The sequence below is a fragment of the Euphorbia lathyris genome, chromosome 8 (genome assembly GCF_963576675.1).
Source record: "Euphorbia lathyris chromosome 8, ddEupLath1.1, whole genome shotgun sequence".
Classification (NCBI taxonomy): domain Eukaryota; kingdom Viridiplantae; phylum Streptophyta; class Magnoliopsida; order Malpighiales; family Euphorbiaceae; genus Euphorbia; species Euphorbia lathyris.
This window is the reverse complement of record NC_088917.1, coordinates 48,179,227-48,251,315: the sequence shown is the minus strand read 5'-3', so window position 1 is coordinate 48,251,315 and position 72,089 is coordinate 48,179,227. Positions and strand designations below refer to the sequence as shown.

Below are 72,089 nucleotides of genomic sequence, written 5' to 3'. Positions count from 1 at the left end.
GGCCCCCACCCGACTTTCATCAAGAATATAGGGAAAATCGGCTAGGGCAATCACAAGCCATGCCCGGAGGTCGGAACACTCAACCTCCCAACAACGTGAATGGCCAATCGGTAACTTCCTTGTTAAAGGATATCCTAACCCGTCTTGCCGATAGTGAGGTGTTTTGCAAGGACCTAAGCCACCAGGTAGCCCATTTGAATCGTCAACAACAGGAAAGGCAATTAGGAACTCTCCCAACAAACACCGAGCAAAACCCGCTGGCCAAAAATAGAGAGTCCGGACAGGCAATAACTCTCCTTAATAGTAGGAGTTTGGACCCATCGAGTTCTAACTCGGACAGCCTGTAATAAGCCACCGCAAGAGAAAGTCGAGCTACTCTGACTCTAAATGTAGCCCCGGTTTGCATTTCTCAAACCCATTTGTGTATATGTATTATATCCATTTTCCCCCTTATTTCTATTTTCTTTCCTTTTTGTTATATATCTTTTTCCTTTTCCCTTCAAATTCTTATTTTCGTTTGTTTTTCTTTTAAGCTCATCTCGTTTGTTTTAAACTAATAAAAAGCCACGAAAAAAACAAATCCCTCATTAATCCAAAATAAATACGCGGAGCGTACGCACCAATGCGCCCCGCGTAGCCAAGTTTTTGATCTTTTTAGTGTGTTCAAACGCATGGCTACACGGGGCGTCGTACCTTTCACGTCCCGCGTCCTTGGTCTAGCCCATTCACAACCAAAAATAAAAGGCCACGCAGGGCGTGCCCCATTCTACGCCCCGCGTGTCCTCGGGGAGTTGCGAATTGTAACTCCCCATAACAATTTTCTCTTCCCCAAACATTCTTCCCACTTCCACACTCCACCTCCTCTCACCTCCAATCACATCACTTCTTTTCAAATTCAAACATTATTAACTTTCCCTCACATTAATTTTACCTTAACCACCCTCTTAATTACCCATTAAAAATCATAAAAACATTAACCACCAATTAAAATCCATAAAAACTTAAAAACCCTTTGAAAAAACCGAATGATAATGCTTCCACTTCCTTCTTCCACGCGGGGCGTACCCCCCAGGCACGCCCCGCGTCCTCGCCATTCTCCCACGTATTTATGGCTAGGAGGTTCGATACGCGTGGCGTGCTTCCCCGCACGCCCCGCGTGCCGTGCCGATTTTTGCGTCGAATAAGATCAGGAGGTGGGATACGCGTGGCGTGGCCCCTTCACGCCCCGCGTATCCCTCTGTGAATCCGTATTTCACTTGGATTCCCACTCCTCCCCTATTTATACTCCTTCCCTCTTCCTACCTCCTTCCCTTACACTCACTCTAACTCCCCATATTCCTCCTACACTCTTCCCTCCTCTTCCCAAATCATGACTCGAAGCAAGAGAGCCGCTAGTGACCGTCCCCCGCAGTCCACTCGTGCCCGCTCTTCTCGTTCCCAACAACACCAATCACCACCACCACCCGAAAGAGAAGAAACACCACCGCTCACCCACCAATACAACGCCCCATTTCACCTCCACACGGGGATGAAGGTGGTCCAGTACCTCATCGTCTCCACTTCCACCGTCATGGCCCTCCCATATATCGATCGCAGCATTCTCGACCACTACGACCTCGGTAGTGCATTCGAAGATCGTCTACGAGCCTTTGGTTGGCACGATCATTTTTCGTGCCCGCCATCTTGTGTACCCATCACTAGTTCACGAATTCTTCTCTACCATTGAGTCTAATGGTGTCCCCGGTGCCGCCCTCTCGAACTTCCGCCTTCACAACCATCCTTACTCCATTGACACGGTCTGGATCCGTTCCCATTTCACCAAGCAAACGGAACCAGGCACCACCCATTGGCCCTCCAATGACACTTCCCGTGAATTCTGGGCCACTATCACCGGCTCGGACACCTATGATGTATCCAACCTCCACCCGGGTAGCATCCGCGACCCCATCCTCTACCTCCTCCACCGCTTCATCAGCTATTATTTTACGGGGAAGTTCGAGTCTAACAAGGTCAACAAGCTCGAGCTCTTGGCTTTGTATTGTTCCGCCAATGATCTCAAATTCGACCTCTCTTTCCTTGTTGCTACTATGATCCACCACATGCCAACCCGGAAGCGTGCCAAACTTGGGCTCGGGCATCTTGTCACTATTTTTTCAACTTCCACCCTTGGCTCCGCCGCCCTTGACTGCCTTCGCCATCTAGAACCCCACCCCTTAGAGAAAAACGCCTTCAAGTCCCTCAAACACCGTGCCTCGGGCCCGGGTGAGAGTTCGGAGGCGGACGAGCAACAAGCGGAAGAAGGTTGGGACTCCGACCTCGGGCTCAACTTTAGTCCACCCCCCCAACCACGACTTCAACTCCATCTACACCCGGTCGGATATTTTGGAGGGAAACCAATGACGTGATCGGGCTCACTTCGACTCACGCTTCGACGCCCTCGATGCTCGCCTCGACGCTTCCGAGACCCAAAGGCAAGCAGACCGGGCTAGCTTCGATGCCTTTACCCACACCTTCTTCACCCATTTCAACATTCACGGCCACCCTCCTCCGCCTCCACCCTAGTTTCCCTTTGTTTTTATGTTTTTCTTTGTTCTATGTTTTTCCTTTTCGTGTTTATGTTTTTAGCTCGTTTTGTTTTTTTATGTTTTTTTTCGTTTTTGTTATCTTTTATGTTTTTCTTGTACTCTCTTTTTATTTTAATATATCTATCTATTTCCCCTTCTTATGATTGTTCGTTGTGTTTGGTTTTGTTTATTTCTTCTTTTCGTGTTCGTTTTTTCTGTTTATGCATGCGTTCATAATGTGCACGTGGGGCGTGCCCCATTTTACGCCTCGTGTGCCCAACCTTCTGCCTTCCAAAACTGGCCTAGGACTCGAAACACGTGGAGCGTCCCTCTCCGTGCACCCCGCGTATCCGTGTCTCTGGCCTCAATTTGCTTAGAACGCACCTCTTACGCAGGGCGCCCCCCTGGGTACGCCACGTGTAGGACCTGACCTCTAGGGTCCTTTTTCAATTTAAATTCTATCTTTCTTTTTGTTTTTGTTTTTCTTTTCTTTTGCGACGTCCTTGGAATAGACGTCATTTTCATAAACGCGGAGGGTCGTGCAACCCCACACTCACCGTTTGTTTTGCACTAACAAAAACAAAAATAAAAATCAAATAAACAACAAAATAATTAAACTAATTTATTGATTCTTAAATTTTTCCGACACACTACCTCCCTCAGAAATTAATGAAAAGTTCTGTTATTTTTTCTTAAATGTAAAGACGTTAAATCAAAGGATCGGTTTAATTAAGAAATTTTAGTCTTGATTCTGAAGTTTGAGAATTTATGCAAAGCCTAGGTTCGTACTAAACAAGAGCATTGAGTCCTAACCCACAGGTTATCTTTATAATGAAATTTAAAAAGGTAATAAAAACGGGATGGTTGAAAGTTTGGCAAGAACGCGAAAATACAAACTATAACTCAAAATTCTTATGAGATATTTTTGAGCCTAGAAGAGTTCGTACGAGAACTCTATTTTCTTTCACAACCTTTCGAGGGCTTTGACTTCACTCGACTCATAGAGTTTGCATCTAATACCGGGTTAAGTACACTTATTTTGGTAAAAAGGGCAATAGATGATAAAACAAACCCACTTAGGCTAAGGGGTTGTTTGATAAAACTGAAAATTAAGTGCTAAAAAAATAAGTACTGAATTTTAAGTGCTGAATATTATAAGTGCTGGAAGTATTGAATGATTTAACTTTTATAAAAAATATTAGTTGACAATGGTTTAACTTAAAATGTTAAGTTAAATATTTTGACTTATCAAAATAAGTGTTTTTTAACTTAATTAATTAATTTAAGTGGTGGAGAAACAATCATTATCAAACGCACTTAAATTAAATAAGTGCTTAACATTTTAATTTAAGTAATTAAGTGTTTTATCAAACAAGGCCTAATTCTTTTCTTAAATTATTTTTCTCGTTTTCATTAACCTTTAGGAAACCCCCTCGAGCCTATTAACCAACTTCTTTGCTAAACACCATTTTAACATTTAACCTTTTTTCCTCTTGTTCAAAATACCGACAAAATCAAATCGCACCAGAATTACCCAAAAAAAAAAAAAGCCAAGGCCTTGACAAGTAAGCACCATAAGCTTTCGAAATCGTTTTTGTGCCGCTCTCGAAACAAAAAGGAAAAGAAAAACACAATAAAGAACAAAAAGGCATTTTCAAGCTCCACCCGAGCAATTTCGAATTATATTTTACGAACTCGCTAAGGTCAAAATGAAAATACGGTGCAATCATCAAAGCGGTGTTTGAACTCGAGTTTCTATAAGAAAATTAACCACTAAAAAGCCTCCCACGTTACAACCCCCCTCCGGGTTCATTTTTAATATTGCCTAGACCATAACATAGGAGGAAAAATTCGGATGAAAATGCAAACTCAAAGTGACTTCAAGTAAGTGCAAAGGAGAGTGCAAAAACACCGACCCACCAAGATTTGAGCGTAAGAGTGAAATCCCTTGGTGAGGTACTTTCGGGTTCTCAAAAGATAATCGACCCCCGTTGATATTGCCTATCAAATTTGATCATGGAGGTTTCAAACAAGTTTTGGTCGCTCATTTGTTTGTGTAGGTACTTGCTGAAAACTTTGCGTAAAACTTTAGTTTTGGAATCACGCACTTGATAAAACTAACCGAAGGTTTGTTTCATAATCATTCTCAATCCTTTGTCTTTCGACTTCTTTTACTTGAGGATAAGTAAAACTTTAAAGTCCGAGGAGGTTGATAGGGACGTTTTGCCCCTATCTTTTAGCGTGGTCTACGGCTTAATTTAGGACCAAATAAATAAGTTTAATTACATAAATAAGGAATTTTCAATAAAATAACAAAATAAAAATAAAATCCGTACTTTCGATTAAGTGTCATTATTTTTTATTAAAATTAGAAAATAAAACGTCAAGCTAACTCGGCTCTCGAGAATTGTATTTCAGGTACGAGTAAGGAGAAAAATCCCACCGACATACGCGGGGCGTATCAACCTCCACGCGGGGCGTGTTATCTAGTCAGAACTGTTTGAGCAATCCACAGGCACCACGTGGGACTTACCCACTGATACGCGGGGCGTATGAACCACCACGCAGGGCGTACATGCAATAATTCACTCAATCATGAAGGTCAAACTGCATGGTCTCCTAAGTCAACAGGTTCTACGCGAGGCGTCCCACCTTACACGCGGGGCGTATTGAGAAATTCTTCAATCAAAAGATCTAGGGACTCATATACGCGGGGCGTGCTTCAGGCTACGCGTGGCGTAAAAGACATAATTCAAGCTATTAAATCCTAGGAGCTCAACCACGCGGGGCGTACCCCAGTCTACGCGGGGCGTGGTTGAGACAACAAGATCTGAATTTGGCCCACATGCAAGAAATTATTGACGAAATGGGTCAATACGCGGGGCGTCCTCAACCATACGCGGGGCGTGTCATGGGAATTCTGCAGAAATAATGTATCTTCATTCTTGTATCTTATGAAATTACAATTTCACCCCTAGCTTGATGTGTATAAATAAGAGTGATTAGCACTCATTTAGATATTCAGATTTTACATAGCAAAACTCTATCACCTTGAGAGCTTGTTCGTTTATTCCGGCATTCCGTCAAAGTTCCGTTCCATCTTCGTTCACCAAGCTCGAGAGTTCCACCTCCAAGTCTTAAGAGACGGCCTTGAGTCCGGTTAGCTAGTTCCGAGGGTGGATTTTTCCCTTTTCACTTGCTAATTAGCTTGTACTCTTCCTATGTACTAGGCTTGGTTGTATTCCATATTTACATTTTCCATATTTATAATTTATGATTCACAATCTCTTTTTCTCTATACGTGTTGATACTTGCTACTTGTTTTGATATTCGTAATTGATTATTGTGTAGGGGAACGTGATTTCCGACGCCATTCGGGCTATCTTTAGGGATTCATATAGGTGTTGCCTTACCGAAAGTGACGCACCGGAAACCGTAGGAATTGACAAGCCATGGAACTTACGGGCCCTAATTTCTAATCCCAAGCATTAGACATGCCTTGACTAGGAACCACGTAGTCTAAGTACTTCACGGGTCGGTCACACTACACGTAGTCGTCATTGCAAGAGTAAATCATTAACCGTATATATTGGGAGTCATTGTTTATCATATTTATAACTTATCACCATCCATATCACTTCGTAGAGTTTTCGTTATATAAATCTGCCTCATCTATAGTTAGGAGTAGTTTGTAGTTGTTTCCCAAATCAACCCAAAATATTCACCGCTTAGATAACGTATAAAACCGAGTCGTTTAATACTTGTAGTTACAAATCCCGTGGATTCGATACCCGATCTTAACCGGATTATTACTTGATACGACGGGGTACACTTGCCCCTAAGTAGTAGCGTCTAGTAGAGATAGAGCATTTAGGAAGATCACATCCATAGTCATAACGCACTTATCATAATATATATATATTTCATAAGCTCTACCTAGGCGCCACGCACATCAGTTGGGCGGTGATCGACATCCGCCAACATTAGATCAAAATTCTTTAGCCAAGGATAATGATCCGCCAAATAGGCAAGATCCTCAGAACCCATGTGAGACGAAGTGATCTCCACACGAGGTCCTTTTTTCCTATAAGGAGTCGAAGGAGAAGCCTCCATCCCTGAGATAACTCTAGAATTCGCTGCCGATACAACTGGGCAACAGTAGCGAAAGAGTTCTGGGTTTCTATAAACCCAGATTGATGATTCCTACATTCCCTTAAAACACTACGCAAACTAGAAAGATCGCAGCTCGGAGTGCTGTCAGTAGAATCCGTGCTTTCAGAAGACTCTAGGCTAAATGAGTAATCGGTAGAAGAAGATTAGCCAAAAAGCTCAGAGGTGGAACTCATAAAAGAAAAAGAACTGATAAACAGAAGGGATACGAAACCAACTTACATGAAATCCCGAGGTGAGGAAGAGGAAGCTTTAACGAACAAGTTCCTGGCACGAAAATGACTTTGAGGAAACTCAGGTGAAAACCAAAAGTCTAAACAATGAAGAAGTGAAACCGGAAGAAAGAAAAAGAAAGAGTTTTAAAAGAAAGGCGTCACTCACCTCGATGCGAGCGTCCCAAACACCTGGCAATCGAAGAATAGCCTGGGACAGAGCAGCTATCAACAGTCCACCTATTGACGGCACGCCAGGAAGATCAAAAGCCCTAAAGGGCTTTAGCGACATTTTAAGGGGGGCTTCTGATAACATCCAGATATTATCTATGGGACCAAAAGGGTAATTAACCAAACGACCGCGGATAAGGAGGATCGCCAAAGTAATGGCGTATGAAGCAAGACTCATAGGTGGCGGATCTACGGATTCCTCAACATGCCACAGAGGGTCAAACGCCTTGGGAGATCCGCCATCAAACCTCGATACGCCCGAGGAACGACCAAGCCGATTCCCAATAAAGGCTACTAATAGTTATACTTGAATAAGATCAGTAACCGCCATTAATGAGGCATTAATGGAGACTTTCTAGTTATCCGGAGTTACGATTACATGAGTATAAATAGCTTGCACCCCAAGCTATTGAGGTACACACTTTCCTAAACTCTACTTTGTGCTTATAGTTTATTCTCATACAAGTTACTGACTTTGGCATCAGAGTGTCCCCCACCGATCCCAACGGCGCCTCACAGGGAAGTGCTCCGATCGTAGATTCATCACCAGTCATCACAACTCTAATTAATTATCCCTAACATAAATTAAATAGCTAATTAGATTAGTATTATTGTCTAAATATAATTAGTTATTATTTAGATAATAATAAGTATTTATTTAATTGTCTAATTAGTAATTCTATTCCGAATAGGATTCTAATTAATTAATTAACCAATGCAACTAGGGTTAGGATTTGAGAAATCTATAAATATACCCCTCTCCCTGTAAATTTCGGCCAACACAAAAGTAAGAGGCTAAGGAACTGTTCCGAAATCATCCTGGCTAATTTACTATCTTTCTTACTCTCTCTTTGATCTCGTGTCGATTCCTTTAGAGGCAATCATTACGATTGCTATTAATTAAGGTTGATTATTAACAGTTCTTCTTTTCTGTGTTAATCATTGTTCGTGGCTCACGAATTAAGAGTTATGGGCACTTCGTTTGCAACTATACATAGTTTGTCAGATAAGGTATTTCATGTAGGAAAATAGACAAGCCTAGGCGCAACGGAATAATAATTTTTTTTATCTATTTTATCTATTTCCCTTTTTCAAGATCTGTTAATTGTTATTTCATACAAAGAGTGATAGAATGAAATACCTTGTCTGACGAACTATCTACAATTACAAACAAAGTGCCCACAACTTCTTAGATTTAATCCGTGAGCCACGAACAATTTGATTAATACAGAAAAGAAGAACTGTTAGTAATCAACCTTAATAATAGTAATCGCAATGACTGCCTCTAAAGGAATCGATACGAGATCAAACAGAGAGTAAGAAAGATTGTAATTTAGCCGGGATGATTTCGGAACAGTTCCTTAGCCTCTTATTATTTTGTTGGCCGAAATTCCTAGGGTGAGGGTCTATTTATAGACTCCTCAAATCCTAACCCTAGTTCTATTATTTAATTAATCAATAAGAATTCAATTCGGAATAGCATTACTAATTAGATAATTAAATAAATACTTATTTATTATTGATAACAACCCAAATTATTCTTGAATAAGGAATAAGGGAAAATTAATAGAGATAATGACAAACCATTATTCCTTCTAAAAGAGATATTTATGCATGATTAATGTGGAATTAATGATAATTAATGCAGGATTAATACATGGGTGAATATGCAAATAATGAGGAAAAGGAAGGAGTTTCTAGCATTATGCCACACAACGTGGACCATGGCGAGATACGCCATAACGAGATACGCCCGATGAGAGCGAGTAACGGAGACCCGCCATAGCTCTCAAGGAGAGCGTACATACGCCTTGACGGATCAAAGAATACGAAAAGGCGCCTTTATTACTATCCATGAATGAGAATAAATACAATTAAATGGCAATTAATAGCCATTAAATGGGAATAAAGACTTGACTGTTCGAATACTCCAACTCTGAGGGTTTCGATGCTAAATGCTGGGATTAATGGAGAATTGATAGCAATTAAAGATGAGTAATGACATGACTCTTCACATGCTTCCCCATTAATGCTGAAGGTTACAGAAACCTATATAAATACCCCAGCTTCTTAGGATCAAAGGTACACTTACTGATTCTCTACTTTTGTGTTTACAGTTTATTCTCAGAAATATTACTGACTTTGGCATCGGAGTGTCCCCGGCCGATCCCAACGGCGCCTCACAGGGAAGTGCTCCGATCAAGGATTTTTCCACAAGTTATCAATTGGTGCGGTGAGCGTGGATCTCTAACAAACAGAAGATCACAAAATCTTGATTGTATATAGTTTCACAAAGAACAAAACAATGGAGTCAATGGAATAGAAATCACAATCTCAAACTTTGGCTCAATCAGTACAACAAATCTATCCAAAGATACAGTTCTCCATATATTGGTGGGAAAGAGTTTTCTACATTAAATCTGGAATTTTATGATGAAAAAGATAAGTTTCCTCCCCTTTCTTATTCCATTTTTAATTAAAGAAAATTGAGATCCCTCACTCTTATAAAGTGCTATGAATATTATTATTACATGTTATTATGATAAATCTAATAAACTGTGAAAGATGAAGTCATAGACACAAATCTTTCATTAAATCTTGTATGCTTACTATGCCCTCATATTTTTATGATGCATGACAAGTATAATATGATATTATTATTGAATTAGTACAAACGCATGTATAAGACCCGTAATCTTGGGATTTACAAAAAAAAATCATCCATTCAATGTGATTTTGTCATTTGATATTAAAATATCATAAAAGGGCTCATGTAATTACAAATGATTTAGATCTGGTCGGTCTTTTGGATGAACATGCATATAACTATTAGAAGAAATTACAAAAAAATCATATTTGGTTTTTCCTTGTACAATTCACCATCTATATATGGCTTTTCTCCTATATAATACTTTTAATATCAGAAATTCATATTTTTGAATATTGTTTTCTCAAACAGTTATTTCATTCCCTTTTTTACAAGGATGTATCTATTCATATAAAAACTGTTTATTTGACATTGTTGGAATTTCTGTTACCAACACAAGAGACTTGAAAATATTGAGTCTATTTGTAATTATCCTGTAATTGTCTCTAACTATTAAGGCCATTATGGACTGATGAATTACCAAATTGGATAAACAAAACTTTCATGTCCTGAGCTAACTACAAAATAGTGCAAGTGTCGGTTTCGGATCAGAACATTAATTTATGCGAAATTCTTAGGATATACATGAGAATTCCTTAAAGATTGGAGGATTGTATGTGAAGGTAGGTGAGAGTGGATTTTGAGTAATTTTCCTTACACTCCAAATTGGAGGAGAATCATGGTACATGTATTTTTCTTCCAAAATTACCCTTTCTCTTTTATTTTATTCGTACAAATGAAATGATATAAGAGTAATTTTATATATAACTATATTATTAAATCATCACTTACCTTTCTTTAATTACACCTCATTCAAATGAGGCTTTAATGATCTCTGAATGCCATTAATGTATGGATGCACAATATTAATTGCAAGTAAATAGCAACTATGTAAGATATCTTACCCAATATAGAATGTCATAACTTTTATGACGTTTAAAATAAATATGCTATCTTGGATATTAATGCGCATTGAAATACAAAAGGACATTATTCTTAAACTATTCTCATTATGGTTATTTATTAAGAATTCATTATGATATTCATGTGCAGTAGCAATCTTTATGGTTATGACCGTTATACGTGATATTATTATTAAAACAAGCACGATTAAAATTCTATTATGAATTTGTTTGACATATAATATTTACTCGGTTTTATCCTTTGACTAAGCTCATTCTAGAGTCAGGGACCAACGTGAAGGAATTATTAAGTTGATTCTAAGATGAACTAAAAATTCCATAAAGAGACATTGCATTATACATGATATTTGCCAACAAGGTCAATGCAAACAGTCTTTTGCTATGAAGTATGTTCCGTGGATCAAGCCACTAATCTCCAAGGTAAGTGAATATAACTTTTATGCCTTACCACAATCTTTTAATAATGGACAGGGTATGCCCCACTTCTGGAGTTCTTTCAGTGCTAACCCACAGGTACAAGGGAATTGCTAATAATGCAACCAGTGCCAAACACTAGCATGAAAAATAAAGCTCAATCCAGAGAAGTGTATATTCAGAGTCACTTCAGAAAAATTCCTTGACTATGTCATTAGCAAAAATGGAGTTAGAGCAAATCTAGATAAAGTAAAAAGCCCTGCGAGGAAAAGGTGAAAAGAGCGCCTAAATAAAAGCCATGCGAGGAAAAAGGTGAAAAGAGCGCCTAAATGAAAGCCCGACTATGGGTGAGAAAGATCCAGAGGTTGAACGGGCAGATCATCGTACTAGAAAGATTGTCAACAAGCATATCAAGGTATAAAACAATTCCTAGCAGAACCACCCTTGATGAGCAGACCAATCTGAAGGGGAGACCTGCATTTGTATCAATCTGTCATGGATAAAGCTATGTGCACCGTGGTTATTCAAGAAGAAGAAGGTCAGCAGTTCTCCATCTGTTATGTTAGCAAATTGTTGAAGGATGCGGAGACAAGATATTCGAAGCTAGATAAAATGGCTCCCACGGTTGTGACAACATCCATCCGCGTTAAACCATAGCTCCAAGCATAACCTCAACATGATCGAGATCAAGATCAAGAGCCGGCTTCACCATCATGATTCAACATTGAACACACGAATGATGAGATTGAAAGGCGAGTGAATACCGATCTAGATAGATGAGAGAACAATGCAGAAAGGTACGCCCGTCCAGTTAACAGGAATTCGCCATTCACAACACGGATCATGTGGAACGAGGCGGACAGAAGGTTTAAAGCTCCCAACTTGCCACAATATAAAGGAGAAGAGTGCAATATAAACGGGACATTACATATCCCGAACCCAAAGAAGGGGAGCATGTAACCGTTGGAAGGAACGCCAAGACGTATTACAGGTTCCATAAAAGAAATGGCCACCACATTTTGAAGCTTGCTGGGAGCTGGAAAACTAGATAGATTTGTCCAGAATAACAAATAACAAGACGACAAGCAGAAGACAGATCCTAGAAAGAAATTCAAAAGTGTCATTAATGTTATAGAAGATGGACCAGTGTATCAGCTACTCGTGAAAAAAGCAAAAATATCCGCCATGGATAAAACATCCCTCAATTGCCCCTTTTGCAGAAACAGGTCCAGTAATCCCTCCACATGCAGATGCTCTAGTTATTACTATGGTGGTGGAAGATGAAGCGAGTAATGGTAGATATAGGCAGTTCTTGCAATGTTATCACCAGAGGTGCATTCGCCAAACTAAAGGTTGATCCGATCCAAATAGAAACAACCATTGTTGACATTATGGGAGTGACAGGTCACACTATCCAGACCAAGGGCCAGGTAACTTTGGAATGCAAGTTGGCGGATGATGATCAAGCGTGGATTGGTGATCTTGAGTTCTCTATTATGGTTTATGTTGTAAATATAATTTTAGTTAAATGTTTATGTTGTAAATTATATTTTTTTTAATTTAATTGTTGTAAATTGTATAGGTAAATTTAGCTGTTGTAAATCATATTTGTTTTTAATGTAATTTTGTAGACGGAGCGATCTACTATCGTGGGGAAATCTATCCTGTCATCTACTCGTCGTCTAGATATGGACGAGGAGGAGGATACACCACGGCATACGAGATAATGTGATATTAATGTATCGGGTCGTAGACGAAGAGTGGCTGCGACGCAGCAGGTTCGGAGGGGTTCGATTGAGGAGGTTGTATTGGATCAGTCCGAGATTCGGGGAGCGGCGGCGGCGGCGGATTATTATGATGACCGAGATCCTGATGTTGATGTTGTGGATGACTATTTCGTGGAGGTAGCCCAGGCACAACGACGGCCTGTATCTGGTGGTGATGGTGAGGGTGAGGATGGCGATGAGCAGCCGACCCAGGGCAGACAACGCAGAGGTGGTCGCTTTGCGATTACATTTACTTTTAATTTACGTATAGTATTTATAATTTTAGTATAGTATAGTATACTATAATTTTAGTCTAGTATAGTATAATTTATATGTACTATTTTATGTTTATTAATTTATTTTAATGTTTATATTAATTTTTATTTGTAAAAGGTTAATCCGAGTTAAATTCCGTAATCTTTATTTCAAAAAGGTTAATCCGAGTTAAATTCCACATTTTTTTTCAATCTCAGCCACGCGGGCGTGAGGATATCACGCCTCACCACAAGGTGAGGCGTGAGGCTATCACGTCCGCACCTATGGTGAGGCGTGATAGCCTCACGCCTCACCTTGTGGTGAGGCATGAGATAATCACGCCTCACCGTGTGGTGAGGCGTGATACCCTCACGCCTCACCTTGTGGTGAGGCGTGATTACCTCACGCCCGTGTGCCGGAAGAGGAAAAAATCCTCCATTTTCCACCCCAAAAGCTCAAAGGGCATTTTCGTCCTTTCACAGGGCTAGAGGTGGGAAATGGAGACTATGTTTAACAACACCTATAAATTTTAGTATATTTGATGGTTTATCATAACCCATCTAATAACATGTGTAATCCACTCACCCCATATAATTCTCTATATTTTTACTTTGTTTTTTTATTTATCTCATTTATTTATTTTTTTAAATATGGTTATTCATAACTAGATATTTTTTAAATTGAAAAAACGAAAATTGAAAAACGGAGAATTGAAAAGAAAAAAATCTAAAATGGAAAAAAGCATACTTGAGTCTGGCATGACGCCCGAATCAGTGGTGAATTAGACAAGTCCACCGATTATTGCGATTTATGTACTCAATTAAAAAAAATCCGTGTATAAAATTTAAATTGATAAAAAAAAACATTGGCAAAGAGAGTTTTGAAAAAAAAAACTAGTAACTCTTTCTACCACATTACAACTAAAGACTATAAATTCTATTACTTCGAATTCCTAACTCTCTCTTTTTTTTCTCTGTTTCAGGGCTTTAACCACTCAAGTCAACCTTAATTGATTGTATGTAACAAATTTAATTATTAACATTTTAACAAGTTTTTTATAACTAGGTCAGTAATGCACTATATATCTTATAGACATAATTAAAGTTTAGTAGGTTCAATGTAATATTTGAATAACAGTCAAACCAGAATTTTCAAATTTTCAATAATGTAGGAGTAAAATTGATATTGCTTAGAATCGTTAGAGATGACTTTGTATCATTTTGTACATTAAAATCAAATCTACACTTTTCTGTAAGCGTTAGGGTCAAATTTAATTTGTATCCCTATGTTTTATTATTTGAGATTTGTGGTTCGATAAAAGTAAAAAGAAAATATATATATATCTTAAACCACATAATGTCAATTTAACATTTTTTTTTGTATTTAACTTATAATATTTGAGATAAAAAAAAAACAAGAAACAAATAAAATACAAGAATAATAGTAAGAAACAAATAAAATACAAGAATAATAGTAAAGAAAACAAAATAAGTTTCAACCCACTATAACCCACCTAACCCAACCCACCCAATCCATCTAATATTTTTTTTCCAACCCACATGACTCATACAACCCATAAAGTAATATCCTTATATGCATTGGTTAAAAATCCAATTATAATCCACCCAACCCATGTTTGAACACCCTTAATAATAATCATTGAAACTGAAACGAAACTGTTTCATAATTGGCTTTTAGGTAAACAAAATGCCTCTATCAATATTAGTCAAAAGGTAATTTTATCTTTTTTTTTTCAAAAAAAAAAAGTAATTTTACCCCCTTATATTTTAAATAAATAGTACAATGAAAAGCATACTGTTAACAAACTGAATCAATTTTAAAATTACTAAAAAAACATAGATATTATATTTTTGTATTCAAATGAATGAATTGTTGGAATATTATCAAATAACATATTCATATGATATCATAAAACGGGTATTCGTATACTTGTTCAAGTTTTGTATTTTAAATAAATAGTACAATGAAAAGCATAATGTTAACAAACTGAATCAATTTTAAAATTACTAAAAAAACATAGATATTATATTTTTGTATTCAAATGAATGAATTGTTGGAATATTATCAAATAACATATTCATATGATATCATAAAACGAGTATTCGTATACTTGTTCAAGTTTTGTAGTAATACTTGTCCAGCAACAACTCAGTATATTCTCCAAATTTGAGACGACAATTGCCCAGCATCAGCTGAAAACAACAAACCACCAAACTCATTTCTCATTTCTCATTCACATTTAAGTAGGCTGCTCGACTATTATTATTTAACATACCTTTCACTGGTTTAATAAAGTTTCTATCAAAAAGGCCAACGAAGTAAACCCATGGAATATATTCCTATCACTATCTTCTTATCTAACGAGTCCTTAAGTTAAGAAAGCAAAATCCTTATCTAGTAATACTAATCCTATGTAATTTCAATAGATTTAAATAAATAATTAAGTTGCTGTATAGATTAAATTACATACCTCTTTGTGAATATGCATATCATCTGGGAAGTTTAGCATTTCATCCCTTAAGAAAAAAGAAAACATATTGAAATTTGAAAATGCCAAGGTTACAAGTTTTGCAGGTAGCTTCTGAAGATTGATATTTTCAATGTTCAACTAGTTCATTCATGCTTGTCATTACAAAAAGTACAGTAAAAGTACAGAATTTATTCTGATCCATTCTTCAAAGATAACATACCAATCAGGTTGCATGAATAATGCAAATGTTGATCGGTCAACTCCAGAAGCATCGTCTCCCTTAGGTGCCTGAGAAACAAACAATACATTGGTATTTGCAAGCCACCATAGGAAAACCAAACGAGGGAAATAAAATAATAGATTGAACCACTTGGACATTATTTGTCTTTGCCTTGAGTCGTAAGGGTCAAGATACATAAATGCATACTACTATCATGGAACCGATTGAACTAAAAGCTCGAACTGATAGTTAAGGTCCAATCATATATCTTATATTAATCTCTAACACACCCCCACATGCAAATGCCCCTTGGGCTTGCAGGTGCACAACACAGGCTCATCCCGCCATGTGTTTTAATTCCACAAATTAATGAGGTTGTCAGGACTCGAACCCTCGACCATTTGGTCCTAGAGGCTTTGATACCATGTCATGGAACCGATTGAACTAAAAGCTCGAACCGATTGAACTAAAAGCTCGAACTCTGACAACTACAAGTCAATCACAACTCTTATAAGGATTAATCATAGTTAAATACCCGAACACAATGAGGTGTTGCACAAAGATAACCTCTTGACAATATTTCAGTGGTTTCACCAATTTGGTATGCTATTTCATCTTCTCCAAAGACAACCTAACACATAAGAAACACGGCTTCAGAAATCAATGAGGCTACACTTTATGTAGAAAATAATTAGAAAATAATTCTCAAGACATAATAATTATTATACTAGCTGACGAAGTGGCTCATCTATGTTGAAACCACCAATTTAATTCCAATTTTTCAACAGAGTTGTTTCCACACATAAAAACGTTTATTGCAATATATCTGACAACTTGAAAAAGACCTGTCCATATACCCAAAGACTTGAATCTTTCTGATATTCGAGTATTTGCCGATATTTCAGGAAGCACTATCTTAAACCTAAATTCTGAATTCAAGAAAAACTGAGTCACCTCACATAACAAAAACATTATGAGAACTTGCACTTTTTGAAATTTGGCATAAAAAACCAACAAAGCTATCTTTGAAAGATAAGTAAATATGCAAGGCACACTTTCAAACAAACTATAAATTAAATTTGATTATCAATGCGTTCTGCATGGTAAAACTTTGATGTTAAAGAAAAAGAAGTGTACTTTCACAATTTGATCTGTTCGAGTTTTAATATAAAGGCCAGCAGCATTATCAGGGCAAGGTATTTCTACGCCATCTCTCTTAAACATAGCACAGGTCAGACCTACAAGTTAAATTGAAAAAGGAATCAGAAACAATATAGAGTTACAACCAAGATATAAATATTTGAGGGAAAAAGGAAACATTTCAACACAAACAGGCGGCTTTTCTGTCAGCGAAAGACCAAGGAATGCAAAAAGAAAAATAAGCATTTCAATACACACATGGGGCTCATCAATCAATGGAAAGACCAAAGGATATAGAAAATAGTTAAAGTCTAATGTCAAAACCGAATATAAATTAATAACATAACGAGGAAGAACAAATAATTTTGTGAACAAAAAATAAAATGTGTGTGTGTGTCGATCTATCTTACATGTAGATGTAGATATGGATTTATGATACATATATAAATATATATAGAGAGAGAGAGATTGGATTACCCGTAAGAGAACCATGATCAGTGTGCCACCCACACCAAGATGATACAGCATCATCATCTTGGATACAATTGCTGCATATGATTTTACTTGTTAAGCAGCCACTTCCAGAAGCATACAAATTACTTTTACAATTCAAAGAACTAAAATTTAAACAATATTACAAGAAAAGGTAAAAGAATAAACAAAGTTACCTCAAGGATAATTTCATCATAGTAGCATTTATAAAAAATAATAACAAAAATAATAAAAAATAATCATAACATTGCAGCAATATGCAATTAATTACTATATAGCCATATGCCAATACATATAAGAAAACACAATTTCACATCATAAAGTGGTAAAAGTGAAGAATATCAGTAGAATCCTCCCAAGTTTCATTCAAAGAAAACTAATTGATTCAAAAGTCATCAACAAAATTCATTTGGCGTTCTTAAAATTCATTCATTTATATAGCTATTGCCTCAAGATAATCTCACCTAGGGTCTGATTCTGATATCTGTTTCAATCACATTTAAATGATTATATGCATCACATTGTACAATATCATTGTATCATCTCGGCATGAAAACTTAAAAGTGTTGGAGAATTTTCACCTAATCAAGATTTCCTTGAAATATATAAGTGCAAGTCATTTTATTTTACTGCAGTGACTTAAAGTTTGTGACATGAACCACCAGCACCCTATGATGCAGGGAAACAGAAACTGAAACGGGGAAACAGAATTTGTAAAGAACACAGGAAACGGAAACCTGGGGAAACGTGAAAATATTAAAAATATAGGGGTATGTTTATAAATATTAAAAAAATATAATAAACATAAAAACAATAATAAATACATAAAATAATTATTGACAAAACATAATTCAATTTTGAGGTTTTATAGATTGGCTATTTAATTTGTTTTTCTATAGATGTTTGTTTCAGGACACAATTCAATTACCAATGAAAAGGTAAAAAATCTATTTGACAATGAATACAAAGAGTCTTTCTATTAAAAGAAACAGGTGTCATCATGTATTTAAAATTAGTCTTTCCATAAAAAAAAAAAAATAGACTCCAAAAAGCAGATCTAAAAACGACATGCCGGACTCAAGAAAAAACAGAGGAAAGAAACCAGAAGATGAAAAAACAGAGAAAATAAACCAGAAGGAAGAAGAAATAGAGCTTTGCATGTTAGAAAATTCAATGTGAAGAAGATAGATTATCATCAGAAAAACAGAGAGAGAAGCGAAATATCACCTGTGTTTTTTCTGAAGTGTACAGATTTCAATTCAATCTCACTCATGAAGATTCAGTAATTCAATGGAAGGAGAAATTAAGTGTGGTGAGTTGTTTAAATAGAATTAGGTATGTGACTTTTGAAATCAATTAAGCCTTTCACTAAAAATATGAAACGATTTCAGTTTTGCTTTTCCTAATTGAATCTGATTCCAAATCGCATAATGAAACTGTTTGAGTTTGGACAATGAAATCCTTCCTTCATCTGGAAACGCGTTTCAAGCTTTTGGTAATTACAAAAACGTGCCCGGAAATGTTTCGTATCAGTTTCCGGGCATTTCCGTTTCCCACATCTCTAAGAAACATTGAACGCTGCTCGCCGAACGTTCCGAACATTATAGCCAGCACCAACTAAAAGTAGAATAGGATTTTCGCCAAAAAAAAAAATCTTGGTGACCAGAACCTTTACTAGGACCTTTTGGGAAGAGAGACAAATTACCTATGTTGTGCTGGAAAATAATAAAGCAGCCGACCTTTATGACACCGAGAACGAAGGATTACTTGTTCAAGGCCTTCATCTTGATTCAGTTTCACCCCTTTGGATACTGCTTGTTAACAATTTGATAGGATGTCAAGGCGAAAATAAATAAATAAAAATAAAATAAATTTCAAGCATGAAGAAATTACCATATTGATCACAATGATAAGCTAACATCAATCCAACCTCAATGACCAGCTTCCCAAGTTCTTTAAAAGCTACATAAGACAATTTCGGTTCAGCAGCCATATAAGTTTAAGCTTTTCACAGTTGGCAACGAAGCAAAATGAAGTTGGATATTTGCCAAAGCACATCATCGTCACTGTTAAGCCCACAGCATGAAAGTGTATAGCGAATTACTTCTGTTTCTTAGAATTTTTACTTATCTCAAGAACTAGAAATGAGAGAAAGATAATGAATGTTTTAAGTAATTTCAGCCTTTTGTGAAGAGGGCATGACCAAGTCAAGCATGAGGGAGAGCTTACACGGCGTGTCACCTTAGCCACACGCCATGTGAGCAAGCTAGTGAAAGGAGGAACTCATAGACTAGGAACCACACGGGGTATCAGAATGGCACACGTCGTTTGCTAGAGCTCCTGGAATTTTCAGGCATAATTCGCACGGGGTGTCATATCATCCACACGCCGTGTGACACAGATAAATGGAACCTGAGAAGATTAGCCCAAGGCTAGCGTGACTCGTCCGAAGAAATAGCCACACGGCGTGTGGGATAGACCATACGCCATGTGACTCTACTTAGTGGCCAAGGAAGACACCCCCCAGCCACAGTTCTGCCACAATCCTGCTTCAACGTATTTACTATTCTTCCATTTAGGCTTATTTGTTGTTTTGCCCTTAGTTTATTTCCTCCCATTTTACCCCTATGTTGTAGTTTGAGCTTATAACCCTAGTAAGGGCTTTTGTGTCTTTGGCTAGGTAGTTGTGGGAGGTATTTAAACTCCAATCTTTGTAAAGATGAAGAACTTTTCATGAATCAAATACAAATTTCCTCTTGGAAGCAAGGTTTCTAACCTTTTGGGATTAACTCCTACTAGTTTAGCTAGTGAAGAAATCATTCTTTGTTGATTTAAGATTAAAAATCATCACTATCGTCACGAATCCGTATCTGTTGGTATCAGAGTCGATCGTTTCCTAACCCGGGACTTCTTTTAGCGGTTCAACCGAGGCTACCACAAGAATCAATGGAAGTTGTAGACAAGAAGATGAAGGATTTCAAAGCTGAGATAAGAGAGCTACTAAGGAAACAAACTCGAGCTCAAATAGAAGGACGTAGAGAAACGGATGAGCAAATGAGGGAGATGGGGGCATCTATGGAGAGTTTCAAGATATAAGTGTGAAGCATGATCCAACCACTAGTAGGGGGTCACCAACAAAGAAATGAAGAGATTTCGATACCCACCACGCCACCACGTTCACCTCCACCAAGGAGGAATCCGACACCATAAGACCCGCATCAAGGGGGCCAAGGGCTCACGAGATAAGGAGACCGAACTTTGTTATTGTGCATAATGAAGATAGCGATAGCGATGACTATAATGATGTTGGACATATTAGAAATGCTAGAAATATTGATATTGTTGGGAGAAATCCACATGTGAAAGTTGAGTATGTTAGGGGTGGGTATGATGGAAACTTTGGCAGGGACGATGCCTTCAAATTAAAGATAGATTTGCCTTCGTTTGGAGGGGAACTTGATATTGAAGGGTTCTTAGATTGGCTCTCGGAAGTAGAGTGGTTCTTTGAATATACTGACATTCCGAATGAGAGAAAAGTTCACTTAGTAGCTTATCGTTTGAAAGGGGGAGCTTCAGTGTGGTGGGGCCAATAGAGGTAGGAAAGAAGAAGAGGGGGAAGGGAGCTGATTCGGTTTTGGCTTCGGATGAAGGCGATGCTTAGGGAGCGGTTTTTACTGTCAGATTATGAATAATATATCTACAGCTCATATCGGCGATGTTCTCAAGGCACTAGGAGCATCCACGAATACACTTCGGAATTCTTGTGACTTTCAGCAAGGGCACACTTGTCCAAAACGAAAGTCAAAAGACTTCGAGGTACATTGAAGGTTTACGGTTCAACATCCAAGATAGGATTGGTACACAAATGGTGATCCGAGTACAAAACGCACGAAATTTGGCACTTAAGTAGGAAGCTCAATTGAATGTGAGGAGCCGGGATAGCTACCGTCATTCCGGGGGAGATAGTTCGTTTATGGGAAGAGAATCGTATAAGCAAGTAGACAAAGGGAAGCAAGTAGCAAGCACTAGTGGAGTGAAACCTCCAATTGTGGGGAAAGCACTAGTAAAGGATGTGAGATGAGCACCACCGCCTCCTAGGGGCAACAACCCTTATGCCAAACCGGCACCGTTTAAGTATTTCTGTTCTAATGAGTCGGGTTATCGCTCTAATGAATGTTCCAAGAAGAGTGGTAATATGGTTGAACGTTATGAGGATGACCATAAGGATGATGATGAAGTATTTTGTGAACCGATAGATGATGAAGATGATGGGGAGTGTGATGGTGGCCATGTTTATGTTGTGAGGAGATTGTTTGTCTCTAGCCGAATTGAAGAGGATCAACGGGACCAATTGTTCCGAACCCGTTGTTTGGTGCAAGGGGGAAGGTGCGATGTGATTATTCATAGCGGGAGCCAAGAAAACATCATAAGCAATGCAGCCGTCCAGAAGTTCGGGTTAGTTGTTGAGGCTCATCCAAGCCCATATAGTGTAAGGTGGATTAAAAGAGTCAGCGAGTTAAGAGTGGATCAAAGGTGCAAAGTGCCGATCGCTATCGGGAACTACCGAGATGAGATCTATTGTGATGTGTTTGCCATCAACTCTTGGGGCGACCTTGGCAATTTGATAGAGATGCTACTCATGTATCAGTTTATGAAGGATGGGGTGAAGTATGTGCTAACCCCTATGATGAGGGAACCAATCATTTATCAATGAGTGTGAGGAGAGCCAACTCGTCTATGTGGTCATGGTGAAGGCTAGTGGAGGACCGAAGAGTGTGGAGGATAGAGAAGTACCGGAGAAAGTGAGGAGTATGAAGATATTTTCCGAGGAGTTGCCATATAGACTATCGCCATTGAGGTACATCCAACATCATATCAATTTGGTGTCCAGGGCTAGTTTGCGGAGCATTCCACATTGTCGAATGAGTTTGAAGGAAAGCGAAATAATGAAAGGAAAAGTTGAAGAGTTGGTAGAGATAGGATACGTACGAGAGTATGAGTCCATGTGCGGTTCCGGCTTTGCTTACACCGAAGAAAGACGGGTCTTGGAGCATGTGTGTTGATAATCGGGCTATTAACAAGATTACCATACGATATAAGTTCCGAATACCAAGACTTGATGATATGCTTGACCAACTTAGTGGGCCGACGGTCTTCTTCAAGATCAATTTGCGGAGTGGTTATCACCAAATCCGAATCCGAGCCGGAGCTGAGTGGAAGACGGCCTTCAAAACACGGGATGGATTGTATGAATGGAAAGTGATGTCGTTTGGGTATGACAAATGCACCAAGCAATTTTATGAGGTTAATGAACCAAGCCCTTCATCAGGTGATCGAAAAGTTTGTAGCGGTGTACTTCGACGATATACTCATCCATAGTCAAACTTTGGAGGAATATGTGAAGCATTTGAGGGTTGTGCTAGACTTGTTGAGAAAGCACCAACTATATGCCAATTCCAAGAAATGTGATTTTGTTATGGAAAGCTTGATCTTCTTGGGATATGTAGTGAGTGGGGATGGAATTTGGGTTGATGAAGAGAAGGTTCGGGCCATCCGGGATTGACCAACTCCTAAGAATGTGGGAGATATCTGAAGCTTCCATGGGTTAGCAACATTTTATCGATGATTCATAAGGTAGTCATCAAGTACATGGTAGCGTCCTTCCCGAGTTGCTTCTTGCAATTCTCTCAAATAACACCAAAATCCGAGTCTTCCTTGTAATCTCCCATCACATGCTTTAATGCAATCTACTTCAAAAGCTAAAGTCTTGAGAAATCAACTCTTCGGCTTTAGAGCATCCGCCACCTTGTTTTGCTGCCCAACTTTGTGAATAAGCTTATAGGAGAACTTATCCACAAAGGCGGGCCACCTAGCATGCATCAAGCTCCGAAGTTGTTTTTGGCTACCCAAATACTTCAAAACTTGATGGTTGGTATAGAGCACAAACTTCTTCCCCACTAAGTAGTGCTCCCACGTCTTCAAGGCTCTCACCACGGCATAAAACTCTTTGTCGTATGGGTTATACTAAGTTTCTAAATCATTTCTGGCAGACTTTGTGGGCTCTCTTTGATACAACTTTGAAATTTAGTACTAAGGCTCATCCCCAAACCGACGGGCAAATCAAGGTGGTCAATCGGATCTTGGGAACCTTTTGAGAAGCAAGTGCAAGGACAACCCAAGAATGTGGGACTTGGTGTTAGCACAAGCTGAATTCGCCTGCAACGGGGCCGTTCACTCGGGAACGGGGAAGTCGCCTTTTGAAATGGTATATACGAAGACTCTGAACCACACTCTTGACGTTGTAGATCTTCCGAAAGGGGATAAGGGGAACATGACCGCTCATAAGCTTGCCAATGAGTATCAACAAATGCACCAAGAAGTGAAGGAAACTCTTGAGGAGCAGAACAAGAAGCTAAAGGCAAAGGTCGACGTGCACCGGAGGGACCTCCAGTTTGAGGTCGCGGATGAGGTGATGATGTATTTGAGCAAGGAGCGACTTGCAAGCGCACCAAGTAGCAAACTTCGACCAAGGAAGTATGGTCCTTACAAAGTCATCAAGAGGATCAATGACAATGCATATCACCTTGCTCTTCCCAATTTGCTCGGTAAGATGTCACCGTCCTTCAACATACGTGATCTAAGTCCGTACAAGCTGGATGCACCTCTCGAGTTTATCAAAGATGAATTGGGGTCCAACTCTTTTGAAGTGGAGAATGATGAGGGCATCTCCTTGAACACGCCAAGCATGAGGAAGAGCTCACACAACATGTCACCTTAGCCACACGTCGTGTGAGCAAGCTAGTGAAGGGAGGAACTCACAGACTAGGACCACACGACTGGAACACGCCGTGTGGCTGGTTTGCTGGAGCTCCTGGAATTTTCACCATAATAAGGCCACACGTCGTATGAGACAGATAAATGGCAACCTCAGAAGATTGGCCGAAGGCTCGCGTGACTCATCTGAAGAAATAGCCATAGAGTGTGTGGGATAGGCCACACGCCGTGTGACCCTACTTAGTGGCCAAGTAAGACAGTTCTGCCACAATACTGCTTCAACATATTTACTGTTTTGCCACTAGATATTTACTGTTCTGACATTTAAGCTTATTTGTTGTTTTGCCCTTACTTTATATCTTCCCATTTTACCCCAATGTTGTAGTTTGAGCTTGTAACCCTAGTAAGGGCTTTTATGTCTTTGGCTAGGTAGTTGTGGGAGGTATTTAAGCTCCAAACTTTGTAAAAATGAAGAACTTTTCATAAATCAAATACAAATTTCCTCTTAGAATTAAGGTTTCTAACCGTTTGGGATTCACTCCTACTAGTTTAGCTAGTGAAGAAATCGTTCTTTGTTAATTTAAGATTAAAATAATTACTATCGTACGATTTTGTATCATTTTCGGGGCGTTTGGTATTCTATTGGGATAGGGATAAGGATAAAGGTTGGGATAGGGACAATGATAAAGGTTGGGATAAGGACAAAGATAAAGGTTGGGATAGGGATAAAAATATGATAATCGGGAATTATTATTCAATGTTTGGTACGTGGGATAGGGATAGGGATAAAATAATACATTTTACTATTTTAACCTTATTTAAACTACATAACATTAATTTGAGGGATAAGATGGACTTTTCCATCCTATTAAAATCGCAAGAGCTTATCGCACCTCCTTGTACCACCCCCCTCTTGGGTATAGGATTTGAGGGATAAGAGGCTTATCCCTCATCTGTCTCACTCTTCTATCTCCCAAACAAACACGGGATAACTTATCTCGTGTTTTTTATCTCTATCCCACCTCTTATATCCTTTCTAACAAACACCCCGTTTGAGAATTCAGAATTGAGATAGGAATAACATGGATAAACTAAGTTTTTAAAGGATAAAATCTAATCTAGAGTGAAGATTTTTGTATGGTCTAAAATTCTCAAAATGTTGCGAGCAATGCAAAAGACCTAATAAACTTTATCTGTTGTCTCATAAGTTGCGGATTATATGGAAGTAAGTCAGTCTCATATTCTTCACTAAAATTTAAAAGAATAAATTGCAAGACCTAATTTTTTCTGCGTCAGTGAATTTTTAGCATACCATGATTAAAAGTGACAATTATTTCGTAGGTTATGTTATGTCTCTCGATATACCACTTAAATTAGTTTCTTTGCAAAGGATACATGTGATTAAACTCTTGCTCTTTTTTATAACAAAATGGTAATTAATTAGATCATCAGATTATACCACAAAGGACAAAATATGACCTTTTAACACCAAGATGTATCGAGGTGCAGTCAAATCACATTGAACACCATGGTGCACTATGCCTCCGAATTAGTGGAAATAATTGCTCATATAGCTCCAAAACCGTTACTGAAAGGCTCTTCACATAAACTCCACCGAGGAATACTCAGTCCATCTCTCAAGTGATGTTAGTTTAACATTTACAAAGGCAACCATCATCTCACATGATATTTTATGTTCATAACAAAAGCCACAAATACTAGTTATAGATCTTCAAACTTACCAACTTCAAGTTCTGGCAAAGTGTCACCAGGCCATATGTTTGATCTACAATAATGAGGATACCTACAAGACAGATCACTGGTAAGTTACACCAATAATCATGGTCACATTTTTTAAGACAAAATTTTATAGGCAGAATATTGATGTCAACTTAAGTAAAAAAGCATAAGTATAATTCTCGCATGCAGAATAATACTCCAGTAATTATATTGTAGAAAGCACCAGGGAAAAAAATCCCCAGCTCCATCGGCATTATATAGTAGTATAATTCTCGCATGCAGAATAATACTCTAGTAATTATATTGTGGAAAGCACGAGGGAAAAAAATCCCCAGCTCCATCAGTATTATATAGTAGGTGATTACAATGCCACATAGACAAGTCAAGTTTCCTAAAGATACTAATGTAACAGTAGATTACTCTACACCCCCTCCTCAAGATAGAAGTGGCAACGCAATAGGTAAGACACCCATCTTGAACAAATTTGGAGTAATTCGGCCCTTAGTCAGTAGCTTAGTCAAACGATGTTTAGGAATAAAACCTTTCACGAGGTATTCTCTAACAAAATGACAATCTATGTCAAAATGTTTAGTTTTCTTATGGAAAACAGGATTAGCTGTAATATGTATGGCAACTTGGTTATTATAGTGTAAAACAATAGGCAACTGTACTGAAATTTGAAACTCCCTGAGAATGTAGGATATCTAAAGAAGTTCACAAGCTGCAATCCCCATAGCCATGTATTTTGCCTCTGCTGTAGACCGGTTAACTGTGTTCTGCTTTTGAGCCTTCCACGAGACTAAAACAGTGCCCAAAAAGACACAATAACCGGTAACTGAGCACCCAGAGTCACAATAGCCCATAACCACAAAAGAATTATTAGCAGAATAAAACAGACCATAAGACAGTGCCTTTGAGTACTTCAATACATGGAATGCTGCCTGCATATGAATCTTGGTAGGATAAGTCATGTAGTGACTTAAATGTTGGGTAACATAAGCAATATCAAGTCTAGTAAATTCTAGGTATAAGAATTCTCAATCAATCTCTGTTTCTAAGGTTGATCATATGCTTAAGAAGAATCATCCAAATCAACACTGTTCTAGAAAGGACTAGAAGCAATATGAGCATTTTGCATATTTGCATCGTGAAAAAGATCCGCAATATACTTGTATTGTGACAATAAGGTGCCTCGTCCAGACATAGCTAACTCCACCCCTAAAAAAACTTAGGTTCACCCATATCCTTAATGGTGAATGCTTGATGTACCTGAGTTTTAACTTCAATAATTAGAATATCCGAAGTTCCAATAACCAGGACATCATCAACATACACAACGAGAGCTAGGAAATCTGTCTCTGTGACCTCAGTGAATAAACAATGATCACGAATAGATTTATGGAAGCCTAGATCAAGCAATTTTGAACTGAAAGCTTTGTTCCAATGGCGTCCAGCTTGTTTGAGGCCATACAAGCTTTTAGATAGCTTGCAAACTTGACCTGTAGATGACTTGGTATAACCCTGAGGTGGAGCCATATAAAGCTCTTCATCAATATGCCCATGTAAGTAGGCATTATTGATGTCGACTTGATAAATAGGCCAATTTTTGGCTGCTGCAGAAGATTCTGACAGTAACAACCTTAGTTACAGGGAAAACTGTCTAATCAACCCGAAACTCTTGGTTATGTCCTCTAGCCACTAATCAAGCCTTATACCTCTCTAATGACCGGCTTTGCATTATACCCTAAACATCCACTTGCATGTGATAGCCCTCTTATTGCTAGTTAATGAGACTAAAGTCCATGTTTGATTGTTGTCAAGTGCATATAGTTCATCTTGCATAGCTTTAACCCATATAGGCTCTGTTTTAGATTCAACATAAGATGTAGATTCATGTACTTTGAGTGTGTTTACTAAGCACGATTTGTATTGAGGAGTGTGAGCAAAAACATATGGTTGTTCTATAGTTAGTTGATTAGCAAAAAACCCTTCTAACCAAGATGGCTTCTTTTAAATCCTAGTAGATTGTCTAAGTAGTTCAGGAGAAGAAGAAGGATCAGCATGAGGAAGAGAATTAGAAGTGGATGTTGAAGGAATAGCACGATCTTCAAAATCAATATGAGGGTTGGCAGAGTAAGAAGAAGGTAAAATAGGAGAATTAGGTAATGTATCATTGGATTGAGAAAGAGGAAAGTCATAAGAGAGAGGTTGCTCTTGACTATTGAGTAATAGGTAAAACTGCATGAGTATTAGTAGTCTGAACTGAAGTATCCTTTTTGAAAGGAAAAATTTATTCATAGAACATTAGATCTTTGGATATTATAAGCGTATGAGTGTGCAAATTATAAAGTTTGTACCCCTTTTGACCAAACTATCCTCCCAAATAAACCCCTGGTAAATACTTTTTATCCAATTTTCCTTTCATGGGATCAGTATTGTCATAATAGCCTAGACAATAAAAAATGTGAAGGTTAGAATATACAGGAGGTTTGTTATAATAAATAACCTCTTATGAAGTTTCCTAGTGAAGAACTTTGGAAGGTTGAAAACTGAAAAATGATGCATCATGCAACATCGCCTCTCCCTAAAACCTAGAAGGTAAATCAGCCTAAAAGAGAAGAGACCTAGCTATAGTTTTTAAATGTCTATGTTTGCGCTCTGCAACTCCATTCTATTGTAGAGTGTGAACACATGATCTTTGATGTAAGATACAATGTGTATGGAACACTTGTTGTAGCTTTACTTAAAAACTCAGGTATCACTGTCTATACGAATCTGCTTAATTCTAGCACCACACTGTACTTCAATCATTTTAACGAAACTGTGAAGCAACTCTGTGACTTGATCTTTAGTTTTAAACAAAAGAATCCAAGTAACACGACTGAAATCATCCACAATTGTCAACAAGTATTTACAACTAGTCAAAGCCCCTGAACTTCTAATATAACTCATAGGAAAAGTTTTTCTACATTGCTTGGAAAATGACATGTTTCAAAAAACGAAAGTGAACCTTTACATGCTATAGTAGAAATATGAGCAAATTTGGCATCATACATATGCCCTAGTCTATAATGCCAGATATCTCTATCAAAAGCCAACATAGGTTGTAAGCAGGAAACAACATGACAAACTTCAGGAAAATCATTATTGGAAATAGTAGTAGGTAAATAGAAAAGAACAGTCAGCTTGCAACTACCCCACTGCTAATGTTTTCTTAGAAGCCTGGTCCTACACCAAGCATTCGTCAGGTTCAAAGAATACATTTAGTGAACAATCTGCTTAGAAGATTGTACTGAACTCACGCACATACAAAACATCAAATAATTTGATGTACTAATTAATCATCACAGTGCCAATTTTGTGTATAACCTGAATTGGTCTATCAGGTAAATAGATCTTTCTAGGCTTAGGTAAGGAATATAATTTTGTCATACTAGGCAAAGAATGACACATGTGTGTTGTAGCACCAGTATCTAATATCCAAGACATATGTGTTGAGGAAGTAGATGATAAGGATGTGGATGTGTTACCTGAGCCAACACAGCCAACAAAAGCACCAGCATAATTAACAACCTTATATTTGCTTTCTTAAAATATTGCACGATCTCAGCTTGAATAACCTGATGCAGATCATCCTTCATTTTCTTCTGTTGATCATAAGTATATTCTGTTTCATTGTCACTGCTATCATCCTCAAAAGGTGTAGCATGTTTTTTAACAAAACAAGCCTTTGCTGGAGTTGAACTTGATTTCTTAACCAACCACGAAAAAACAACTATCCTTGCTGTGACGGACGCTTACATTGATCATAGTACTTGTCATATGTTAACCATGTAATACACTAGGAATACATGGGATACCATGTAGAGTAAGAGCCTACATTGATATTTATTAAATCGTTACAATACACATATATATAAGCTATACAAGATAAGGAAACACAACTGTAATAGAGAGACCTATTCTGTTACAGCTGTAACTGTGGGTCTCAGTCCATAACAGCGTACCGCGTTACACAAACTCCTCAAGTTGGAGCAACCAACGTGTTACATTGATAGGTAACATAGTCTTAAAACAATACAACTCAAAACAAGAAACTCAAGTTACTTTAGGATATAAAATATAATCCGGGAGACACAACCCAAGAGAACAAGGCAGAAGGCAGACGACAAGACAACAGCGGAACAGGAATCCTCGTCACAAACGGAGAAGCAGAGTCCAGTTGAAACATCACTGCAAGAGGTTGTCAGCAACATCAACACAAAGAAGGAGATTCACCGAAAAAACTAATTGGATAAATGTAAGTCGTGCCAAAAGAGGTTGAGCCACACGCCAGCTACGGAAGAAAAGAGAAACCAATTGCTAGAACCAGAACCTAGAAACTCGACTAGGCTCGAAGTTGTGGAGGCGCGTGTGATACACATGCTAGTCATACGGTCACCAGATTTCGAGGGACGCTGATTGGAGCACTGCCTCTTGAAATAGGTGGTGACATGAATGAAAACTTGGAACCCTAGGTCTAAACAGTGAAGCTGAAAGAAACATCCCAAAGATACAAACCCAGAAACTTTGCACGCAAGGGCAGAAAACAAATTCTGGAATCTTAATCTAGAAACCCAAAACAGAAGCCAAAACAAGGCTCTAATACCATGTTAAAAACCATGTAATACACTAGGAATACATGGGATACCATGTAGAGTAAGCCTACATTGATATTTATTAACTTGTAATATACACACATATATATAAGCTATACAAGATAAGGAAACACAGCTGTAACATGGAGACCCATTCTGTTACAGTTGTAACATCATGGGTCTCAGTCCATAACAGCCTTACACACTTTAACACCATCCTTAGATTTAGAAAACTACTTCTTGATAAAAGAATTACTACCAGATGTAGTTGCTTTAGGAAAAACTGAAGCAGTAGCCACATTCACGAACTTAGTGAGGTGAGAAGTATTCCTACATTCTGCCTTTCAATTTTTACAATCATTGAATAAGACATTTGGCACATTTTCCACTAGAATAATCTGACTGCAGGAAGAGTCATTCTTTGTTTAATTCGACAAGAAACTGCATTAATCGATCCTCTTCAGCGATGGATTGAATAAGTGTGTGAGAATCTCCACATTTGAAGCTCTTAGCCTAGTGGTTGAGAGCTTACCTATGCCTTGGGAGGTCATGGGTTCGAATCACATCCGGGTCTGGTGGGGATTTTTCCTTCTTCTTTAATGTAAGCGAATTGTGCGCAAATTTTTGAAAAAAAAAAAAGCGTACAATACCAATGTCCTCCCATAAACACTTCAATTTAGAAAAATAACTTGCTACAAACTAATTGCCCTATTCTATAGCATAGAGCTCGCGTTTAAGACTAAACATCATCAAACTATCTCCTTCACCATACCTCTGTTCAATTTCTTTCCACAATGTGCAAGCTGAAGAACATAATACAAAATCATCAACTAAATCCTTAGAAATAGCATTGATAATCCAGGAAATGACTAAACCATCTACCATATTCTGTTTCTTTATGAGCTCCACACAAGCCCTCATGAATTTCCTGCATGATTCTCTTCCCTTCTTCAAAACCAACACACTTCCTTAGTCTAGAGAGCCTTCTGGAAATTCTTGATATGAAGAGTTGGATCGGTCATTCCATTATAATCTTTCAACGATGGGTACTTAAACCCCCTAGGCATTGATTGGCCCATGATATCTGCACTCAATGGAGTTTCAGTTTCTATTGCCGCTGAACCTTTTGGCCTGGAATCCCTCATACTTCATCGCCTGTCGAAGTTCTCCCTTAATGAGATTCAACATCTCCTCCTTCAACGAAAGATCCTTCGGTTTTTCCTTCGTCCGCTCCAATTCAGGATGATTAGAAGATTTAAATACTCCTGAGTTCCTCCTGTGTGAATCATGACGCCGAACCAATGACTCGGGAGAATCATGATGATCATGCCTTCGTCTCTTTGGGGACCTTGAATCTCTTCCTCTAGCCGCTGGCTTTGGCCTCACCGAAGAAGGTGAATGGTGATACCTTCGATACTGAGGACTATCAGATCTTTCTTTAGACCTGCCTCTCACCCTGTCTGATTGAGACTCTCTAGAAAGATCTTTCTTCTTCGGACATGTTTTTGTGGTGTGATGTCCAGTAGGACAAGCATTGGAACTACCTCCTTCGTATCTACCAGTCTTCCTTGCTTCCAACAGCTCCAAACGCATCGCCTCCATTTGTGAAGCGTACTCAGCTCTTAGAATATTCATAAGGTTGTCCATGAAACAACGCTGCTCTGGTTGCAAGGACCCCAAACAGGCTTCAATTTGTTGATCAAGAGCTGGTGTAACAAAGAGAGGCGGAATTTGATGATTGCTAGAATCCAATAAGCCACGATTAGGAGTAGCTGAAGAACTAGGTAAATCCTCCATTCTTTGACTGAATGGAGCTGGAGAGTGAATGATTGGTTGAGCAATTTGTGGAGGCTCGATTGTGGGACGTACAACAAATGAATGAACATAAATCATTCTGCTACGAGATAACGTCCACGCTCACCGTACCAAAATGTTACCGTATTTCTCGATGATTGACCCTTGATCAAGGTTCCGATCATCTAAAATCACAACAACCGTCAGAAAAGTGGCCGGAGTCCGGCGAACCCTCTCTGATGCTAATAAATCAGATACCTGGAGTCTTGGGATACTTTTGCTATTTATAGATAATTAGAGTTGCATCTTAAACACGTGGCAGCTTATGATAGGTCATTGGACCCTATCTTTGCGTGCCAACATATTTATGAAAGTGAGGAGCGTGTGTTTGGAGTCCAACGTGTTGATTGGTCCACGTGTCTCCAAACACTCCTCTAAAGACCGCTTTCGGCAATATTAAGATTCCCGAAGATTTGACTTTGGCCAAGCTTCGATTGAGACTGGCCATTACCATTATCTTGAATGGGCCAAGGCCCATATGAGGTCTTCGGATCATAATGGATCTTCTTAATAAAAGACTAAATGACTTAATACCATATCACCATCTATCCATTTCCATGGTTCGTACTCTGGAGAATCAAATTTAGGTTCCAAATCATCTTGCAGAACAAGGTTAGTCGGTCTTTTAGCATTTAGAGCTCTTAACATTAACTGATGCCAGGAGATATAGTTACATTCAATTAATGGAGCAAAAACGATAACTAAGCCAGGATTTTCATTCATAACAGTAGCAGTACGATGACTGAGATTTAGAAGTAGGATTAACACGATCGTGTTGTTCATCTCTCTTTGACGCTTGTTCATTTTCAGAAGTAGAATATGATATTGTTTCACCTTCAATGACTAGAGATTCAAGAGCTTCTACGTAGCTCCTTCTCCGACGAGGCATTGTGAAATCGAAAAACTCACTCAATTGTTGTTTCTCTCTCTAAAAGGCCTAATCCTAAGCTTTGATACCATGTAGAATTAGTTAAGAGAGAGAGAAAATGAAATGAACAAAACTGATTTTCTCACTGATGAAAAGTGTAGTTACAGAAGTTGCATAGTAGGTGATTATGCCACATAGGCAAGTCTAGTATCCTAAAGATACCAATGTAACAGTAGATTACTCCAACACATATTATAAAAAAAAATAGTTCAAAGTAACTCGAATAACAATTGGAATTTTGCAACCTACTTTACCCAAATCCTACAGCAATAGTTTTGTTTAATAGCATAAAAGAAAGGTGATGGAACATATTATCATGATTTTCCAACCTTTACCGTTGTATTATATTGGCATCAGTTGTAGGCACATCCAGTACTGGATTTGCATAGAAGGATCCTTTATAGACATCTGCATACCACAGGGAAAGAAGTCTTAGACTAAAATATCCAGAATGGATAACTTCATCTACTCAAATTTCTTACTTAAATTATAGAAAAGTTGTAACTTGTAAGAGTAACCGAAGTACAATTGATGAGCACACACTATATGCAAACAATTACTGCTATGCAGAAATTAAGACAAGCAACCAAAAAAAACTGCATCCTCCCTGCGGAAAACCAGTGAAAAACTAAACCACATCCATGCTTTGAATTATAGGCACCATAATAACTGAAAGAAATCCTCAACTTATGGTATTTCTTTTTAATCTCATAACAATTAAAGATATTAGTCAGCATCTTGTAATTATCGTCACAATATTCCTCTACAGAGATTAAGAAAAATTACCATAACAAAAGACTAGCTCCCTCATTTCTCAAAAGAAAATTTGTTATAGGATAGAGAGAGGTAATAAAATCTACTGTGGATATTTACCAGGCTTCCCAGATTCAAGTTGCTCTTTTCCATGGCTCCACCCAAAGTTGTACCTGCATATAGATGCATATTAACACAGAAGAAACCTGAGTAATTGTTGAATGAAATCAAAATAATGACAAAATAGTACAGGCCTGGGAAGTACTAGATAACATTGTAACCGAAGTGCAAATTTTTTGTCTCTATCAAAAAAAATACAATCTAAATAGTAAAAAAAAGCTCTATACAAATCTTTGTTCCCTCACAACCATTAAGAGGAAATAAGGCTCTAAATACATAGACATTCTCTCCAAAAACCAAAAAGAAAAATTAAATCATGACAAAAAAGAAAAAGCAAGCTGGTCAAACATAGTATCACAAATTAAATGTTGATAACCTAGTCTAAAAACATATACAGCAATTGAGCAGAATTGTGTACAACTATTAAGTACTAACAAAAGTAAAAAAATGACAATTAACTTGGAAATAGAGTATAGAACATATTCAAATGGGTGGAGACAACAGATGAGAGTAATGAAATATTTAACAAAGAACTAGAAAAAACGACCTGCTGTTTGGATCTTCAAGCTCCTGCTTCTTCTCTTCAGGAATACTGGCTAATCTGACAAGAGTGGAGGATAGATTCGTGAGCAATAGGAAATCAACACATTTTCTCCCTTCTTATATATTTGTTTCCAGAAAAAACTGAGACTGGATATTAAATCGAATATATTCTAAAGCCTATACCTCGGTGAAAAATGTAGAAGATTCTGACGCAATGTAGAAAAACCAGGCACCTATAATGATAAAAAGACCATAAAAAATCTAATCAAGGTTTTATGTACTTAGACGATCATCATTGTAATACAAGATTGAGGTTTCACCAGGCTCAATCCACATCAATTTTCATGTATATTTAGCAGTAAAATGATGACTATAAATTAAATGTGTAATTTTCTTCTGCAAACTTCTCCTCACAAAATTCAGTCGTATATATTTGTATGCATAATGAACAATGCATGAACCAATTTACCAGAAATAGACATAGCATGGGAATTAAAACACCAAAAGGCAGTCTGTGATTGTCTGCTGTTAAAGTTTTCTAAATCTTTCAGAAAGATCACAGCTCATATGCCTAATATATGATTATATCATTATTTTGATCTGATTTCATGGTAAAGGCATACTACACTTATCATGCATAAAACAGCGATGTGCAATGTGCATTAGAAGTTAATGAAGATCCATCATTATCGATCACCTATACAACATGGTTGATTCAACCTTCAGAATTTGTTGATGTATCATATTCACTAGAATAATCATACAAGATTCATAACACTTCACCAAAAGTAGTGCACTACATTTTAGGTCACCCAAGTGTGCCTATATGGAACAACATTTAGAACAAAAGAATAACAAATAGGGTAAATGTAGAAGGGTATCCTTCATCAATCTTACAATTAGATGAATCTAAGCTTTCATTCACGCGGAACCACAACAACAACAACAACAACAACAACAAAGCCTTAGTCCCGAAATGATCACGCGGAACCACATGACCGCAATTTTACATATGACCCACATATTACTGAGTAGATAATCTGATTCAGGGAATACTGTTTCATGTGATGATATCTCTACAATTATATGATATCTCTACAATTATAGCACATCAAGAAAGCTAAAAAAAAAAGTTTACAGAAAGCATGATCACTGTACTTAGCATTATGAGACTATAGTCTACAGTGTGTCACTGTTAACACGTACTAAAATGATAATAGCAGTCAAACTAAAGATTAACAATAGATTGGAAGATATTATAAAACGTAATAAAACAAAATCATGAAAAAATTCCATACATCTGTAACTGATAGAATCCCCAGCCCATTTGGTCCAAAACCTTCCTCAATTTTCAGTGACAAGCCTGCATTCTTGTCCTGTTTCATAATTATAATAAGAAAAGGATAAAAAAGAAGTTGATATGAAGTTAAGCATTCATAATTGATGCGAAACTAAAAATGCATAACGTAAAAATAGCGGAAAAAAAAATTGCATAATAATTAACAAAATACGCAGCCCCGGCTTATGTTTGATCCCAACAGAGTCATGTCAACAACGTAGCTCATACTTAATCAACGAATAACCAAGTTGAATTGCCTCTAATATTAAAATAATGATAAGGGACACCAAAAATATTCAGTTTCAGTTTACAACAGGTTTCTTCGTTTTTCTAGGCAACCCAACAGATATGGCGGGAGATAAAACTCACTCACCTTAAGGTCCGAGTACAGTATGGTAACAGTCCTGAGAGTAGGAAAAACGGTTTGAGACGAGCAAAACATCTTCTGAAAAATGATCCGGCGGGAAGAAATCCGATTGAACGGAGAAGGAGATGAAGAAGTAAAGGGATTGTAGAAGAAGTGGCTGCGAATTTGATGTTTAGAAAGGGATTAGCATTGAATACATTTCAGGAAAGGAAAAGAAAGAGCGCAGACTTGCCTGGGTACGCTACAGCGAATTTTGGCAGCAGCGTGTAGCTCGGGACTCTTGCTTCGCTCTTCTAGTTCTTGTCTCCTACTACTACTAGTAGCCCGGCCTCGCATGCGACTTAACCGTCTTTTGCATCATTTGGAATTCAAATAATAGAGAAAATTAAGAAATTAAACATTAAATTAGGATAAGGTGCATTGTTAACAGCAAGCAATTGGAAAGCGATAATTAACTTCTCTTACCTAAGATTTGTGCATTTGGCCCTAACCTTTTATGTGGCGACATTCCACGTTTCACCTATCTCAACTTGTGGTTTTTATTTAGAGAAAATTATAAAATTAGACGAATTGGAGACTCATTTTTTTTTTGTTACATGGATGCCTGCAGGCGGCACACCACACTCGTGATGACCCAAGGCTAGGGAGCCCGCGAAGTTTGCCATCCAATCAGCCGCCTGGTTACTCTCCCTGTAAATGTGCTGAATTTTTACAGTCCAGTTTCTAGCCAATAAATCTTTGCATTGCTTGAGTAACCAGCAGTATCTGTGTCTTGTTACGTCTCCCTGAATGAGTTTCACCACTACTTGTGAATCAAGTTCCATTACAATCTTCCTGAACCCCAGCTTCCAAGCACGGTCAAGTCCAAAATATAAACCCCATAGTTATGCGAGGACCGCAGTGCATATACCTAAATTTGCCAGGAATCCCCCTTTCTAATGACCATTGTGATCCCGAATAAGGCCTCCCGTGCTCGCCACTCCTGGATTTCCTTTGCTAGCTCCGTCGGAGTTGACTTCTACCCACTCCGTCTCCGGTGGGTGCCAACCAACGTTTACCTCCATCCGACTTCCTACATTGCTGCTCTTCGTAACTGCAAACACACCCACAAAGGACTTCGCCTGCCCTTGGATAAACTCTAAAGCGTTTATAGGCCTCCTGAACTCCGAATCAAAAATCTCCGAACATCTCCAACGCCACAGCCACAGCCACCACACGACAGTTATGAACCACACATCCCAGCGACTTCCCTTCCATTGTGTTCTGCATTCTAGGTTCTTCCGGATCCACGGGTCAAGGTCCTCCGTGTAAAAGTTTTGAATGACACGCTCCGGTTGTAAGAGAGACCATATCTCCCTCCCTCGATAGCAATCACGGACGACATGAATTGTCGATTCAGTTTGTGGACAAAAATTGCAGGTTGGATCTGTCGTAATATGATGGCGAACACGAACCTCATTTGTTAAGACATTCTCCCCTATGAGCATTCAGACAAAGTATTTGATACGCTCAGGAACCCAAAGCTTCCATAATAAATCATAAACTGGGTCCTTGGTCGGGGCCTGACTATGTTGTCGGTGTACCTGATAAGCCGAGGTGACCGTAAACTGTCCTGAAGTCGACTTTGGCCAACTCCACTCATCACCCTCGTCTGCCCCGTCAAAGATAACACATGACGTGATTTTTAACAGCCAACTTGTTGGGACAAGATTCGAAAATTCCTGCCATTTCCACCCTGATGTATCATTCCAATACGATTCAACTGTTCTGACTCTATCAGTTCGGAAATACCCCTCAGCGCTACCTCCTCCAATGTCTGGTCCTCAACCCACTTATCCGTCCAAAATCTGCACGACTTCCCGTCATTCACAATTCGGCCAATTCCTTTTCTTAGAACCTCCGCTCCTTTAATCAAACACTTCCAGGGATGGCTGCAATTTTGTCGAGGGCAGAACTGATCCATACCAGCCTGATTATTTGCATATTTGTGTCGTAATACACGAGTCCACATCGTGTCTTCAGCCGTCAAAAATCGCCAACTCAGCTTGGCCAGGAGAGCTTTGTTGAACTCTCTCGTTGCACGCATGCCCAGTCCGCCTGTTTCCTTCGTCTGGCACACTGTTTCCCATTTCACCAAGCGAAGTTTCTTTGTCATTGTGGTATCCCCCCCAAAGAAAACCACGATGCATTTTGTCAAGTGTTCTACAAATGCTTTGAGGAAGGATAGCCGTTTGCATCGCATATGTCGGAACCGCCATAGATACAGCCTTAGTTAACGTTACTCTTCCCGCTAGGGACATGGTACAGGCTTTCCAACCACTAAGTTTCGCCTAGACTCTCTCCACAACCGCTGAAAAAGTTTCTTTCCTGACCCGAGTGTGGAGGAGAGGGACTCCCAAGTATTTCCCAAGGTCAGCCTTCTTCCTAATCCTTAGCTCACCACACACCAGATCTTATAGCCGTTTAGAGACATTTGTCGAGAAACAGATTCTGGACTTCTGGAGACTAATGTGCCGGCCTGAGCAATCGCAGAATTCATTGAGCACCCTCTTGACAATTCTGGCTTGAACCACAAAAGCCTCCATCATCAACACGATGTCATCCACAAAGAAAATGTGTGAGATATTCGGCCCTCCTCTTGAAATTTTAATCGGCTTCCAGGCCCCCAACGTCGTGGCATCTGCAATAAGGTGGTTGAGTCTCTCCAGACAGATTATGAATAGATAAGGCGATAAGGGGTCGTCTTGACGGAGGCCTCTGGTTGGTCTAAATGAGTCTGTTCGGTCCCCATTCCAAAGCACTGACAATTCAGAGGAGGTCACACAACTCATGATCACTCTTACCAACTTATGCGGGAGACCTAGCGTGCAAAGAGTATCTTCCAGAAAATTCCAGTTCAACCTGTCGTACACTTTCTCAAGGTCCAGCTTCAGAACCATCGTCCCCTTTCTCTCTTGTTTTCGATTCAGGGATGCGATAACCTCCTGCTTATGATATTGTCTGTGATTTGTCGACCGGGGATAAAGCTACTTTGCTTTGGGAAAATTAGGTACTTTAGATGCTTCTTCAGTCTGTTGACTATACACTTGGTAAGTGCTTTGTAAAGTACGTTGCACAGGCTTATAGGTCTGAACTGGCTAAGGTTCTCTGGGTGATTAACCTTAGGGATGAGTGTTATTAGGGTGCCGTTGAGCTGATCCTCTAAGACTTCATTGTTTAGTGCGTTAAGAACGCAATCGCCCGCAGAACTTCCAACCGTATCCCAAAGCACCTGATAAAATTTAGCATGGAATCCATCCGGTCCTGGTGCGTTCAATGGTGCCATCCCAAAGATCACCTCATTTACCTCATCGATGGTAAAACATTGATTTAGCTGTTCAAGTCCTTCCGGCTGCCACTGTGGAAAACCCGAGTCCGTCTGAATGCACGGTCTGATAGGCCGATCGTCGGAATAAACACCTTGAAAGAAGTTGCGTGCAAGTAGTAACAGCTCCTCTTTCTCCCAGACCCAGTTACCATTTACATCACATAACCCCTCAATCCGATTCCTTTGACGGCGAATAATCGTTGACGTGTGAAAAAATGCAGTATTCCTGTCCCCACATTCAATCCATTTGGCTCTGGATTTCTGAAACCATAGAACCTCCTCCTGACTCAGAACATCCACAAGCTCTTGTTGCAGCTTCATTTCGAGTTTCACTAAGCCACGATCCACACGGTGGCACAATGTGCGCTGAATGCCATCAATCCGTGCTTGAAGGCGCTACTTCCGGTAGAAAATATTGCCAAACACTGTTCGGTTCCACAATTACAACGCGTCTCTCGCCTCCCTGAGGCCAACTTCCATCCCTTGGCTGCCATTCCATTCTGCGTCGAAGAAGCTCCGCAAGTTCGGGTGAAGGAGCCATGCAGCTTGGAACCGAAACGGCCGGTCAGGAGGGCAGTGAGCTGTAGAGCGGGTTACTATCATGATCGGCGCATGATCCGACTGAATACGCAGGAGATGTCATATAGTTGCCTCAGGAAAAGCGTTCCGCCAATCCACATTACACAGCGCTCTATCCAATCGACAAGCGACTCTGGTATGGGCAGTCAGACCCCGAGCCCAGGTAAACGCCGATCCCACGTATCCCAAGTCAACCAGTTGCATCGAATTGATCCAATCCGCGAATTCTTTGGACCGATTAACATTAAATCTAGAACCCCCTCGTTTCTCATTCATTTCCTTGATACAGTTATAATCCCCTGCAATCATCCATGGGCCAGTGATGGTCTGCTGCATCTCCCTCATATTCTCCATAAACGCCCGTTTGTAGGCCGTGTGTGGACGAACATAAACTGTCGTGAGGAGGAATTCCTTCCTCGTGTCATGCCCCATTAACAAGACAACTTTCGAATGTATGAACTGCTCATTCCGTGTTAACACTGATAACTCAACTTTATCCTCATCCCAAAACAACCAAATGCCGCCCCGAAACCCATCCGTTTCCACAATTTCCACTCTGTTGAACCGAAGTATTTTCTGTAGCTCCTTCGCCCTAGAGCCTAGAACTCTTGTTTCAAGAAGAACGAGGATTGAGGCTTATGAATCTTGACAAAATGTCCCAAAGTGCGCTGGAATGGTTTGCTCGCAGCACCAAAGCAGTTCCAGATGAAAACAATCATCATAAAGTGTAGCATGTGATCAGGCATATGCAGAACTCAAACTCTCATAGTAAACTCGCTTGATATCCCTTCAGCACTTACATCCACTCGGGTTCGTTTTCCTCTCGTACCTGTTTTATCATAAGAATGAACGGAACCAACCATGTCAGTGTCATCAGCAAGAAAGTCCTCGGCTAGGACTTCGAACACATTCTTGCCTGTGAATTGAAACGGAGTACTATTCTACTGTTTCCGTACATTCCGACTGTTGCTTCCTCTCCTTAACAGCGTTTTACCTATCAGAAACCCTTCAGTATTCCCCATAGGGTTACGGTTTTCCTTCTCAGCATCCATGTTGGACTGTACCTGAGTTGCTGTAGCCGTTTTCTCTCCCATTGATTCCTTGTCTGGTTTATCAAATGTGCCTGTATGTACCCTCACGGTATGAGGACGATTGGCTACCTTTCGATGCGGTACCATCATCCATAGCCCGTAGTCATTCGGAACTTGCTTAGCAATCCGACCCTCTACAGCTTCCGGTGCACTATTCAAGTTCGTTTGCTTCTCTCTTTGGGTACTATTATCCACGTTCATAACTGTTTGATCATCATTGATGCTCGGTAGTATACTCGGATTAGCGCAGCTCGCTCGATTATGCCCATATCGACCACAGTTAGTGCACGCAATGTGAAGGCCTTCGTATTCCACACGTTGTTCTACATCTTCGAGGTCAAACCGAGCGATCAGTGGCTTAAGTAAGTCAATCTCCACACAGACTCTTGCAAACTTGCCACGGGTAGCATCTATGGTGTTCTGGTCCACTCTAACAGGTTTCCCTATCGCAGACGCGATGGCCATAAAGATGTCTTCATTATAGTAATACAAAGGTAATTCTGGGAGTCTTGCCCACACCATGGTAGTGTCCACCAAAGATGCAGAGGGGTTAAAGGAGGGGGTCCATGTGCGCACAGTCAGGTAGTTACCTTGTACAAGCCAGGGTCCATCCATGATCACGTGTTCCCTATCTTCATCATTATCAAATCGTACAAGGTGGAAGCCATGCCCTAGGTCCATCATGTCAAAATCCCCTACAGGTTTCCAAAGTTCCATCGCACGTTTCTGAAGTGCAATATACCCTAAACTGCGACCGAGGAGCTTGATAACGAGTGCACGTTCCCATGGTGTAACCAACTAGTTCTTTAGGCTGGGGTCGATACCCACCTTTGGTCGTAGCGGGTCGTCCTTCGAGAAAACAACTCGTACATTTCCTTCCACGTAATAATCTTTAAGAATCCGATCACGAGAAGTTTGCTTCTTCTCTGTAGCGATTTCCTTCCATGACTTCCTCAGGGGAGGTGAACCATGGGAATCAGGGGGAACTGGGGGGGACGGTGGTCGGAGGTAGTTTCCGAAGGGGTTAGGGGGATCGGCCATAGAGAGAGTTCTACTCGTACGGTTGCACTATTTTTTTGTAAGTATATTGAATTGGAGACTCATTTACCTATTTAAACTCATTACAAAACACATTATATATCTAGACTTTTTTATTTAGGAAAAAACATAAACATTTCCTTTCTTTTTTATTGGAAACTCAAGCTTCAAAAAATAGTACTATTCATTGAGACTCCTTCATTGGGAATTCTTCATTTTTCATATATCAATCCAAGATCCAAACTCTTCATGTAAGTATTATGTTCATTTTACATTCATCTTTCTTTTGAAACCATAGGTTTTGTGTATATGAAGTTAGTTTTGTGTATTGAACCTTAATTTGGAGTTTTAAGTTTTTTCCCCTATAGCTTCGCGGTTTGCGATTTTACTTCGCAAAATCGCAAACTGCAAAGTAAAATAGGCTTCGTGGATCATATAAAACTGCGAAGCTAGAACATACACATACTTCGCAGATTCATCATCTGTGAAACACTGCGAATTCACAGATGAGTATCTGGCTTCGCAGTTTCATGATCTGTGAAGCCTATTTTCTTTCTTCCTTTAGTACATTATTTGACACTAACTTGTGTTGTCCTTGTTTGTTAATAGTAGCAGTATGTTAAATGACCATTGCTTGTGTGTGATCATGTGGAACGACCAATGGAAAACCATGGGAAAAGCCATGACATATGAGGGGGTGAATCGAAGTTGATCCAGTTTTCAACGAAAATCAACTTAGAAATGCTTCAAGAGAGAGTCTACACTTCTGTCTGTGTTGATTCTACATCATTTGATGCACGTATGACTATGCAAACTATATACGGTTCAAACAAAAAGTTCCATGTATAGTAGTTCTAATTGTTGATTCAAGTGAGGTTGAGTGTTTCATAGAGTATTGCCGGATGAATCCAAGTGATGTTATCCCACTATATGTTCATTTTGCATCACGAACAAGAAATCCACAACTACTGCAAGCTATGAAGATATAGAATGTTATTCAATCAAGTTGTGATGCCACCATTTAAATTGGACACAACAGTTAAAGTCGAAACCCATCGGCCAGGCAAAGAAAAGATCCTTGATTTCAACATTGCATCCAACCCTGGTTTAGATGATATTAGCTCGAATCTGTTTATGTTCTGGAAGAAACGAATTATGAAGCAGATATTTAGGGTCATTTTGACTCCAAAGAAACGAGCAACAAAGAAACGGTATATGATGAACAACATATCCCTCAGAAACAATCAGTAAGTATCTATGAGTCGGGTGATGAAGAAATAGGACTGGTCCACTTCAATGGCTCATAGAGGTCCATGATGCATCTGTTACTCCTATTGAATCTAGTGCATCAAAAGGGGTTAGCAGTTTAAAGGTGCCTGATATATTCTCAAACAAACGAGAATTGCAAGATGCACTTGGAAAATACGCAGTTAAGAACATGTTCGAATGGAGAGTGTACAAGTCTAACAAGTCCATGTTTGAAGTTAGATGTAAGCATGATGAGACATGTAAATGGCGTGCTAGAGCTATTGTAAGTAGTTATAATGTGTTCATACAAGAATGAAGTGAGACTATACTTTATAATAGACCAATAAACTTAAAATCAACCCAAGTCAAGTAATGTGTTATATGGGTTGTCATATTACTGTTGAGACTTGCATGTAACAGTGTTTTCTGTAGAGACAGAGAGCTGGTCTCACAAGCTTTAGATATGGAGATATCTACACAGTTACATGGATCCGGTGAAGGAGTTCATTAGGATTGGGACCCTACTTGAGATAACAGCATGGATAGATTTATCTGAGTGTCAACTGTTCATCTCATTGGTATTAGTAGATATAAGTAATCCTCAGACTCAAACATTCATTAATTAGAAATTCTGGATTATGGAGTGTGATGCTTTGATTCTGTGCGAGCACAATCCACTACAGGGGAGGCCATGGGGTGTGTGAGAGCAGGGTTGAGTATCACATAAAGTAATTGCAGGATAATTAATGTTAGATTGAACATTCGTCACTCTTGATAAATGGGAGATATATCCAAATGGCCACTTGTGGTGAATTGACTGAAATCCTTGCAAGGTGATAGATTTAAGAGTGGAAATGGAGATTTCACTTAACTTATCTTTCAGAGTAAATTTAACCTGGACAAGTAAAAACAGACTCCTCGTTATATGTAACCTTGACACGTTCCATGGTTATAATAATTGTTCACATGATATAGTTGATGAATGATCGAATTATACTGCACCTAATGCGAAAAGGTTAATGTTAGTATTCAACCTTGGCTTCTTATTTGCACTTGCGGAAAGGTTAACGTCAGTATTCAACCTGACTTCCCATGTTTATCAACCCATAGCTCTACCTCAGATCCATGAAATGAAGGTAGTTCACACCTTGTAACATTTTGTTAAAAGGAATGGTATTTTTAATACTGAAGGTTTCTCCTAGTTGCATTCCAGAAAGAGTTGGCCTTAATATGCATCTAGAAGTATAGAAAGTTTTTATCTTTGAAGGGTTGATGATGGCTAGGAATTTGAGGCGTTTTCAATGGATGTGAGGTTGTACCAGAATTAGGGTTGATGAGTGTAACAATCATTGAAATAGTTTTATGAACTAGCCCTTCCAAGGCTTGATGGGATGTGATCAGAGTCTAGTGAGAGGTGTTGTGCCCTTTCCTCACCAGATTTTGTTCGTGCATCAACGCTTATGTCCTGAGCTCCTGATTCCTTGAGCATTCAGGATATGAGATCACAATAAATCAATTTGACTAGTAGAATTGCTCACTCAACTTAGCACTCAGAGCCTTCATTTGCTCTTCCAGGTTTTCCATTAGTGCAATATGTGCTCTTCTTGTTGCTCTAGTTCGTTTATTTACCATTAGAAGGAAGAAAATAAATGAGGGAAGAGAGAGAAAAAAGAGGTTTAGAGAGAATTATGTAGATATTTTATCAATAGATTGTTTTTACAAGCATGACCTTAATATAACAGATGAGGTCAGGAACCGTCACATAAGAAACAATTGAAATATGCCAACTAGCATAACTAAGTTCACTACAATCCAAAATTGGTTACACTGTCCTTCAACAAGGCTAGTACCTGCATAACAACTAATATGATTATAAAAAACAGTGCGTAAAGCATTAATGATTAAAAACAAACAGGATTAACTAATTGCAATTAAGTAGACTACTTAGCATTTTTATGTCGCAATCTTCTTCCTTCTATTGTACGTGACAACTTTTAGCTAGGAAATGTGCTTCTAGAGTATAGAAAAACACTCATTGTAATGAACATTGTAATGTAATGCCCATTACAATAGATGTTCATTACCACGTTTGGATTGGTCTATTGTCTGTCCTAATGGAATCACAATTACATCACTCAATTTTTCTTTATAAATTTATGTGATAGGAATTACATACAAAATATGCATGAATTCCCATTACGATTAGACTATATATATATATATAGATCAGGTGTGACACATTTCTTATGGTGTGACAATGACTAATTTTGTAATTAACCAGGGGAATGTTTCAAATTTGTAAATAAAAGGAAAGAGAAAATTGTTTTATTTCTTTTCTTTAAAATGCATTTTCCCGACTTTTCCAACCTCGTTTTTCAAAAACTTTTATACCGTTGGATTCGTCTTAATTAGACGGTCATTTTAAGATCCCAGAAGCTCAGATAAAAATTTCTGATGAATAGAATCCAGCGATTTGTTTTTCTGTGAGAAACAAAATGCCCATAAAATTTTTTAAAAATTCCAAAAAATGTAAAACATTATTCTGAGAAACTTTAATTCTTGACTCAAAGTGAGATTCCTTACGGTTTAATTTTATCCATTTTACATACTTCAACAATTTATTGGGTCAAAACCGTAAGAAATCTCGTTTTAAGCCAAGAATTAAAGTTTCTTAGAATTATGTTTTACATATTTTAGAATTTTTTAATAATTTTCTGGATACTTTTTGATCTTATATTTCAACACTATATGTTGCAATATTTTGTTGGAACAATATAACAATTCTGTTGGAACAATATAATTATTCTGTTGGAAGAATATAAGAATTAAAATTAGTTTCTAAATAATATAACTAATATAAATTCGTTGATACTATATTAAATACTAAGAAACAAAAATGAAATTGAAGACATAGATAATAAAATTGATTTGGAACAATTGGTAAACTGATTTATTATGTTACAACAATATAAGTATTATGCTGAAATAATAGAATTATTTTGTTGAAAAAATTAGTATGCTGATTTATTTTGTTGGAACAAATGGTACACTGATTTGGAACAATTTCGTACACTGTCGGAACAATGTAAGTAGGACAAAAAAACGTGCCTAGAAAATTACAAAAAAAATTCCAGCACATGTAAAACATCATTTTAAGAAACTTTAATTCTTGGCTCAAAATGAGATTCCTTACGGTTTTGACCCAACAAATTGTTAAAGCATATAAAATAAATAAAATTAAGGAACAAGTTTTATTGGGACTAAACCGTAAAAAATCTCGCTTTGACCCAAGAATTAAAGTTTCTCAGAATAATGTTTTACATTTTTTGAAAATTTTCTGGGCACTTTTTTTCGCCAAAAAACGCTCACCCGAATTCTGTTCACCGAAATTTTTTTTACTTGACCTTCAGGGATCTTAAAATGACCGTCTAAATTAGACGAGTCTAATAGTATAAAAAATTTCGAAAAACGAGGTTAAAAATGTCGGGAAAATATATTTTAAAGAAAAAAAAATAAAACAATTTTCTCTATCCTCTATTTCATTTTATTTACAAATTTGCCACATTGCCTTTTTCAATTATCATCAAAGCTATTGATAACATTGTGATATTATCCCAAGGATCAAAAGGGATATTCGCCTAGAACACCACGTGTTGATCACCTGATATCGGAGTACCACGGCGTATTGAGCAAAGTGATCCGACAGGCGGATCACCAATACCTCACCACAAGAGATCCGCGGGCGAACCTATGAGGCGAATCGCCATAACCGCCCAATCCGCTATTGAAACAGCTGAGCCGATCCCACAATAAAGACCATTAATAAGCAATCAATTTCCTAATGGACATGCTTAAAGGACCAGTAACTGCCATTAATGGAGCATTAATGGAGACTTTCTAGTTACTAAAGGTTACAACTTCATGACTATATATAGCTTGCATCTCAAGCTATCAAGGTACACGTTCACTTACCCTTTGTCAATTCAGTTTGTTCTCTTGTTCTTCTATACTGACTTTGGCATCGGAGCTTCCCCCCGTCGAACCCAACGATGCCCCCACAGAGACAGAAACCTATCGGAAATTCTCCACTAGTCATTAATTGGTGCGGTGAACGTGGAGTCCTTAATCAAATAAAGGGTTTTCGTTCACATTAAAAAGATATGACGAATGGAGAACAGAACCCCTCCTCGGGGGTTGAAACACCATCGGTAACACCATCAAGTCAACCTGAAACAAGCGTTGGTCGCATTGATATGAGCACTCCTGTGACGCATGATGGAAGGAGTATGTCGCCGGATACATTCATTGAAACATGTGTGGGATCCATAGGAAGAGCGTTTGGCCCTGAGATGGAAAGACGCCTAAGGTCGTTCATGATAGTACCAGAGCTTCGGCGCACAAATCTAACGTCATCTCTATGGCAACAGGCCGCTATAGGATCAAACGCTCATGATTCTTCATTCTTCCAAATTCAACCCACGGATTCCATGGTGACTACTACCGTAGCAGGCAATAACCCGCCACTTAATCGGTAATTATTTTCTGATGGAGCAGGAGGAAGTCGTGGGAATAACCAAACTCCCCCTGGGGGATCCGCAGGCCAAGGGACAAATCTGGGCAGATCAGGTAACCCAAGCCGCCCACGGTCGAATATCCCCGAAGGCGGATCAGAAGGTCGAAGGCACAAAAAGTGGAGAAAGGGGAAAAGCAGACGGTCGAAATCCCCTTCGCCCCCGAGACAGAGATCTTCCCGTCGGGGTAGATCACCCCCATCTACTGGGCATAGACAAAGCAAGAGGCCAGTAGAGACGCCACATTCGGATAGGCCACCGCCACCACCAAACCAAGGAGAGGATAGACACGTTCCTTCGGGAGACCACGGAGGGGATAACGGCCAAGCTACTCCTAGAGGACAGAGTGGTGGAGGTGGGCATTCGCCATCAGATCCATCGTCTGGGTCTAGCTCCTCATCTTCTCCAAGTAGATCTCCCCCTAGAAGACCGCCGAGGGCGGGTCTAGAGAATTTTGATGATCGTGTTAGAGCTGCGGTGCTTCGCATTAATGAAGAGAATGCCCGACATAATCCATTCGCTAATCGTGATTCGCCCTTTACAGCATGGATCGAAGCTGAAGAAACGGAGAGGCATTTTAAAATACAAAATATACCCGTTTATATGGGTGCAGACAACCCGGAGGCCCATGCAAGAAAGTACCGAATGTTGCTCAGCCTTAACCGTGCAAGTGAGGCGGTCTTATGCCGGATGTTTATCACCACTTTAGGAGGCCCCGCCTATGATTGGTTCCAATCTTTACCTCCTGGATCAATCGACAGCTGGGATCAATTGAGTAGAGAGTTTTGTGCTAAATTCGCCGGATGTATTCCTCTAGTGGTCAAGTCACGAAAGCTTTTTGAATTTAAAGCAGAAGGCGAATGAACCCCTTCGAGAGTATGTAGACAATTTCAACAAATTGTGTATACGAATTTTCGATGTGGATGTCTCCATGGCAGCGGAGGCTCTAGCGAAAAACACCACGTGTAAAAGCTTGCAGGAAGATTTAATTCGAAAGAAGCCCAGAAGTATGGCAGAATTAATTGAAAGATGCAAGGACTTCATGGAGGTAGATGACATTCACAGGGAGTCATTGTCTCCGCCCAGGAAGGACAGAGGCGAATCTCGCCATCGAGATAAGGAGAAAGACAAGCACCAGGACTCATCCTCTAGAGGTCGACGAAGAGGCTCTAAGAACAAATCGGCATTTATGTCGACATTTACGCTGCTCAATGCCTCTAAAAGCGAAGTGCTCATGTGGATTGAGAACAGTCAGCACAAGCGGAGCATTTCATACCCCGAACCAAAAGGGGGGGAGTACACCAACACTGGGAAAAATCCCAAGAATTATTGCAAATACCACAGGAAGAATGGCCATGACACGGACGCATGCTGGGAATTAGCCAGAGAGATAGAAAGGCTTATCGAAAGAGGAAAGTTGGACCGGTTCGTCCAAAATGATGGCAAGAAGGGAGATGGTGATAGATCCATAGATGATCAGAAGAAGAAGGCAAAAGGGACCATCAATGTCATAGCAGGCGGACCTGGGTACCAACCTGTGTTGAAAAAGGCAAAAACCACTGCTCTAGATTGGGCATCACTTAATCACCCTTTTGCAGATACCGGTCCGGAGATCTCTCCTCATGCAGACGCCCTGGTCATTACTATGATGGTGGAAGGCTGGGAGATGAAAAGAGTGATGATTGATACTGGGAGTTCATGCAATGTCATCACAAGAGGAGCATTCGCCAAACTCATGGTTGACCCAATCCAAGTGGAAACCACCATAGTGGACATTCTAGGAGTAACATGACACACCATCCAAACAAAGGGCCAGGTAACTTTAGATTGTGAGTTAGCGGATGAAGATCAAATTTGGAAAGGCGATCTGGAATTTTCCATCCTAGATGGCCAGTTAGCTTACAATATCATCCTTGGGCGACCCTTTATCTCCGAAGCAGCAGCCCTTATCTCCATACGCCACTTAACTCTTTACATCCCCACGGTCAAGGGAGGTGTAATGATCAGAGGAAGCCAAAAAGTGGCTCAGGAGACATATTCGGCATCGTTAATGATTCGCCCCCGGTCTAAAGATGGGGACGAGGAAGAACTTGTCACAATGGCCTTGGGCGAAACGGAGATGTACCTAATGCCGGATGAAAAACAGGTACGGATGGCTAAAGGGCTCAAGGGAGAAATTAAGGAAGCAATCACCAAGGTTCTCCATGAGTCAGAAGATGTCTTTGCATGGAAAGATGAGATCCTCCCCGGGATTAGTCCAGATGTGATCACTCACAAACTCAACATCGATAAAGACGCGGTACCGGTGGCCCAAAAATGAAGAAACCATGGCCCTGAGAGGCAGAATGTGATAGAAGAAGAGATCACCAAGCTCAAACGGGCGGACGCCATCGAAGAGGTACTTTATACACAATGGCTGGCGAATGTGGTTCTAGTCAAGAAAGCGGGCGGATCATACCGCATGTGTATTGACTTTACAGATCTCAACAAAGCTTGTCCCAAAGACAACTCCCCCTTGCCATGTATTGATATCCTAGTAGATGGAACCGCGGGACACGCCATGTACTCCTTCACCGACGTGAAATCGAGTTATCACCAGATCCCAATGGAGCCTTCGGATAGGATCAAAACTTCGTTCGTGACTCACCAAGCCACCTATTACTTCAAAGTCATGCCCTTTAGGCTTAAGAACGCGGGTGCAACCTATCAACGGATGATGAACAAAATATTCGCAGAAAGCAAAGGTGAAAACTTTTTTGTCTATGTGGACAATATGATCATCAAAAGTACCACTGTAGAGAAACATGCGGATGACATAAAGGAGGTACTGGGCGTACTCCGACATCACAACATTAAGTTGAACCCGGAAAAATGTACCTTTGGGGCGACATATGGAAAGTTCTTGGGGTTCATGATTAGCCAGAAGGCAGTGAGCCCAAACCCTGATAAAATCAAAGCAGTTTTGGAGATGAAAGCGCCACAGAATATTAGGGAAGTGCAACGTCTTAATGGGTGTATCGTAGCCTTGGGCAGGTTTATCTCATGTTCATCCCGACGATGCCAATCCTTTTTAAAGTAATCAAGAAGCAAAAGGTGTTTGAATGGAGCGAGGACTGCGAGAAAGCTTTCCAGGGGATTAAACGGTTTCTCACGGAACCACCCCTTATGAGTCGTCCCTTGAAAGGTGAGAATCTCTACATGTATGTTTCAGTTATAGATAAGGCTGTTTGCACGATCATGATAAGGGAAGAAGAGGGCCAGCAATATCCTACCTATTACGTGAGCAAAGTATTAAAAGTCCCCAATATATAAAGCTACGGTACGCAGCAAAATTGGATTTCCTTACAACCAACAATGCGGCGGAATATGAGGCCTTAATATTGGGGCTGCGCCTGCTAAAAGAAATCACTCCCGAGCGGATTGTGATGTATAGTGATTCCAAGTTAATGGTAAACCAGGTGATCAAAAATTACGAGGTAAAAGATGATGTTTTGGCCAAATACGTTGCCGAGGTCAAAAAATTGATGGATCACCTTGAAGCCAAAGAAACTAAGTGGGAACTGATCCATGTACCTCGAGGATCAAACACAGAAGCGGATCACCTAGCTAAAATGGCTTCCAGCAAGGAGAACTGGGCGGATCCACAATGCCCATTCGAAGTCAAATCAGCTCCCGCATTCGCCTTAGAGGAGGTACCCATACTCACAACAGTAGAAAATGATTGGAGATCTACAATCCACCAGTATCTGATAGATGGAGCTCTACCTATGGACAAGGAAGAAGCTCGGTGGATAGTCAAGAAGGCGGCCTATTTCTCCATGATAAATGGTTGCCTCTACAGAAAGTCTTTTAGCCACCCTTGGTTAAAATGCATTTTGCCAGAAGAAGGACAACAAGTCCTCAAGGAGCTGCACGAAGGAACATGTGGAGCCCATGAGGCATCCGCCTCCATCTTGAAGAAATCCAGGTTAGCAGGATTTTATTGGCCCACAGCGGAACTTGATGCACAAAAATTGGTGGAGTCTTGACATAATTGTCAGATTCATGCAAATGAATCACACACCGCTAAACACCTTCAAAGGCCCATCATCGAAGGTCGACCCTTTGCGGCCTGGGGTATTGACATAGTGGGACCATTTCCTCCCACCAGAAGACAAAGGAAGTATATTGTAGTGGCTGTGGATCATTTCACCAAATGGGTAGAGGCTGAGGCTGTCTCCTCTATCAATGCTGAACGAATGGTGGAGTTCGTCAAAGATAACATCGTAGGAAGGTATGGAGTTCCTCATACGATTATCACTGACAATGGAACGCAATTCAACTGTGCAGAGTTCAAAACTTTATGTGAAGAATTGGGCATTCTGAACAGATTCGCCTCAGTTTATTATCCTCAATCAAACGGTATGACCGAAGTTACGAACCGGACGATCGTTAAAGGAATAAAGAAAAGATTGGGAGAGCATGACAAGAAATGGGCGGATCAATTAACAAGCGTCCTATGGGCGTATCACACTACTCCCAGAACAGCCACAGGAGAGACGCCGTTCGCCCTTTGTCACGATGTCGAAGCTGTAATTCCAGTCGAAATACAGGTCCCAAGTGACAGAGTTGCATTCTATTGTGAGGATGAAAACAGCCAAAAGTTAAAAGAAAGTCTTGATCAAGTGGAGGAAAGGCGAGAAAAGGCATACGTACGCATGGCGGCTTATAAGCAGCGGATCGCAGCTTATCATGACAAGAATGCCAAACTTGTAAACTTGAATGTGGGAGACCTCGTACTCCGTAAAGCAGACAAAATCCAATCCAAGGAAGGAAAAGGAAAGTTGGGACTCACCTGGACAGGTCCGTATCGAATAGTGGAAAAGATTGGGTTCGCCACATTTAAGATTCAAGACATGGAGGGAAACACGCTGCCGCGTACATGGAATCTCCAAAATCTCCGCAAATATTTTGCCAGAAAATAGAATGTAAATAAGGTCTTGAGTACTCTTTTTCCTTTAGTAAGCTTTTTTCCCATGAGGTTTTTCTTATTAAAGGTTTTAATGAGGCTCACATATAAGACCCGCTTGCTGTAATAAAGCGTATCCCCAATCAATAAAAAGCAATTGTTCAGTTGTCAATATTCTTTTTAAAGTATTTTCTTGCAACAATATAAATATTCCAGTCTAAAAAAGAAGGGGGGCAACCCAACGCTTCCCACACCAAAAAGTACCGCTACCACATAGCTACTTTTTCTCTTCAAAGATAGGAGATCAATCTCATGGGCGAATCAATCCTTAATTGATCACCATTAGAGATAGAGTTAAAAAATTTCTCGGACACGAGATCTTTACACTCTCTTATGTCCTTCCCAAAGAAGGGTTCACAAGTCCTAAAGGCGGATCGATTCACCTCAAAGATAGATAGCAAGACGATCCCTAAGGCAGCTTAACTTCCTCTAAAGGAATAAAACAGCTTCAAACCTTCACAAAGGTTCGCACAATGGAGTATGGCCGGCCACCTACTTCAAAACCAATCCTAAAAGCCTATAAATTTACTTACACAAACGTAAAAGTAAAATAAATAATAGCAAGGATTAAACAACTGTACTTAAGTTTTACAAACAAAAACTAAACATTGATAGGAGCATCCTCCTTAACATCTTTCTCGCCTGATGCGCCCTCCTGTGGGGCTTCCTTCTCAACGACTCTAGATACGCCCGACAAAGGGACTTCTTTTTCCACAGAAGTAGTCCCCCCAAGAGGAAGATGCCATCAGTTATCAGCTCCTCACCCGCCTTTGGAGGTACTTCTTCAAGGTCCACTAGCTTGGTGCTGACAGAAGGTTTGCTTTCTTCGGCGGATCCCTTCATCCATTTCCGAACGTGATCACGGATGTAATCCTTGACGTCCGGGATTTTGTGATATTTGAGGACAACATCCGGGTCAGGAACAGCGAACTCCGGATCTGTAAAATCAATCTCGGGATACGCCAATTGGACATACGCCATGATCCATTCGCCGTAGAAGAAAGATTGCTCCCCAGCCATGAATTCAGCGTCTGCTAAAGCATCCTTATGCTCCTTAGCATCTGTTTCGATCTTTTCCTTCAGCTTTAGGATCTCAGCATCCTTAAGGGCAATGGCGGACGCGGCATTCGCGTTAGCATCAACGACTTCTTTCTCCAACTTTTCTATAGTGGCCTTATCCGCCACACCTTGAAGAAGCTCAGCTTCCATGGCACGCAAGCGAGTATACATCTGTCAAGGCGAACAGTTCATTCAAAACGAAAGAACAATAGCAATACTTTCTCCAAATGAGATTACTTATTCATCCAAAAAATAGCAAAAGGATAGAAGGAACTTGCCGTTAGAAGCTCCGTCTTTCCCATTTGGACATGGGCTGATCCTGGGATCTGGTTCTGGTTCTTTTGTACCTCGCCCAACTGACCAAGAGCCTCGTCTAGGTCATTGATGACAGACTCATTCTCCAAAGATCCTTTGATACCATGTGTGGCGGACCAGTAACCGCCCAGGTCAGGCTTCGCCATCTGCATAAAAATGGGAAGGTCAGAACTTAGATTCAAAATATGGCAAAAAGGGAAAAGGTAAAAACAGCTTACTTGTTCCTTCTCCATCAAGGGCATTGCGGATTTCATGGCATCCGCCATAAACTTTTGTCCGCCGGAAGCTACAGGCTTCCTCTTTTTCAGAGGCGGGTCGGCCATTATATCCGCAGGACGTTTCCCTGCACCCTTTTGGGGATCCGCAGCCTGCCCTTTCTTTCGAGCCTCATCCTCCTTCATTTTCTTGCGCATCTCTACAAGAGCGTGATTGGCCTTAGATAAACCCCTGACAAAGAGAACAATAAAGTAATCAAGGTTCAAAAAAAAGAACAAGGTTACCTTGATCAAATTGTGCAAACTTTGAGTAAATGAACTGGCCCCCTTCTCGGCGAATCAAGGGAATGTCATTCATTATGAAGTCCAAAGCGTCAGCGTATATCCAAGCATCCGCCCTGACACTCTTCATGAGATCTGCTACTACCTCATCACTATCTGTCAATATACGCATGTCTCCCGCCATATGCAGAGGTTTGGCATTCCAGTACGATGGAAAGCCTAGAGACTCGCCCTCTTGAATCTTTACATAGAAGAATTTTTCGTCCCAAAGATGGACGTTGGACATCTTGCCGCTAAACGGCGAATATACTCCAAACTTTGCAAAAGTGAGGAAAGACTCAGACTTTCGCTTTGACGGTTTATGAAACGATCGAAAGACGCGAGGGGTGCACACTACCCCTAAGTTTGAAGCTAGGTAACAATCTAAAGCTAGATCTAACCAGCCATTTGGATGTAATTGGCTGGCAGTGATGTCAAAGTAAGCAAGGATGTCCGCCATCATCTTTGGAAGAGGAAGTCGGAACCCTCTTTCTACATGACTACTATATACAGACAGATATCCGCTTGGCGGACAGGCGGGTCGTTGATGGGCAGCCGCCAACTGGGTCTCATAGTTATTTATCCATGGAAAGCGACTCGCCAGATCCGCTAGATCCGCGACGCTCATGCGAGATGGAGTAGACTCCGCACGAGGTGCCTTTTTCCTAGACAGGGCCGAGGAAGAAGCCACCATCCCGGAAAATCGCCTAAAATCTATTGCCGGAGTAGTACCAGTAATGGGAACGGAAAGGTTTTGAATTCTACTTGAACGAGTTCGACCACTATTTCGCGCCGAGTTACGCAACTCAGCTAAATTAGAGCTAACTGTATCTTCGGAGGAATAAGAATTTTCCGATGAAGAAGTAGTCCAGCTAACTACGATTTCCGAGGAAGAGGTCAAGTTAAAAATTTCAAAGGTCGATTCGGAGGATGAAGAAGAGCTCCTAAACATTCAGAAAAAAAATAGAATGAAAAAGATGAACTTACATGAAAGTAAAAACTTGGAGGACTCTGAAACTCCGGGAAAAACTCTGGGCAAAGAAAGCGCAAAGGAAAATGGAGAAGAAGAACAAATGAGGAAGAAAGAGAAAGAGAGGAAGGAAGAAGGCGTTTTCTCTTTTCTCGAGTGGCGCGCCCACAACACGTATCACCCATCGATTGACATCGAACGGAGTGACCATTAATGCAGGTAATGATGATGGCGCGCGAAGAAGCTCAAAAGCCCTAAAGGACTTTAAAGGAACTTTAGGGGGGCTTCTGATAACATTGTGATATTATCCCAAGGATCAAAAGGGATATTCGCCTAGAACACCACGTGTCGATCACCTGACAGGTGGAGCATTAATGGAGACTTTATAGTTACTAAAGATTACAACTTCATGACTATATATAGCTTGCATCTCAAGTTATCAAGGTACACGTTCACTTACCCTCCCCCCGTCGAACCCAACGACGCCCCCATAAAGCTTCCACTAGTCATCAGCTATGTAGTTTTGTTATGTCACACAATAAGAAAATGAGGGTGGAGGGATTCGAACCTGGGACTAGGGCATAGAAAGAGAGACATACGCACGCCATCTGCTGCTGGGCCGCTTATTTAGTTTGTTTATTATATAATTCCTTTATTTATATTATTAAGTGGCTCTGATACTAAAAAAAATTCAATACTATATTTTTTAAATAAAAACACACTTGCTTTAGTTTGTTCATTATACAATTCTTTTATTTATATATTATTAAGTGATTTTGATGCTAAAAAAATCTAATACTATAATTTTTAAATAAAAATACGTTTGCTTTAGTTTGTTCGTTATACAATTCTTATTTATATATTATAAAGTGCATCTGATGCTAAAAAAAATCTAATACTATATTTTTTAAATAAAATATATATTATATATTTTAATAAAATTTAATATTAAAATTTTATTTATATAAGAAAATATATTTTTTTAAAACATACGTTAGAACATATATTTTAACTTTTAAAACACGAACTATGAAGTTTAGAACATACGACATATTTTTTAGAAAATACGTTATGTTTTTTAGAACATGCGTTATGTTTTTTCGAACATGAGTTATAAATTATATTATAGAACAAATGCAAAAAACAAATGCAAAAATGATCCAGATATCTACTGATTTTTTTTAGAACAATATACTTAATTTTTAGAACACAAACTATAAACTTTAGAACATACGCTATGTTATTTAGAATATGAGTTATAAATTATATTATAGAACAAATGCAAAAATGGTCCATATAATATTTTTTAAGTAAAAATATATTATATATTTTAATAAAATTTCATGTTAATATTTTATTTATATAAGAAAATATATTTTTTTAAACATACGTTAGAACATATATTTTAACTTTTAAAACACGAACTATGAAATTTAGAACATACGACATATTTTTTAGAACATACGTTATATTTTTTAGAGCATGCGTCATGTTTTTTCGAACATTAGTTATAAATTATATTATAGAACAAATGCAAAAATGATCCAAATATCTATTGATTTTTTTAGAACATTATACTTAATTTTTAGAACACAAACTATAAACTTTGGAACATACGTTATGTTATTTAGAATATGAGTTATAAATTATATTATAGAACAAATGTAAAAATGGTCCATATATTTACTGATTTTTTTAAAACATTATACTTAATTTTTAGAACACAAATTATAAAGGTTAGAACACATGTAACAATATTTAGAACATCGTCCTTAACATTTAAAAACATAAATTACAAAAAATATAGAGGAATTAAATAAATAAAAAATTGGAACATGTTTTTGGATTTTTTGTTCTATTAATAATTCATTATTATGCATATTTCTTTTTTTTCTATTAATAATTTATTATTATGCACATTTAATCGATATTAATAAGTGCATGTGTCAAATATTAAACAATAGAAGCTACATGGATAATGGTATATTAATCAGCGCGCTCCATAATAAACAAGGGAAACAATTAGCTCAGTAGTAAGTAGCATGTAGTATATGTGAAGTGGCAAGGGTTCGAACCCCACCAACAGCATTCCTTTGAGTGGTTCTCACCTAAAGAAGTGTCCTCACCTAAATAATTAAAGTCTCTAACAACATTTGAAAAAACAAATATAAGTATTGTAATAATAATTACATTCCACCAATTGCACCCTATAGGAAGTGAGGCCTGCACCACAGGCTACTTCATTTCAACTGTATATAAGATAACAGACATCAGTAGCATTAGCATAGTAAAGATGCAAAATCCAGATGAAGCAGAAACCTTTTTGGTGATAACAAGGCTTATTGCAATTCCCGTAGGAATTCGAATCCAGTATAGCTAGGAGCAGTCTCCATTCTTCAAACGTTGTAATAGGTCCAAGTATCCCAAGCATTCAGGAGAAATGTACCTACAAACAATGCCAACCAATTAGGAGGACTCCAAAGAGATATCATCTCAATGAGGTAAAAGCACTTTATATTTTTCTGACTTGACCAGTCATGCCAGCTGAAATGTATGATGCGTAAATCAGGTGATGGCCCAATTGAAAAAGAGCAAATATAAGAGATCCATTTCAACCGTGCCCATTGTAATTATCGCCAACATAGTACTAATTAATTGGCAAGAACGGCATCAGCTCATGGGCCACAGATGCTTGCATCATCATCTCCTTTGGTTTCTATGATCAGACCATATTGAACTTTTGCTCTCTCTCTCACTTCTCATAAAATCTATCAATCCAAGATAACCAAGAGAGGGAGCTCAAGTGATCTTCCATACACAAATATCATAGTACTGATATCTAAGGGGAATTCAGTACTGAAACTGACGAATACCTGAAGCTATGTTTTGAATTTTGATGAGTTTGTGCTCTATTATAAGATTACTGAATATTACAGTTCATTCAACTCATGTCTTCTTTCGTTAACAGATCTACCAGAATAAAGGACTTGAGGCTACAGATTCAGCATGGGGATGTGGGCACCATCAAAGGGAAGAAAGGCCAATAAAAATTTAATTGACCTCCCTCCCAGATGGGAAGGCCACTAGATACAGGATGCAATCTAAGAGGTTTGAAGTTAGTTATGAGATTCCTTCAGGTCATAGCAAATGATAAAAAGTAGGTCTGCTGCGTGCAAGAGATGGATTACGGAAGGAGGGTACACATACACTGGGACTTGTATTGTCAGATATAAGTAACATATTTTGATGCATGGATTAATGAGCATATTACCAGTAAATTTTATCTTTTCAAATGACAAAACTGTAAGTTTGAAAATAAGAAATCAAGAAGGAAATACACAAACATAGGGAATAACAAAGAAGAGATACCCATGTCGAAATAGGAAATCAATGATCACAAGAGAGCAATTTGGCTTGAAAAAATGCGTCTTTCGAATAACATTTGCCACATTCTTCACAGGGATCAACTTGAAACTCTCCACTTCTCCATCTGTCATGGTTTGAGTTATTGCAGAGATAGATAAGATAACAGAGAAATATCCAGCACCAGAATGCTCTCAAATTTATAAGACAATTTAAAATCTTTGATGGGTTTACCTCGACTCTCAGGTATAAAACTGTCAGGAAGTTTCAAATCGTAACAAAATAGTACATCTCTCTTGTATCTAAACCCTTCAATATCTATGTATGAAACAGCACCGACTGGAATGGCTCTGCAAGAAAGAGAATATTGTCGAGCCATCATCACAAAAAGGGAGGCTTTAATGATATCAAGAGACAATCAAGGACGAGAATCTGCTACACATTGGACGACTAATTAGGCATAGAATGCAAACATTTCATATTGTTAACTCAATGGCTACAGGAAACTTACTGTTGAGAGATGGACAAAGGTATTCCTGCTTCCTCTTCACATTCCTTCACAATATTCTCTCCACAAGATATCCCATAAGGCTGTCATTGCCACATTAGGAATGTGATGTAGGTGTTGGAAATAAAGGGATCTTTAATATAGAAACCTTATTTAAAACTATCCATATGTAATGCAAGCAGGAGATCAAATCAATTTGCTACATCTAGTTCGCCAGTTGAATACACTGTCCTATAAATAGTGATAAAATTTCATACAATTTTGACTGTTATCCCACAATATTTCTTCTTCTACTTTAAGACCTAATAAGGAATTCAGGATATTTCAGATTTAGCAGAGAAGCATTTTATGCTCAGAGCTCTGTTCAACGTTATGACCTCGTGTTTTCACTAAAAGCCTTGTCATTCTTGTGTTTTCAACTTCCTGATATTAAAGTACTAATTGCACATGTATTGGAAGCACAAGTGTGTCTTAAATGTCACGTGAAAAGAATCACTAAGACCTCAACAAGATTAGGGAAATTCCAAAAGAAGATAAGATATTACATGCACAAACAAGACAAAAAACCAACCAGGAACTTTTAATTGGATATATTTCCCCATTACATATGACACAAAGAAGAACATCGAATTATCAAGATGTGAAAGTAAAATGATAGGTTGTTACAAACCAGTCCACCAGCAGCAAGATGATCAAGCATCCCTGGGTAGGTGGGTTTCAGAGCACTCCTCTTTCCTATCCAAAGAAATTTCTCTTCATCTCTTTCCACGAAGCCATTCATGTGAACTCCATAGGCCTATTCTCAGAGTAAAGATCACATCTATAGCTAAATAAGCTATGCAATTCAGAATAGATTATATAACTTACAGAAACATACCTTTATTCCAAAATAAGGTGCTGCAGCACGTTCTAATGAAAAATAGACTTGTGAACCAAAGGATGATACCACAGGATACAGCTGATTAAAATAAATGGAATCAACAACTCAAATGACAAAAACTTTATATAGCAAAAGCAAAATCTCCAGAAAGGTCCAATCATCCTTCATAGTCACAATCACATTTTGAAACTCTCTGATATACAAAAACTGCAGCCGATATACCTCATTTCGAATACCTGGAATCACTTTTTCTTCTCCTAAGCATCTGATAACTTCAGCAACAAATCTAGTCCTATCCTCTGCAGTCTTGAGGCTTTCATGTAAAGTAACATAGTTCCTAAACCGGCTTCCATGGGAATTACTTTGAGGAAAAATAAACACATCACTGAACCTCCTCAACAGGTCAACGAAACTGCAGGCAAGGTTTCGGAAATTTATTTAAGTGTGCCTCGATTGGTCTAGAGAGTGCAAATGAAGCGAGGGAGAAAAAATGTTACCCATGATGTAAATAACCAACAAGTTGATCTTCAATTATGAATTGCAAGAAGTCAGACTGCAACTCCTACAAAATATGACAGCCGCCGAAGTAACAAACAAATTATAATTTGGTTTTTCCCCGACCCGGGTAGTTTTTGAGCAACCAAACAGATGAATTAAAGAGATCGAGAGAGTACAGAGCCGCGATTGCAGAGTTGGATCTTGTCGAAGAAGGGAGAGAGATCTGAGGAATGAGTAGGAGCAGGTTGAGGCTGAGAGAGTCGAACCACGTCGTCCCAAGTGAAGGTATTGATGTTGCCAGAAGTAGTATCAGTAACAAGTGGTACAGAGTTGGATTTTATTGGAGTGAAAGAAGTAACAAGTGGGCGTAATGGAGACGATGTGATTCTGTTTGGTTGAGATTTAGAGGATATAGAAATGGAGATCAAATGTAATGAGAAACCATGTTTTTGCCAAAAGAGATTGTGGGTGATAGGAATACGATAGGGATACGCCATACTCATAACAGCTGCAAACTGGAAGGACGGAGAAACCGCTGCACTGCAGCCTAAGAGCATTTTGTCATGCTAGTTAAATTTGGAGAGTTTGTGTAGAGAGCATTTTCTAAGCATTTTGTGCAGAGAGCATCTTCTAATCATATGTATAATTAGGAAATTAGATAACTGCTATCTAACATTTCCATCACATTTTTCAACTTTCAATTGCACGTTAAAATACATGACTATATGAGAGACCTCTCACTAGGAATGGTAAGGGGTACTCAATCCATGGATATGCGACGCTACACTGTCCGATCCTAATAGAACTATTTATACCCTGTATAAAAGGATATGAGACGAGTATGAGACTAGGATAATGAGACGGGTATGAAAATATCCCACAGGGTACCCGTCACCCGTCATAACTCTTTTATATATTAAAAAATATTATTGTTTTTTAGATTTAAGATGTGATATTTGAACTCTAACCTTTTGTTCTTCAACCATTTACTGATATCCCTAAGCTGTTTTATTCTTATCGATTAAAGTTCAATTTGTTAAATTTTTAGATAGATGATTTATTAAATTTATACTTTGTTAAATTTGTAATATTTTTTTTTGTTTTATTTATTGATTCTGTTGGCGATATTTTTGAGTAACAAAAATATTCTCTTTACAACCTTGACTAGTGCGGGGAAATGCGGGATTGCCAGAAAATTAGGTTCTCAACCTACGTTTAAGAAAACGGTTTTTTTATAGATATGCGCCTATATCTAATGGAAAAACGACTAATAATCAAACAATTGTACGAGAAAAGCAAGGATTGTGAAAATGTTTTCCTGGGTTCCTAGTTGCCGCCAGCACAACTTTAACTAGAATTGGACCAATAGTTTTCAGTAATTAAAATGTAAATATAATAAAGCAAACACAAGAGTTTTGGAATTTTTCTTTTATATTTACTTTAAAATAAGAGTTTTGGGTTACAATAAACCGAATAGGAATAATTACAGCCAAGACAAATAGCAAATTTAATATCCACAATGTCAAAAGCAATAAATGTGATTGAGATTGAAATTGAAATGAACAATTGAAATGAATTAAACGAAGCGGTGAGCCGTTGTGTCGAAGCGTTGCGTTGAAACGTTGTGTCTGCCTGAGGTCGTTATCCCGAGACCGATGCTTGACTTGAGTAAAATGCGTGTTTAGTGGGCTTAATTGATTGGACGTGAGTATAATTAAATCGGAATTGACATGATGAACTGATATTTTGGCTAGGAAATTGAGTTTTTAGGTGTGAATTTGCGTAGAGAAATGAATCAGATTTGTGTTTGGTCGGAAAGAGAGCAAATTATACTGAATCAGAGATCTAGAGGGATGATTTTAGTGGCTAAAATCGGACAAAGGGGACTGCTGAAAATTGGTGTTCAAATTGATGAACAAAAGCTTGAAATTGTAGAGATTGTAGCTAAAATTGATGATAAGAACGAAAGATTGATGATTGTAATTGAATTGGAAGCTTGAGAATTGTATTTAGTGATGAATTTGGACCGAAAAGGGACTGAATTTGGCTAGAAAGATATGAATAGGTTGAATATATTTGAGAATTGTATTGATATGTGTTGTGTATTTGTTGTATTTGATTTGTTGATTGATTGTTTTTGTTGTTATAGGTGAGATTTGTGCCCACTAAGCACACACTTACCCACTACTCATGTCATAATTCCACCTTGAACAAAATGTAGTTGTGCTTCCTTGATTATAGGCCTCAACTTGGTTTGTGTAACTTTGACCCGAAATTGTATTATGTTTCTGCAGCTGACTTTGCGAAATTCCTGCTCTCTCTGTGTTCGTCCTATGATGATGCTGAAGATGGATCTAGAAAGCTGGAGATGTCTGTTTTTTAGATCCGAGCTCACCTCTGATGTTCTTGAATGTTTAGCTCCCCGAATAATTTAATCAAAAGTGGCCAGTGACCATTTCGGATTTTTCCTACACATTTAAGTTAGCTTAATGACATTTTTCCACTTTGTCACCTACTAACCCATATTTTCTTCTTCTTTTGATTATTTTTTTTTGATTTTATATTTTTTATTTCTTTTCTTTTATATTTTCTTATTTTCCTTTATTTTTTACAACAAAAATGATAAACATAAAAAAACTATAGGTTATAACTATAACATATGGTACAAATGTAAATAAATGAAAAAATGACAAACTTAGATTATATATGATAAATATGTAAATAAATGTAAAAATTATATTTACCCCAACAATTATCCCCTTCTCTATTATGTAATGGAGCTACGTAATAAGAGAAAGTTTTTATTACCTCCTAACTTTCCTAATTTTAACTCTTATCCTATAAAGTTTAATTGAATAAATCTTATGAAATTAAAAGCCTAACAAAGACAATGGGTAAAAAGTCCTTTAATTTCTCAAGCCCATTTGAGAAAATAATAAATCCTAATTGTCTAAAAGGAGAAAAAATAAAATCGACCCGAACTTCCCTAAACTAATTCGGCTAACCAAAGAATTAGAATTGGGCTTTTGAACCTAATGAAAATTAAAAAAGGCTTGAACTAAAACCCAAACTTAAACTAAACCCAAATCCAAATTAAAAACCCAAATTTCCCCTTTCCCTCTTCTTTTCTTTTCGATTTCTTCTTCTTCCCCGCGACATCGACGTCTCACCCCTGCTACCGTCAGTCGGCGTCTTCTCCTCCCTCACGCACCAGAGTCGGTTTTGCTGCCATTGCCGTCGCTTCTCTTTCTACTTCAACTTCTTCTTCCCATGCGACATCACCGCTTTCCACTTCCCTCACGCCAGAATCGGTTTCTGCCGCCACCCATCGCCACTGCCTCCTTCAGCCGTGACCGCCACTTCCTTCCGCCGGGGACAATGTCGGCTTCCTCCTCCACGGGTAAGTTCTCTTCCTTTCTAATTTCGTCTCCTTCCTTGGTTTTGCACGATTTTACATGATTTTACAGGTTCGGCCATGGCTAAAATTTGATTTAATTTCGTTTTTCCTGCCTAATTAGAGCCTAGGGTACGCTGAAATCATACTTTGTGAAGGTTAGGATTGAATTTGGCATGATTGTTGTGATGGAACTTTGAATATGGTGGAAAATGGATATAAATTAGGTTTGGGAGATGTGAAATTGATGTTTTAGGATGTTAGAGATTGGAATTTGAGGCTTTTTAAGCTAAATTAATGAAGTTTTAGGCTAAGGAAAGGGTCAATTTGGCATTTTGGTTTTCTTTATGGTTTTTGAGTTTGCTGTAGAATTTTGTTTTGAACATGTTGGCAGGCTAGAATACAGCATGTGTAAAAATGGCTTAATCGTTTAAATTAAGGCCAAAAAACTGAAATTACGACTAGGGAAATACCATGAATGCCTATAATTTTGATTTTCTCGCGTAAATTCAAGCTTGTAGCTTGTTCTTTGAGCCTGTGAATTGTGCTGCCTTTTGTGTTTTTTCTTTTTTATTTACAGCAAATTTTATTTTCTTTTTACACCGAACATCTTTAATCTGCCTTATTTATATATTTTTGGTTTTTCCCCTTTTTTAGGCAGATTCGGTTTACATTTTTTGCATCTTTTTAAAGTAAGAAACGCGTACCTGAGCTTTTGTCCTCCGTGTCTGAATAAATTTGCAATTAATACTGACTATTCTCATCTCATTGAGCCTTCCTCATACCTCGGACAGTGGTTATGCTTGAAGAAGGTAAAAACTGCGCCTTTGAGTTAATTTTTGCCTTGAATTTGCTTGAAAAATCAATTGAATTCTCTTAATTTCTTTTCCAGGCTTCCTATTTTGGCATAAGACATGGCTCTTTCTGGCGAGCCTACAACTGACTTGATTTCAGGAGATGAAGCATTGCTTCTGGACAACTCCTTGTTTCCTCTTAGCTCTAAGAAGAGCACATATCCTGTCTTTCCTAAGGATACAGTTGAGTGGAAGAAGCTTGTTGACAGGTTCAGGCCGAGCTATGAAAATAAATGGAAGGAATGGGGCATCTACAACTTCATTGAGCTGTCTTGCCATGAGTTCTGTCTTAGCCACAATGTCATCACTGGGGCTCTCAACTTCTGGTCTACCCGCTGCAATTCTCTTATGCTTACTCTGGGGCCTATGTTTATGACTCTCAAGGACGTGATGGCAACACAGGATTGCCTATGGGCGAGGCTGAGGTTCTTGGGCAGATCCATACTGAGTTGTTTCCTGAGCTACAACCTTTATCTGTCCAGTCAGTTGGTAAGTATTGTACTGCGATGACACAGTTTCCTGAGCTGCGGACCGTCAGTGATGTTGGGTGATAGGGGCGTTTCGTCCCTATCTTTTAGCGTGATTTACGGTTTAATTTTAGAAGAAATAAATAAGTTTAATTACAAAAAAAGAGTGTTTTTAATAAAATAGCGAAATAAGAATAAAGTCTGTGCTTCTAGCTAATTTCCCTCGTTTTTGATTAGTTTAGGAAATAAAAACGTCAAGCTAATTCGGCTCTCAAGATTTGTATTTCAGGTACTAGCAAGGAGTGAAAATCTACTCAAATACGTGGGGCGTATCATCCTATACGCGGGGCGTAAAACATGGTGTCAGGAATAATTGCCTTATCCGCAGACACCACGTAGAACTGACTCAGCATACGCGGGGCGTATGACACCTTACGCGAGGCGTATGACATATGTCGGAAATGATTGGCCTAATCCTGAAAGTCAGACTGCACTGTCTCCTTGAGTCAACTCTTTTACGCGGGGCGTACTTCAACTACGCACGGCATAAAAGCTCCAATTCAAGCAATAAAACTTCAGAGACTCAAACACGCGGGGCGTACTTTAGCTACGCGGGGCGTGTTTGAGACAACAAGACACGAAATTGGTCCACATGCAGGAGATTTCTGACGGAATGGGCATATACGCGGGGCGCGCCTCTTACGCGGGGCGTATCATGGGATTTCTGCACCAAATAATGTTGTTCCATACTTGTACCTTGTGAAGTTACAATTCTACCCCTAGCTTGATGTATAAATAAGAGTGACTAGCACTCATTTAGATACCTTACCTTGTACATAGCTACATTTTACTCCTTTGATTCTTGTTATTTTAGTTTTAGATTCAGTTTTTATGTAATAAAACTCTCCCACCTTGAGGGCTTGTTCACTTAATCCGTCATCCCGTCAAAGTTTCGATCCACCATCGGCCACCAAGCTCGAGAGTTCCACCTCCAAGACCTAAGAGACGGCCTTGAGTCCGGTTAGCTAGTTTCGAGGGCCGATTCTCCCCTCTCTACTTGCTAATTAGCTTGCACTCTTCCTATGTACTAGGCTTGGTTGTATTCCTTATTCACGCTTTCCATATTTATAATATATGATTTGCAATTTCCGTTTCTATATACGTGTTGATGTTTATTGCTTGTTTTGATGCTCATAATTGACATTGTGTAGGGGAACACGATTTTCGACGCCATTCGGGCTATCTTTAGGGATTCATATAGGTGTTGCCTTACCAGAAGTGACAAACCGGAAACCGTAGGAATTGACACACCACGGAACTTACGGGCCCTAGTTTCTGATCCCCAGCATTAGACACGCCTTGACTAGGAACCACGTAGTCTAAGTACTTCACGGGTCCGTCGAACTACACGTAGTCGTCTTTGCAAGAGTAAATCGTCAATCGATTATATCCGGAGTCATTGCCTTTTATATTTATAACTTATTGTCGCCCATATCATTCCGTGGAGTTTTCCGTTACATAAACCTGTGTCGCCAATAGTTTAGGAGTAGTTTGTAGTTGTGTCACACACCAATCCCAAAGTATACGCCGCTTAAATAACATACAAAACCGAGTCATCTAATACTTGCAGTTATAAATCCCGTGGATTCGATACCCGGTCTTAACCGGATTATTACTTGATACGACGGGGTACACTTGCCCCTAAGTAGTCGTAGCGTCTAAGTAGAGTCAAGAGCAATTTATAAAGATCATATCCGTAGACATAGAGCCCGCACTCATCATAATATATATATTTCGTCATAGGAAAACTCTACCTAGATCTTACGCGCATCAAGTTTTTGGCGCCGTTGCCGGGGATTTATAATTTCTTGCAATATTAGACAAAAGCGTTTTATTGTTAGTCTAAGCATTTGTACATATTACTTTCTTTTTGTGAATAATTTATTTTGTTTCATACTAATAATCTTCTCCATGGTATCATAGTTGTCATCTGTGGGACGATCTCATGGATGACGAATGTTCGCACCAACAATCTCCCTCGTAATTTGATGTGGTAATCTCTATCCTTAAAGATATTCAAGTAAGATTATCTAACAATGAGGCATATTGCAGGGATTTGGGAAATCAAATCACTAGATTGACATCTCATATTGATTCAACCGCGGACGAATCAATTCGAGACGCCAATCCGGGTGGTCAAGTTGTAGGGGTCGAGTTAATTGAGCCCTCTCAAGAGGAGTCCCCAAGTCATGTAGGATGTCTCAACTGCGAGGAGCCGGAAATCCTAATCGATAAGCCGGTTGTGTGCGGGCCCATGGAAATAAATCCAAAGCTAGAAGAGTTTGAGGTTCCTTCTACCTCGGAATATTTCACTCTTTTTGAACTACCAAAGGAGTCAAAAAGGGAGCAAACTAAACTCTTCAATAATTTCTGTAAATATAGTTTTTGGTTTTTGTTAAATTTCTTTGAAGCTAACAATCCGTTTTGTAGGTACGGATTGTTTATTCAAGAATTTGCATTTCTAACGCGAATGGAAGCATACACCTAGGAGGAAATGCTAAGTCGAGCTCACCGACTATAACGTAGCGCTTCTTGGGAGGCAATCCAAGCTCGAATAAGGGAGTTTTCTTTCCCAACTTTTATTTTCCGCATGTCATTTCTTTTAAAATAAAAAAAAATCCCACTTTATCCAAAGGAGAATAAGCCACGCGGGGCGTACACACCTATACACCCCGCACACCGTGCTTGTTATTTCTGTTTTTACGTGAGTTAATAACATTCACGCGGGGCGTATCCCTGTTACGCCCCGCGTGCTCCACCTTTTCCATAATAAGATGGCTCAGAGCTCGAAACACGCGGGGCGTCCCTCTACGTGCGCCCCGCGTATCTGAGTCTCTGGCCCCGGTGCACTTAAAAAGCCTCTTCTACGCGGGGCGCCCCCAGGGATACGCCTCGCGTAGGATCTGACCTTAAGGGTCCCTTTTTTAGCTCATTCTTTATTTTTGTTTTTGTTTTGTTTTCTTTTTGCGACGCCCTTGGAATAGGCGTCATTTTAATAACGCGGAGGGACGTGCAACCCCGCACTTTTAGTTTGGTTTGCACTAACAAAAACAAAAATAAAAATCAAATAATTATCAAAATAATTAAACAAATTTATTAACTCTTGAAATTCTTCCGACACGCTACACCTCCCTCGGAAATTAATTAAAGTTCCGTTATTTGTCGTTAAAAATAAAAACATCGGAACACAAAGGATGGTTTAATTGAGAAATTTTAGTCTTGGTTTTGAAGTTAGGGAATTTATGAAAAGCTTAGGCTAGTACTAAACAAAAGCATTGAGTCCTAACTCACATGTCATCTCCATAGTGAACTTTAAAAAGGCAATAAAAACGGGATAGTTGAGAATTTAGCGAAGACTTGATAGTACACAATTTAAACCCGAATCTTTGTGAGGTATTTTTGAGCCTAAAAGAGTTCGTACGAGAACTCTAATTCTTTCACAATTTTTCGAGAGCTTTGACTTCACTCGACTCATAGAATTTGCATCCAATTCCGGGTTAAGTACACTTATTTTTGGTAAAAAGGCAATAGATGATAAACTGAACCTACTTAGGCTAATTTTTCTTAATTTTCTTGTTTTCATTAAACAGTAGGAAACCCCTTCGAGCCTATTAACCAACTTTTTTGTTAATACCCTTTTAACATTTAACCCTTTTTTCCTCTTGTTCAAATACCGACAAAATCAATTTGCAACCGAATTACCCGAAATAAGTCACAGCCTTAGCAAATGAGCACCATAAGCTTTCAAAATATTGTTTTTGTGCCTCTATCAAAACAAAGGATACAATAAAAGTAAAAAGGCATTCTCAAGCTCCACCCGAGCAATTTTGAAGTATATCTTGTAAAATTCGCTAAGGCCGAAGCAAAATACGGTGCGATCATAAGTCGGTATTTTGGAACTTGAGTCTCTTTAAACTAACCACTGAAAAGCCACCCACATTACAACCCCCCTCCGGGTTCATTTTTAATGTTGCCTAACCATGCTATAGGAGGAAAAACCCGGATGAAAATGCAAATTCAACATGATCTTGAGTAAGTGCAAGGAAGAGTGCGAAAACACCGACCCACCAAAAATTGAGCGTAAGAGTGAAATTCCTTGGTGAGGTACTACCGAGTTCTCAAAAGATGATCGGCTCCCGTTAATATCGCCTATTAAACTTAATCATGGAGGTCTCAAATAAGTTTTTGTACTCAATTGCTTGCGTAGGTACTTACCGAAACCTTTGCATAAAACCGTAACTGTGAAATCACGCACTTGGTAAAACCAACCTTCGGTTTGTTTCTCAATTATCTCAATCCCTTGTCTTTCGATTTCTTTTACTTGAGGACAAGTAAAACTTTAAAGTCTTAGGAGGTTTGATAGGGGCGTTTCGTCTTATCTTTTAGCGTGATTTACGGTTTAATTTTAGAAGAAATAAATAAGTTTAATTACAAAAAAAGAGTGTTTTTAATAAAATAGCGAAATAAGAATAAAGTCTGTGCTTCTAGCTAATTTCCCTCGTTTTTGATTAGTTTAGGAAATAAAAACGTCAAGCTAACTCGGCTCTCAAGATTTGTATTTCAGGTACGAGCAAGGAGTGAAAATCTACTCAAATACGCGGGGCGTATCATCCTATACGCGGGGCGTAAAACATGGTGTCAGGAATAATTGCCTTATCCGCAGACACCACGTAGAACTGACTCAGCATACGCGGGGCGTATGACACCTTACGCGAGGCGTATGACATATGTCGAAAATGATTGGCCTAATCCCGAAAGTCAGACTGCACTGTCTCCTTGAGTCAACTCTTTTACGCGGGGCGTACTTCAACTACGCACGGTGTAAAAGCTCCAATTCAAGCAATAAAACTTCAGAGACTCAAACACGCGGGGCGTACTTGAGCTACACGGGGCGTGTTTGAGACAACAAGACACAAAATTGGTCCACATGCAGGAGATTTCTGACGGAATGGGCATATACGCGGGGCGTGCCTCACCTTACGCGGGGCGTATCATGGGATTTCTGCACCAAATAATGTTGCTCCATACTTGTACCTTGTGAAGTTACAGTTCTACCCCTAGCTTGATGTATAAATAAGAGTGACTAGCATTCATTTAGATACCTTACCTTATACATAGCTACATTTTACTCCTTTGATTCTTGTTATTTTAGTTTTAGATTCATTTTTTATGTAATAAAACTCTCCCACCTTGAGGGCTTGTTCACTTAATCCGTCATCCCGTCAAAGTTCTGATCCACCCTCGGCCACCAAGCTCGAGAGTTCCACCTCTAAGACCTAAGAGACGGCCTTGAGTCCGGTTAGCTAGTTCCGAGGGACGATTCTCCCCTCTCTACTTGCTAATTAGTTTGCACTCTTCCTATGTACTAGGCTTGGTTGTATTCCTTATTCACGCTTTCCATATTTATAATATATGATTTGCAATTTCCGTTTCTATATACGTGTTGATGTTTATTGCTTGTTTTGATGCTCATAATTGACTATTGTGTAGGGGAACGCGATTTTCGACGCCATTCGGACTATCTTTAGGGATTCATATAGGTGTTGCCTTACCGGAAGTGACAAACCGGAAACCGTAGGAATTGACACACCACGGAACTTACGGGCCCTAGTTTCTGATCCCCAGCATTAGACACGCCTTGACTAGGAACCACGTAGTCTAAGTACTTCACGGGTCGATCGAACTACACGTAGTCGTCTTTGC

General features: G+C 39.0%; 2 protein-coding genes across 3 annotated transcripts; both read right to left on the bottom strand.

Moving 5' to 3' along the window:
- Window positions 1–15,083: 15,083 nt before the first annotated feature.
- On the bottom strand, window positions 15,084–36,964 carry LOC136202985 (uncharacterized). The gene is made up of 16 exons (XM_065994013.1): window positions 36,813–36,964; window positions 36,587–36,737; window positions 36,173–36,250; window positions 35,058–35,107; window positions 34,879–34,932; window positions 34,332–34,384; window positions 33,794–33,866; window positions 26,042–26,103; window positions 19,419–19,487; window positions 19,231–19,336; window positions 17,511–17,581; window positions 17,031–17,131; window positions 16,429–16,524; window positions 15,894–15,961; window positions 15,674–15,719; window positions 15,084–15,395 (listed from the first exon to the last, which is right to left on the bottom strand). Exons 1-16 carry the CDS (start codon window positions 36,914–36,916, stop codon window positions 15,318–15,320), a joined length of 1,260 nt encoding a protein of 419 aa, XP_065850085.1. The 5' UTR covers window positions 36,917–36,964; the 3' UTR covers window positions 15,084–15,317.
- Window positions 36,965–58,344: 21,380 nt separating this feature from the next.
- Window positions 58,345–62,291, bottom strand: LOC136203744 (nudix hydrolase 20, chloroplastic-like). 2 transcript variants are annotated; one of them, XR_010674965.1, is made up of 10 exons: window positions 61,788–62,291; window positions 61,611–61,675; window positions 61,336–61,525; window positions 61,111–61,191; window positions 60,904–61,029; window positions 60,237–60,316; window positions 59,960–60,075; window positions 59,732–59,852; window positions 58,682–58,808; window positions 58,345–58,611 (listed from the first exon to the last, which is right to left on the bottom strand). XR_010674965.1 is itself a non-coding variant. In XM_065994973.1 (9 exons), the coding sequence occupies exons 1-9, from the start codon at window positions 62,166–62,168 to the stop codon at window positions 58,739–58,741; spliced, it is 1,230 nt and encodes a 409-aa protein (XP_065851045.1). In that variant the 5' UTR covers window positions 62,169–62,291; the 3' UTR covers window positions 58,345–58,738. The 2 variants fall into 2 exon arrangements, 1 of the variants encoding a protein (XP_065851045.1); XM_065994973.1 differs by having other exon boundaries at window positions 58,345–58,808.
- Window positions 62,292–72,089: the final 9,798 nt, after the last annotated feature.

What these genes read in the sequence shown, in the direction of transcription:
- LOC136203744 (XM_065994973.1), bottom strand. Translation starts at nt 62,168, where the DNA reads ATGCTCTTAGGCTGCAGTGCAGCGGTTTCTCCGTCCTTCCAGTTTGCA. An exon ending in GTTGGTTATTTACATCATGG is followed by an intron (nt 61,526 to 61,610) that starts GTAACATTTTTT and finishes CCTTGCCTGCAG; the next exon opens with TTTCGTTGACCTGTTGAGGA. An exon ending in CACCTTATTTTGGAATAAAG is followed by an intron (nt 61,030 to 61,110) that starts GTATGTTTCTGT and finishes CTCTGAGAATAG; the next exon opens with GCCTATGGAGTTCACATGAA.
- LOC136202985 (XM_065994013.1), bottom strand. Translation starts at nt 36,916, where the DNA reads ATGCGAGGCCGGGCTACTAGTAGTAGTAGGAGACAAGAACTAGAAGAG. An exon ending in ACTTGAATCTGGGAAGCCTG is followed by an intron (nt 33,867 to 34,331) that starts GTAAATATCCAC and finishes TGTGGTATGCAG; the next exon opens with ATGTCTATAAAGGATCCTTC. An exon ending in ATATGCATATTCACAAAGAG is followed by an intron (nt 15,396 to 15,673) that starts GTATGTAATTTA and finishes TGTTGTTTTCAG; the next exon opens with CTGATGCTGGGCAATTGTCG.